Source organism: Carcharhinus amblyrhynchos, chromosome 6, assembly GCF_965287045.1.
Source record: "Carcharhinus amblyrhynchos chromosome 6, sCarAmb.v2.hapA, whole genome shotgun sequence".
In the NCBI taxonomy this organism is placed as follows: Eukaryota; Metazoa; Chordata; class Chondrichthyes; order Carcharhiniformes; family Carcharhinidae; genus Carcharhinus; species Carcharhinus amblyrhynchos.
In genome coordinates, this window is record NC_137329.1 from 44,983,965 (window position 1) to 45,045,169 (window position 61,205).

At 42.2% G+C, this 61,205-nt stretch overlaps 1 protein-coding gene across 1 annotated transcript; it reads left to right on the top strand.

Moving 5' to 3' along the window:
* The first annotated feature begins 956 nt into the window (after positions 1-956).
* spty2d1 (SPT2 chromatin protein domain containing 1) lies at positions 957-42,558 on the top strand. Its single transcript, XM_080190336.1, has 6 exons — positions 957-1,072; positions 21,918-22,032; positions 29,849-31,534; positions 33,900-34,062; positions 36,943-37,020; positions 41,237-42,558. The coding sequence occupies exons 1-6, from the start codon at positions 1,013-1,015 to the stop codon at positions 41,331-41,333; spliced, it is 2,199 nt and encodes a 732-aa protein (XP_080046462.1). The 5' UTR covers positions 957-1,012; the 3' UTR covers positions 41,334-42,558.
* The last annotated feature ends 18,647 nt before the right edge of the window (positions 42,559-61,205 follow it).

Sequence of the window (61,205 nt, forward strand, 5' to 3'; positions counted from 1 at the left end):
CTGTGTACAATTATTGCTGAGTCAGAGTATTCGCTGTAATGTGTGTGCAATGCTTACTAAGTTAATGTGTAATGTTAGTGGAATGCTTGCTGAGTCAGGGTATTCACTATAATGTGTGCAATGCGTGCTGAGCCAGGGTATTCACTGTAATGTGTGTACAAAACTTGCTGAGTCAGGGTATTCACTGTAAAGTTAATGCAATGCTTGCTGAGTCAGGGTATTCACTGTAATGAGTGTGCGATGCTTGCTGAGTGGCGGTATTCACTGTAATGTGTGTGCAAAGCTTGCTGAGTCAGGGTATTCACTGTAATGTGTGTTCAATGCTTGCTGAGTCAGGGTATTCACTGTAACGTGTGTTCAATGTGCGCTGAGTCAGGGCATTCACTGTAATGTGTGTGCAATGCGCGGACTCAGGGCATTCACTGTAATGTGTGTGCAATGCATGCTGAGTCAGGATATTCACTGTAATGTGTGTTCAATGCTTGCTGAGTCAGGATATTCACTGTAATGTGTGTTCAATGCTTGCTGAGTCAGGATATTCACTGTAATGTGTGTTCAATGCTTGCTGAGTCAGGATATTCACTGTAATGTGTGTTCAATGCTTGCTGAGTCAGGATATTCACTGTAATGTGTGTTCAATGCTTGCTGAGTCAGGGTATTCACTGTAACTTGTGTTCAATGCTTGCTGAGTCAGAGTATTCAATGTAATGTGTTCAATGCTTGCTGAGTCAGGGTATTCACTGTAACGTGTGTTCAATGTGCTCTGAGTCAGAGTATTCACTGTGGTGTGTGTGTAATGCTTACGGAGTCGGGGTATTCATTGTAACGTGTATGCAACGCGCGCTGAAGCTCTGTGGGACACGCGCTGAGTGACATCAGGAACAAGGGCGCACTTCCGGCCACGTGACAGCTCTGGGGACCGGACGTGGAACTGGATGAACCGGAAGTGACGCTGCTGTCTGCTCGAAATTGAGTTGGGTGCAGAGTGTCGCTCCTCCGACACAGCGACGCCATGGATTTCAGCAGCATTCTCAGTATGGCCTCCGAGAACCGGGTGGATTCCCAGCCCACGGTGAGTGACAGCACGGAAAGCTTTAAACATCACAGCGTCTGGAATAGAGTCTATGGGGAGTCAGAGCACAGTCCCCAAATACTCCAAGCCAGGCCTGGGAGAGTTACTGTACACCGTTTAAATACCCCAACACCTAAAGCCAAGCCTGGGAGAGTTACTGTACACCGTTTAAATACCCCAACACCTAAAGCCAAGCCTGGGAGAGTTACTGTACACCCTTTAAATAACCCAGCACCTAGAGTCAGGCCTGGGGGAGTTACTGTACACCCCTTAAATAACCCAGCACCTAGAGCCAGGCCTGGGGGAGTTACTGTACACCCCTTAAATAACCCAGCACCTAGAGCCAGGCCTGGGGGAGTTACTGTACACCCCTTAAATAACCCAGCACCTAGAGCCAGGCCTGGGAGAGTTACTGTACACCCTTTAAATAACCCAGCACCTAGAGCCAGGCCTGGGGGAGTTACTGTACACCCTTTAAATAACCCAGCACCTAGAGCCAGGCCTGGGGGAGTTACTGTACACCCTTTAAATACCCAGGAACCAGCCTGGGGAGAATGACAACATTCCTTCTAAGTACCCCAGCACCGAGAGTCAGGCCTGCGAGTGTTACTCTGCAGTCGTTAAATATCAGTATTCTGTAAACTGAGTGCATGTCTTTATGGGCACTGTCTGTGATCAGAACTCCCCACTCACCTGACAAAGAAAGCTAGTGGTGTTTACTACCAAATAAACCTGTTGGACTTTAACCTGGTGTTGTGAGACTTCTTACTGTCATTAAATACCCCAGCACCCAGAGTCAGGCCTGGGGAGAGTTACTGTACGCCCTTTAAATACCCAGAGCCTGGCCTGGGGGGAATGACAACATTCCTTTTAAATACCCCAACAACCACTGCCAGGCCTGGGGAGAGTTACTGTGTACCCTTTAAATACTTCAGTAATCAGAGCAGGCCTGGGGTGGGTTACTGTGCTCCCTTTAAATACTCAACTCCCAGAGCCAGGGCTGGGGAGAGCTACAATGCACCCTTTAAATACCCAGCATCCAGAGTCAGGCCTGGGGAGTGTTACAGAGCACTCTTGAAATACCCCAATATCCAGAGTCAGGCATACAAACTTGTATTCTCATCAAAAAGCATCCCTTGACCGAACCTTGCAATCTATTAATCCATCTCCAGCTTTCTTTTCCTCCCCATAGTCATTGCATGTGTTGTTGCCTTCCAGATTGTGCTTGTCTTTCTTGGAACTCCATGTTTAAGCTCTTCCATTTAGGTCCTTTATCTATCCCTAACCAGAATGTCACTTGCACTGACTTCTCACTCCTGGACCATCAATGTCAATGCAAGGGTTAATCTTTTCTATTTACATTCACATACTGCCCCACAGCAGCAGTATCAGAAAGCATAATATTAGATTTTGCATGTAGACTGACAACATCCAGTTCTTCCTCAACATTACCCCTCTTGACAGCTCTGTTCTTGCTACTTTAACCAACTACTTTTCTGACATCCAGTTAAACATTAGAAGACTGAAGCCAGGAGAATCATAGAGTCCCTATACTGCAGAAGAAGGCCATTTTAGCCCATCAAGCCTGCACCAACCATAATTCCTCCCAGGCTGTATCACCGTAACCCCACGCATTTATCTTGCCAATCCCCTTGACACTAGGCGTCAATTTAGCATGGCCAATCAACCTAACCCACACATCTATGAAATGTTGGAGGAAACTGGAGTATCTGAAGGAAAGGTTTTTGATCCGCGCTGCAAACACACATTTCTAGGTTACCAATTCCAACCTTCTCAGTGCCAGCAGTTTCAGACTAAATCAATGTGTTTGCAATTCTGGCATCATATTTGACTCCCAAATTAGCTTCTGACCACCATATCAATAAGACTGCCTGTGTCCACCTCTCTGATATGATTCAACTTTGCTCATCTGCATAATCCCTCAATTTTGTCTCTGGATGTTACTACTGAAATTCACTCTTAGCTGGGTCTCTAATTCCATTCATCGTAAACTTATCAAACTGCTGCCTGTGACTTAACTCATACTGAATCCCATTTGACCATCGCTGTGCTCCTGACTTGTTCCCCATTAAGCAGTATCTTAATTGTAAAATTTTCCTTCTTGTTTTCAGCAGGCACCAACCCTCCATTTGTGTAATTTCCTCCAGCCCCACAACTCGCTTTTCCTTCACATACTTCATGAATTCTCAGTGTGTGTTATTGTCATTAAGCACAATTGTCTCACTAACTCGCAACTTACAGCAGTTTGCATTTAACCTCTAAAGTCCAAGTGAGGCAAATAGTTGGTGAGATTGTGGGACATATTATAAATAAACTGCCCTGTGAGGGCCTTCCGTGCCCATTGGGCACCGCAGGGGCTGAGGTGCCTTATAGACCCCGACAATCACATTTTGATTTGACTCGTCTTAAGTTTCCTTTGTACTTTTTGTTTCCGTTCGGGCCGTTCACCCTCCTTTTGGGGAGCTGCCCCCTTTTTCTTTGTCCGAACGTAATTTAAGTTTGTTTACTTGGTTCGACCCGCAAGATCAAGCTGTTACTGTGTCTGTAATACATAACAAGTGTTTTATTTGTTTAACTGGTGATAGACCAAAATGAACTTTTAAAGCTTGCTCCCAGTAAAAGCCATCTGTAGAATCCAAGTCACTCAGATCTGTTAGGAGATATAAAATATTTAAAGAGTATTTGTTTGTATTGAAATATACTTAAGTGTGTATGTTTTCAGTAATTGATCAATTGTAACAATGTTTGGGGAGCAAAAAAAGAATATTTCAGCAAAAAACTGAAATTTTAATTGCATTTTGACTGCTGTTCATTCTATGTTGTTTAGCTGTTCATTCTATGTTGTTTAGCTGTTCATTCTATGTTGTTTAGCTGTTCATTCTATGTTGTTTAGCTGTTCAAGTCCAAGCATTACTGAGTGAAATAACTATTTCTGATATTTGAAATTGATTTTTCACTTGTCTTACTTGCTTTGATTCTAACTTGATATACCTTGAAGTAATCTAAATTTATCCTATCCATCTGTTTACTATGTTTAATGTTTTACTCAACTTTCCTGAAGTTAACCTTGCATCAATAGACAAAATTGAACTTTGCAAAACTTAACTCATCCCCATTGCTCTTGAGATTCCCCCTCTAATGTATAAACAGCAACCTGTAGCCCCTTTAGATGTGTGGGGACCAGAAATAAATACAAGTGTATTCCAGCTGTGGCCCATCCCAGAGCATTTCAGTTGACAGAAAGCTTGTTACAGCAAGTTGCCTGAAATTTATTGGAATTTAAAAATCCCTTTGTAAGGCTTTTCTCAGGGGATGCTGTGCAAGATATTTTCATGGAGGCAATGCAAAAAACATTTTGTCTTGCTTATTGTGCCATCTGCAAAATGCAGTTCTAATGGCTTGTGATATTGATGTGGGTGGCATGTCTGAACTCAGTAAAATTATGTCCATTCATTCTCTATAACAACTACCAGTTGATGAGGCTTAACATCTATTATTGTGTCAAATTAATTTTCCGAAAGCTTTGTTTGATTGGAGCAATTTTGCAGGTAGTACTCAGACATCATGCAGAAGCTCCAAGGAGTGCTGCTGTATAGGCAGTAACAGGAAGTGTAGATTCAACACTGCAGTAAAACTCAGGAATAAAAAATATGATCTGTCATGTCTGCATTATGTGTAAACTCGTGTGTTATGAATTGAAAAAAAAAGTTGTGGGCACTGGCATTGATATTGAGCAAAGTACATGTTTTAGATTTAAATTTTTATTGTCACAAGTTGGCTTACAGTAACACTGCAATGAAGTTGTTGTGAAAATCCCCTAGTTGCCACATTCTGGAGCCTGTTCGGGTACGTAGAGGGAGAAGTTAGCATGGTCAATGCACCAGAAAAGATTATATAAAGCAGAAATTTGTGGTTAGAAGATGTCCATCTTGATTTTCATGTGGTCTCTGGATTTTAAGAAAAATAAGTAATGTAGGCAGGAGTGTCACACCTTGAACTACTAGGAGTAGAAGTTATTGTGATGATGTAATATCAGTATGATAAAGAGGTAGAATGGAAGTTAAACAAGTAGAATTATGAATGAGCGGCATGTCAGAAAAGAAAGTTCAGAGGAATGTGATTATTACATGAACATTGGGAGATGATTGTTAATGAGGGAGAGGTAAGAATACAAGTACCTATTAGACAAGCATTTTCTTGCATCCTGCCCAGGAGTAAGAGCGCTGTTAGAAACTTGATGTGGAGTTGCCAGTGTTGGACTGGGATAAGCACAGTAAGTAGTCTCACAACAGCAGGTTAAAGTCCAACAGGCTTATTTGGTAGCGTGAGCTGAGCAGAAATTGATAGCTAAGTTCTGCATACGTGAAGATGGCGTCAACCGGGATCTTGGGTTCATGTCACTATCTGTAACTCCCACCACTTGCCTGGGCTTGCAAAATCTCACTAACTGTCCTGGCTGGAGACAATACACATCTCTTTAACCTGTGCTTAACTCTCTCTCCACTCATATTGTCTGTACCTGAAAAAACTTGATTACCTGTTAAGACTCGCATTCCAACCGTTATCTTGTAATTGAGTTTGTGTCTGTATGTGCCCTGTTTGTGAACTGAACTCTTCACTCACCTGATGAAGGGGCAATGCTTTGAAAGCTTGTGTTACCAAATAAACCTGTTGGAGTTGGGGGTAGGGTGTTAGCGTGGATAGAGGATTGGTTGTCAAATAGGAGGCAGAGAGTGGGGGTCAATGGATGCTATTCGGATTGGCGGATGGTGACTAGTGGAGTGCCCCAGGGGTCGGTGCTGGGGCCTCAGCTTTTTACCATTTATATAGATGATCTGGAGGAGGGAACCGAGTGTAGGGTGTCGAAATTTGCTGATGACACCAAGATTGGGGGAACGGCAAATTGTGCGGAGAGTCTGCAGAAGGATCTAGATAGGCTGGGCGAATGGGCCAGGAAATGGCAAATGGAATTTAATGTTGGCAAGTGTGAGGTGGTCCACTTTGGTAGGAAGAATGGTAGGAAGGACTATTACTTACGTGGAGAAAAACTGCAGCAGGCGACGGTGCAGAGGGACCTCGGGGTCCTTGTGCATGAGTCGCAAAAACCCAGCTTGCAGGTGCAGCAGGTGGTCAGGAAGGCGAATGGGATGCTGGCCTTCATAGCGAGGGGGATTGAATATAAAAGTAGGGAGGTCTTGCTGCGGCTGTATAGGGCATTGGTGAGGCCGCAGCTGGAGTACTGTGTGCAGTTTTGGGTGCCGCACCTGCGCAAAGATATTTTGGCCTTGGAGGGAGTGCAGAGGAGGTTTACTAGGCTGATACCGGAGTTGAGGAGTTTGAGCTATGAGGATAGGCTGAATAAACTAGGCTTGTACTGGTTAGAGTTTAGAAGAATGAGGGGAGATCTCATTGAGACGTATAAGATGATGAATGGGATGGATAGGATAGAGGTGGAGAGACTCTTCCCGCTCAAAAAAGACAGTAGGACTAGGGGGCACAGCCTCAAGATAAAGGGGGGGCAGTTTAGAACGGAGTTGAGGAGGAACTTCTTCACTCAAAGGGTGGTGAATCTCTGGAATTCTCTGCCCGTTGAAGTGGTGGAGGCTGCCTCGCTCAATATTTTTAAGACGCGGGTTGATGGGTTTTTGATGAGAGAGGGGATTAAGGGTTATGGGGAGAGGGCGGGAAAGTGGAACTGAGCCACGACAGATCAGCCATGATCTTATTGAATGGCGGGGCAGGCTCGAAGGGCTAGATGGCCTACTCCTGCTCCTATTTCTTACGTTCTTATGTTCTTATGACTTTAACCTGATATTGTGAAACTACTTACTGTTAGAACCTTGCCAGTGATAAAGTATTGGATAAAATTTGACCTGAATTTTTAAGAAAAGATATGACTGTCAGGAAAAAAAGTGAAGCTAAGAGCTTTGGAGGCAACTTTAACATCAGAGGAGATGTGGAAATTCCACTTGAGATCACAGGAAATAATGATGAAGAATATGAGTAGAGAAAGTATGATGAATGATGCTTCCAGAAGTAACCTTGGTGGTTATTTTCCAGACGTCGCTGGATTCCGGGGAAGTGCCGGAAGATTGGAAAGCGGCTAATGTTGCGCCGTTGTTTAAGAAGGGTGCCAGGCAAAAGGCGGGGAATTATAGGCCGGTTAGTTTAACGTCTGTTGTAGGTAAAATGTTAGAATCCGTCATCAAGGAGGAAATAGCGAGGCATCTTGAGGGGAATTGCTTGATAGAGCAGACGTAGCACAGTTTCGTTAAGGGGAAGTCGCGTCTGACAAATTTACTGGAGTTCTATGAGGATGTGTCTAGGGCGGTGGATAGAGGAGAGCCGGTGGATGTGGTGTTTCTGAATTTTCAGAAGGCGTTTGACAAGGTACCTCACGAGGTTATTGCAGAAGGTCAGGGGACATGGAGTTGGGGGTAGGGTGTTAGCGTGGACAGAGGACTGGTTGTCAAATAGGCAGAGAGTGGGGGTCAATGGGTGCTATTCGGATTGGCGGTTGGTGACTAGTGGAGTGCCTCGGGTCAGTGCTGGGGCCTCAGCTATTTACCATTTATATAGATGATCTGGAGGAGGGAACCGAGTGTATGGTGTCGAAATTTGCTGATGACACCAAGATTGGTGGAAAGGCAAATTGTGCGGAGGGTGTGGAGAGTCTGCAGAAGGATCTAGATAGGCTGGGCGAATGGGCCAGGAACTGGCAAATGGAATTTAATGTTGGCAAGTGCGAGGTGGTCCACTTTGGTAGGAATAATGGTAGGAAGGATTATTACTTACGTGGAGAAAAACTGCAGCAGGCGACGGTGCAGAGGGACCTCGGGGTCCTTGTGCATGAGTCGCAAAAACCCAGCTTGCAGGTGCAGCAGGTGGTCAGGAAGGCGAATGGGATGCTGGCTTTCATAGCGAGGGGGATTGAATATAAAAGTAGGGAGGTCTTGCTGCGGCTGTATAGGGCATTGGGGAGGCCGCAGCTGGAGTACTGTGTGCAGTTTTGGGCGCCGTACTTGCGCAAGGATATTTTGGCCTTGGAGGGAGTGCAGAGGAGGTTTGCTAGGCTGATGCCGGAGTTGAGGGGTTTGAGCTATGAGGAGAAGCTGAATAAACTAGGCTTGTACTCGTTAGAGTTTAGAAGAATGAGGGGAGATCTCATTGAGACGTATAAGATGATGAATGGGATGGATAGGATAGAGGTGGAGGGATTCTTCCTGCTCAGGAAGGACAGTAGGACTAGGGGGCACAGCCTCAAGATAAAGGGGGGGGGGTGTGGTTTAGAACGGAGTTGAGGAAGAACTTCTTCACTCAAAGGGTGGTGAATCTCTGGAATTCTCTGCCTGTTGAAGTGATGGCGGCTACCTCGCTAAATATTTTCAAGAAGCGGGTTGATGGGTTTTTGATAGGCAAGGGGATTAAGGGTTATGGGGAGAGGGCGGGAATGTGGAACTGAGCCACGACAGATCAGCCATGATCTTATTGAATGGCGGGGCAGGCTCGAGGGGCCAGATGGCCTACTCCTGCTCCTATTTCTTATGTTCTTATGTAGGAGATAGCTGTCAGATTTGATATACATAAACACGGTCAAAGAACAAAGAAAATTACAGCGCAGGAACAGGCCCTTTGTCCCTCCAAGCCTGCACTGACCATGCTGCCTGACTTAATTAAAACTCCATATCCTTCTGGGACCATATCCCTCTATTCCATCCTATTCATGTATTTGTCAAAATGCCCCTTAAGGACGGCTACTGAGCCACTACCTCCTCCGGCAGTGAGTTCCAGGTACCCACAACCCTCTGTGTAAAAAAAAAACTGCCTCGTACATCCCCTTTAAACCTTGCCCCTCACACTTTAAACCTGTGCCCCTACTAATTGACTCTTCCACCCTGGGAAAAAGCCTCTGACTATCCACTCTGTCCTTGCCTCTCATAATCTTGTAGACTTCTATCCGATCGCCCCACAACCTCTGTCGTTCCAGTGAGAACAAACCAAATTTTTCCGACCTCTCTTCATAGCTAATGCAACATCCTGGTAAATCTTTTCTGTACCCTCTCCAAAGCCTCCACATCTTTCTGGTAGTGTGGCAACCAGAATTGAACACTATATTCCAAGAGCAGCCTAACTAAGATTCTATAAAGCTGCAATATGATTTGCCAATTTTTAAACTCAGTGCCCCAGCCGATGAAGGCAAGCATGCCGTATGCCTTCTTCATTACCTTCTCCACCTGCATTGCCACTTTCAGTGACCTGTGTATCTACACCTAGATCCCTTTGTCTATCAACACTCTTAAGGGTTCTGCCATTTACTGTATATTTCCTGTCCTTATTGGACCTTCAAAAATGCATTATCCCACATTTGTCTCGATTAAACTCCATCTAGTAAGAAGTCTCACAACACCAGGTTAAAGTCCAATAGGTTTATTTGGTAACAAACGCCACTAGCTTTTGGGGCGCTGCCCCTTCAGGTGAGTGGGGAGTTCTAATCACAAACAGTGCATATAAAGGCACATTGTTTGTATGCACTGTTTGTGATCAGAATTCCTCACTCACCTGATGAAGGAGCAGCGCTCTGAAAGCTAGTGGTGTTTGTTACCAAATAAACCTGTTGGACTTTAACCTGGTGTTGTGAGACTTCTTACTGTGCTTACCTCAGTCCAACGCTGGCATCTCCATCATTAAACTCCATCTGCCATCTCTCTGCCTAAGTTCCAACCAATCTATATCCTCTGATGGTCCTCATCACTATCTGCAAATTTACCAATCTTTGTGTCATCCACGAACTCACTAATCAATCTGGTTACATTTTTCTCAATCATTTATATATATTACAAACAGCAAAGGTCCCAGCACTGATCCCTGAGGAACACCACTTGTTAACAGCCTCCATTCATATACGCACCCTTCTACTGCTACCCTCTGTCGTCTTTGACCAAGTCTCACAACACCAGGTTCTTACTGTCCAGCGATGGCATTATGATTTCTTTGACCGAGCCAGTTTTGTATCCACCTTGTCTTTAGAGAATTGAATTAAATGATTTGATTTATTATTGTCTCATGTATTAGTATACAATGAACAATATTGATTCTTTTGCGCTACACAAACGAAGAATATCATTCATAGAGAAGGAAAGGAGAGAGTGTCGAATGTAGAGTTGCAGTCATAGCCAGGTTGTAGAAAAAGATCAACTTAATGAGGTAGGTTATTCAAAAGTCTGGCAGCAGGGAAGAAGCTGTTCTTGAGTTGGGAAATAGCATTGTCCAATTGAGTATGCAAGATGTAAGTTGGGTACTGGCCTGCAAACAAATTAGCAAAGGTGTGCACCCCAAAAAACTAGCATTGGGATTCTACAAAATGCGTTGTTTTTTTGTGCTCTTAACTTGTTATTCAAAACAATTAGCTTAGTGGTAAAATCATACTGTTTCACGTTTGGTAAATCTGATCTTGAAGGGTACTACACACCAAACAAAATCTTAAAGTTGAATGACAGCATGTGGAAGCTATCAGCTGATTAGGAACTAGGGGAAGGGAAGGTTCTCAATGTGACAGCTTTTTTTCTCCATTCACAGTTCAATAAGGTGCTTAGATGCTAGCTTTAGTTAGCAGGGAGAGATGCTAAATCATGTTCTGAGAGTGGGTACTATGTATCACTTATTCTTGATGCTCTTTTACAGCGCAGCTTTAAACATTTTTCTGCTCTTAAATGCCATATTGTACCACAAGTAAATTATAACAATGAGTAATTGGGTGAGAGTTGTAGCTGTTTGCTTTGAGCTTGTAAATGTGTTTTTGAATGGAGAGATAAAGAAGCTGCATACACAGCACATTTTTCTTCAGAAATAGTGCAACAGCAAACAACTTTAAAACCCTGGAAATTTATGGCTGTCCAAAATATTCAGATAAGTATTTTTGCTTGGCTTGGGTTGGCTCCAGGTAGATTTGATTTTATCCCTGTAGATGTATGTGACTGTGAGAAGCCCAGTAACTTTGTAGTTGCAAGATGATTATTTTGATAATGTGCTTTATATATTATTAGTGATGCAAGTTCAATTGGGGCAGCTGTCTGAAGGAGGGGGTGATTGTCTTTGTACAAGATTAGTTGAATAATTTGAATGGCAGCCATTGTTGTTGGTAGACTAATTTAGAACATTGTTTCCACCAGGATGGTAGTGAAGTTTTCATCTGACCACATCATAGGGTGCATATTTCAGTAAAGCAAACTTCCCTTGTAATGAAGGCTGGTCATGGCTGATGAGGGAACTCTCCTTCTACTGCCGGCCATTGGCACATGTTGGAAAGACTTACAAGTTGATACTCAACCTTTTTGGCCACATGATGTATGCACTTTCCTTAACTATTAAGCACTGGAGTGGGACTCCTGCAAGAACAGTAGCTCTACACCAGTTCCTTCAACACTGTTACTGCACTTCAAAGATGTGTCTTGTTTTTGTGCCTCCTGAAGATGCGAAAGGTGTTGTATAAATGCAAGTTCCAACCATCTCCTATCATTAGAGTTTCTTATATCAAGAAAGCTAGTTAATTCTTAGTAAGATTGGTAGTTCCAAATTTTAAGTGATTTCATACTTTGGACTCCTATCTACTGGGAACTGAAAAAACTATCTAAATTCATTTCATAGGTCCACTGCAACTTTTAGAGGAAAATGACATATTTCATCCTATTGTAACAGGGGATACTGAAACCCCTGCTTAAGGGGCTTTTAAACCAGAGTAGATTAGTTAGGGACCACAGTGTGCCTCCTACATATGTTATGAGAGGGTATTGTTTATTAACCATGTATATAAACGATAGGAATGGAGTTTTATAAGTCTTGTAGCTTTGAAATATATTTAAAGTTTTAAAGGTATTTGTGAGCTTTGAACAGAAACAATTGTCCCACAGTGCAATGAGAAAAAGTGAAATCAGACAGACTGTATTCTCTGGTAATTATAGGATACAGAATTGTTAGAATAAGGTCCTTGCAGTTGGAGAATTGCTGAGATTATAAATGAATAGAAGTGTTCAAGTGCTAATTGCAATGAATGAAAGTATTCAGATTTTGCTGATAAAGGCAAGGCCAGCCAGACTGGGAAAGTGACTACTTATCAATTCTCATGGTCTGACACCAGCCTGATGTACGTTGGCAGGTTGCTAAGCAATAGAGGAGGGGCTTTTAAGTCCAATTAGCCAATGAATTCCTAATTATGCCAACAGGTAGAGTATATTGGCCAAGGTAAATAATATGTATTAATGTGATTGGATCATCCAGTCTGTATGACAGATTTGGTGGGGAATACAAACCTTCGAAAATGGTACATCAAATGTGCTTATGTGATGTAACTTTAGAGAGAAGTTGAAATCCTTCTTGTATCTCTCTCCTAATGCATATTGATCAAATAAAGACACGTCTTTGAATCAGGACATTGAGTTTGCGAATGTTTGTATTTAGCTTAAGTTTTAGCAATATACAGCCTCAGAAGAAAACCCCGCCAACAATCCCATCTCGTTCTATTGCCTCTGGCCTTGTTATTGAGCTTATTTGAATGCCATTTTTGTTTTCTACTCACAACATATAACTACTACACCCCTGTATTTTGCAATAGAAGCAGGTGTACACTTCCTCTCAACTGTTCAGCCTTCTGCAACAAGTGTTTGGTAAAGTTGTAACCTAAATTGCTTTTGTTTAGATGCTATTAAATCAGTGCTGATGACATCTAAAAAGCTACGAAACAGTTGCATAAAAGATCTTAAACTTTACAGTTTTATTTTCTCGGGCCTGTGGATGTTTCTTAGTGCCACATACAATTTCTTAAACTGCAAGAGAAATTAGCTCCTAGCAGAACTGAAGAACTGCAAAGTTCACATCTTGGCTAGTATTTATATTCTTCGTGAGGGTCTGAGGATAATGCACAAGTTTCTTGCAGCTAGCCGTAATTCCAGAGATAACTTGCTAGATTCAGGAAGTTTTAAAAAAAGAAAATCAAGATCCTCCCAGCAGCCAGCCTTCTGGAATAGATATCAGCTTTTTAAATGTTTTCACAATTCTTAAAGTTACAAAGCCAGTGGGCAAACCCTTAATCCATCTCTTGCTTGCTCAAAAAAGAAATTAAAATTGAATCCAATTCATGATCCCCACAAAAGGGACACAAAACATCCAAGTTGACAAGAAAAGGCATTGCACCTGATATTGGGCTTGATCTGATACTTAGCCAAAATGCCGATAAGTCTACTTCTGCCACTTTACTAGAGTGTTGATATCAATTGTGTGAACCAGTGGCTCCAACACCCATCAGTGATAATATGAAGCACTCTTAATGTAGAGTGTTATCAGCATTGGCAGTACTTTACCTGCTGTCCTAGCAGTATTATCCATTGTTAATGACAGCAGATAAGTTAAAATCCTAAGTTCTGTAACAGTGAAATAGTTCTTCACATTTACAGAATATGCTGGGTGCAGTGGTGATGGGGTGGTTGTTGTTGCTGGTATTTGGTTTATACCGTTGTTGAAATATGCAAATGAGTTAATTGCAAGGTCAGTGTCTGAAAGTACCATCTGTTTGCATTGCTATAAATACCTACAGGCTTCTCAAAAATAGTATGTTTGGTTCCAGGTGGAATCCCTGGCACCATAACAAGGATTCCAACTATTCAAATTTGAAGTTAGCAGTTTAAAACCTCAAAATACTTGTACCAACTTAAAGGTTGGCTGCAACTTAAATTTGCCTTCTATTGTAGGGAGAGTCCAACTATCAGGAATGTAAGTAAAAATTAAAAAGTGGGAAGTAAAAGGGAAAATTGATTTTCTTTTGTGCAAAGGGAAAAGCCTTTAAAATGGACAGTTAAATAATATTGAGAGTATTTAGTGAATCCATGTGGAAAGATGGCGAGACAACAAGCAGGTGGCTGGGTGAGGTTGGTCTCTCGAGACAGACTTATTAAGACGTTCCCAATCGACTGAAATTGTGTCCTTTATGATTCATGGCATCTGTTCTGAGGAGCTTAGTGTTTTGGGAACAGTAATGCTTCAAGTACTGCGTTTTTTTAAAACTGGGGACATTTTTGCTTGTTTAATTAATGCATCTCCCCTCTTTGTTCTAGAACCTTTTGCGAAACATATTTTCTGGTGAAATCAAGGCAACTGGTTAAGCAATATAAATGAATAAAACTGTCAATAGAAGAAATACTTGAGTACGCTGAGTACAACATTGATGTTTTGTCACTTTTGCCTGCTCCGCACCAATATATATTTATTAATCTGTCTCATTGTCATCTCCTTTTGCCTTTCATCAACCCCTTTTTCACTTTATCTAGTGTGCCTTCCACTATGTCACAGACCACCTCTTTTGATCTCATTACTAACCCCACTTTCTTCCCTGCCTCTGTATTTAAAACCCATTACATCTCTAACTTATTGCAGTTCTGATGAAAAATAATTCATTGAAATGTTAGTTCTGTTGCTCCACATGACCTAATACTTGACCTAATTAGTATTTACTTTGTGTTTTATTTTAAATTTCCAGCTTCTATTTTCATTTTGCGTAGGATTATAATAACATATTGGCTTACTATCTTGTTTGCAGTCTAATTTTAAGTTAAAATTCAAGCTTATGTGATTTAACCAATACTTGTTTATAACCAATATTAATTTGTGCTTTGAAATGTTGAGTGTCTTGGGTTGTAACCACTAGTTAATCACTAGCCACTGTGCCAGATCGAAAGATCTTAGCCAGTGTCTTCACAATTTTCACCCAATATCCATGGATTGGTCTCTTCCAGTCACAAGACAAGAGAAATGAGAGCAGGCATTGACCACATAGCCCATCGATCCTGCTCCACCATTCCATATGATCATGGGTTTCAACTCCACTTTATTGCTCACTCCTTCAATTCCTTGAGAGACTGAAATCTGTCTATCTCAATTTGAAATGTATTTAATGATGGAGCATACATAACTCCCTGGGCCAGAAAATTGAGTGAATCAATTCTCATCTCAGTCCTAAACAATCTGTCCCTTGTACTGAGCTGACTTAAACAATCTCGCAAAAGTCCACAACATCAAGCTGCTTCAGAATCTTGTATGTTTCAATGTTTCACCACTCATGCTTCTAAACCTCAGAGAATACATACCTCTGAAGTGCATCTTTGGACAACCCCCTCATTCCAGGGACCCTTTGTTGGTGAGCAGGAGCATAATGAGAAAAATCTCTTTCCCACAGCGAGTAGTTAAGGTCTGGAATGCGCTGTCTGAGAATGTGGTGGATGCAGGTTCAAGCAAGGCATTCTGAAGGGAATTGAATTGTTATTTGCAAAGCACCAATGTACCAAGCTATGTGGAGAAGGCAGGAGAATGGCATTAATTGAAATGCTCATTCACTGAACCAGTGCAGACATGATGAGCCAAATGGCCATCTTCTGTACTGTAACAATGATGTAATTGTGTGAAAGCACCTCCAATGCAAGTACTTTCTTAAATGTGGAATCTAAAACCGCATCCAGTACTCCAGTTGTGGTCTAAACAAAGCCCTCTACATCTTTATTCCTGTACTATTCAATTCTCTTGCAGCAAAGGCCATCATGTCTTTCATTCAGTTTCCCCACACGTTCCAAATATGTGGGGGTTAGTTTGATTGGCCATGCTATATTGCCCCTTAGTGTCAGGGGGACTAGTAGGGTAAATACATATAATTACAGGGATAGGGCATGGGTGGGATTGTTAGTGCAGGCTCGATGGGCCAAATAGCCGCCTCCTGCACTGAGAGATTCTATGAATCCCTACAGTGCAAAAGGTGACCATTCTCATCAAGTCTGCACCAACTCTCCAAAACAGCATCCCACTAAGGCCCACACCCTTGCCCTATCCCCAAAATCCTGTACATTTACCATGGTTGAACCCCCTACCTGGTAGGGGTAAATCCATGAACAAGCAGGTGATGAGGCTAGCACTTGGAGTGTGCTGTGATGGTGGTTTGCTCAGGCTACAGTAGAGGATCAGGATAGCCAATGAAGTTTGACCGAAGCATCACCTGATGCAATTTTTCAAAGCCATCTTGGCCTTTTGGCTGAGTTGAAGCATCAGATCAAACCCAAGAGTGGATCTAATGCCTTATCCCATCAGCTTGGACATTGTTTAATCAAGCCCAGAATGGGGTGCAATGTCTCATCTTTTCAGCTTGGACGTTGTTTGTCCCTCATGTGGGGACCATGAGTTGGATTCAATTTAAATTTGTTCTTTTTGAATGGAGTAAAAATTTGAGAAAAATAGAAAAGGCCTACACATCCTTGGATGTCAAGGGGCAATTTAACATAGTCGGTCCATCTAACAAGCACGTTTTTGGACTGTGGGAGGAAATCCAAGCACCCAAAGGAAACCAAAGCAGGCATGGGGACAGTGTGCAAACTCCATATAGCCACTAAGGCCAGAATCAAAGCCGGGAGCCTGATGCTGAGAGGCAGTAATTCTAACCACTGTACCACCATGCTGCTCTACACAATGCAAACAACTATATATAACCCCTGTTTGTGAGAGGGAGATCCCCTTCCTGATATACACAAATGTCAGCGTGGTGCATTAGCAGTAAATTATATTGTCAAAAGAATTTTTTGTAAATTTGACTGAGATTTACATAGACCAAACTGGAATTCTTGTAAAGATAAAAATATTGTTGTATCTGTCATTGGTTTTGTTAGCTGGGAACTACAGACCAATGAGTCTCACGACAGTGGTAGAGAAACTATTAGAGAAACTTTCTGAAGGAGAGTATCTATCTCCACTTGAAGAGGCGAGGCTTGATCAGGATTAGAGTGCACGGCTTCGTCAGAGGGAGGTTATGCCTAACAAATTTGATTGAATTCTTTGAGGGGGTGACCAGGTGTGCAGACAAGGGTGGTGCAGTCGATGTAGTTTATATGGATTTCAGCAAAGCCTTTAAAAGGGCCCACATGGGAGACTTGTAAATAAGGTAAATTCACAAGGGATACAGGGGAATTTGATAAAATGGATTCAAAATTGACTCAGAAGACAGAGGATGATGATAGAAAGATGTTTTAGTGACTGGAAGCCAGTGCCCAGTGGCATGCCACAGGAAAATGTGTTGGGCCCCTATTATTCGTCATTTATATAAATGACATTGATAACAATTTGGAGGGGGGGGTAGGATTAATAAGTTTGTGGATGACACAAAGATTGGACAAGTGGTTAACAGAGAGGTGAAGTGTCTTGTGATTCAAGAAGATATAGATGGAATGGTCAAATGGGCAGATAAGTGGCAGATGGAATTTAACCCTGAAAAGTGTGAGGTGATACACTTTGAAAGGAGTAATTTGACAATAAAGTACTCAATGAATGGTAGGACACGAAGTTTTGTGGAACAAAGGGGTCTTGACACGTTTGTCCAGAGATCTCTGAAAACAGAAGAGCATGTTAGGGTGGTGAAAAGGGCATATGGGACACTTGCCTTTATCAATTGAGGCATAGATTAGAAAAACAGGGAGGTCATGGAGTTGTATAGAACTTTGGCAGGCCACAGTTAGAGTACTGTGTGCAGTTCTGGTCACCGTATTATCGGAAGAATATGATTGGACTGGAGGAGGCGCAGAGGAACTTCACTAGGATGCTGCCTGGCGTGGAACATTTAAGTTATGAAGAGTAGTTGGATAGGCTTGGGTTCTTTTCATTGGGAATATGGATTCTATCTCGGTTTCCAGGTTGCGGCGTTTGCCATAGAGCTGGTGTATGAGGTGGTTGAGGAGTGTGAGAGAGGTGTGATGGCGAAGTCTCTCAGTGTAGTCTGTTATAGGTTGACCTAAGTGGGTTCGTGATCTGTAGTCCTTTCGGTATCTTGCTTTCTTTCTTGCATCTTTATAGAAACTTGATGTCTGTGTCAATGTGCGCGAACTTCTTGGAGATCCTCTCCACTTGGAGCCAGCAGTTTGTGGTGTCAGTGTTAGTCATGATGTGGAGATGCTGGTGTTGGATTGGGCCAAACGCAGTTAGAAGAACTGTGCCAGCGTCTCCACGTCATTCTTTTCTTCAGAGCAGAGAAGACTGAGGGACGACCTGATCGAGATGTACAAGATTACAAGAGACACGGACAGTGAAGGAGCAGCATTTCCATTTAGTTGAAGGTCAGTTACGAAAGGGCATAGGTTCAAGGTGAGGGGCAGGAGGTTTAGGGGAGCATGCGAGAAAAAACCTTTCTACCCAGAGGTTGGTGATGGTCTGGAATGTGCTGTCTAGGAGGGTGGTAGAGGTATTTCCTCACGTTTTCAAAAGTATCTGGATGAGCACTTGGCACATCATGATGTTCAGGACGTCGGGCCAAGCGCTGGTAGGTGGGATTAGGTGAAGTTCAGGTTTTTCTAACGTATCGGTGCGGACTCGATGGGCCAAAGGGCCTCCTCTGCGCTGTATGATTCTATGAAATGCAACTCCACTGTAATTAGTAACTCTGTAGTCACAACAGTGACAGCCTGACTCCAACTGCCCAGTTTATCCTTTGTTCAATTTTCAAGATTTTAGACATCCACATTGAATCTGTGACATGCTTTCATCAAGTGTTTCCTCCAGTAGGAGTATGTGATATACTGAGATTTCTTGGCATGGCTCTGCCTGTGCTAGGAGCTGTGCTGGTTTCCCAAAAGATGTTCAATGATGTCATTATGAAAACAAATAGATTCAGGGAATGTGCAATTCTCCAAATAAATGTTGCGTTTTCACATACGGTGCATACTGGATGAATTGTCTTTTCCTGAATCTCAGAATCAGTTCTTAATGTTTTTACCCTATCTTTTCCTCTGTTCTCCCACCATCACCCCATTTCTTAGATGAAAGCAGCCCTCAGCCAGCACGTTAGAGGTGGTGGTGTATTTGTGTTGTCACTGGACTAGCAGCCGTGGGTTCGAATCCCACCACGTCAGATGGTGGAATTCAAATTCAGTTTAAAAAAACATGTTTTTATAAGCTGGATTTAAGTCTAAAGATTGTTCATGTCAATTGTTTTAAGAATCCATCTGATTTGTGTGACTCCAATGTGGTTTACTCTTAACTGCCCTCTCCTCAGTGTATCACACCACTACAAAATCAATAAAAAGGAATGAAACCAGACAAACCACTCGGCATCTACCTAGGCACTGGAAATGACAATGGCAAACTCAGCCCTATTGATGCTGCATAGTTCTCCTTACCAACGTCTGGAGGCTTGTGCCAAAGTTATAGCCTAACAGTCATACTGATGGAATCATGTCCGACCAATAATGTCCCAAACACACCAACGGATGCAGTGGTATATAGTCAGGAGGAAGTTGCCTTAGGAGTCCCCAAAGTTTAATCTGGAGGTCATGAAGTCTCATGGCACCAGGACAAACATGGACAAGGAAACCTCCTGCTGATTACCACATATCTCTGCCTCTGCCTCCCCCTCCCCATCCCATCAGCTGATGAATCAGTAACTCCTCTGGGGGGAGGGAGGGGCGTGGTATTGGGGTTACTTCAGTTTCCATCACAAAGAGTGGCTTGGTAGTGCCACTACAGACTGCGTTGACCAAATCCTAAAGTACATGGCTACTAGATTGGGTCTGTGACAGGTGGTGAGCAAACCAACAACAGGGGAAAAAAATGTACTTGACCTCATCCTCACTAACCTGCCTGTTGCAGTTACAGTTGTCCTTGACTGTATCAGTTCACACAGTCCTGTGGAGATGATATTCCATCTTCACATTGAGGTTACCCTCCATTGTATTGTGTAGCACTACTGCTGTTCTAAATGGGACAGAGTTCAAACAGATCTAACAACGCAAGACTGGGCATCCATGAAGTGTTGTGGGCATCAGCAACTTTAGAATTATAGTCAACCACGTTTAACTTCACGGTCCAGCATATCCATCACACTAACATTACCATCAAGCCATGTGAACAACTCTGGTTTTAATGGGGAGTGCAAGGGGGCATACCAGGAACAACACCTGGCTTACCTAAAAGAGCTATCAACCTGGTGAAGCTCCAACACAGGACTAAAATGTGCCAATAGCATAAGTAGCAAGTCATAGAAACCCTACAGTACAGAAGGAGGCCACTTGGCCCATCGAGTCTACACCAATCACAATCCCACCCAGGATCTACCCCCATATCCCTACATATTTTACCCACTAATCCCTCTAACCTACGCATCTCAGGACACTAAGAGGCAATTTTAGCATGGCTAATCAAACTTAACCTGCATATCTTTGGACTGTGGGAGGAAACCAGAACACTCGGAGGAAACCCATGCAGATACAAGGAGAGTGCAAACTGCACACAGACAGAGACTCAAGCCGGGAATTGAACCCATGTCCCTGGAGCTGTGAAGCAGCGGTGCTAATCACTGTGCTACCGTGCTGCCCAAATAATGGAGCTAAGCAATTTCCCCAATCACTGGATCAAATCTAAGATGTGCAGTCCTACCATATCCAGTCGTGAATTGTAGTGGATAATTAACTCACTGGATGAGGAGGCTCCACAAATTCCCTATCTTCAATGATGCAGGGGCCCAGTGCATCAATGCAAAAGATGAGGCTGAAGCATTCACAGCAATCTTCAACCAGAAGTTCTGAGTGGATGATCCATTTCTGCCTCCTTCAAGGTTTTTATTGCTCTGTGCTTTCATGCTGACAACGAAACACAACCTTTCTGATCACAATGAGCAGTTGTCTTTCTATTCCACAGGGGTAAAACACAATATCTAAAATGCCAATTACTAGTACATACATTTTGATATACTTTACAAAACAAAATCAGGCTCCTCAAACCTGTCGCACCATTGAAATCAGTCACAACTGATCTTCCACCTCCACTCCGCTTTCATGCCTGCACTCCATATTCCTTGATTTCGTGAAACAGAAGGATCTATCTATCTCATCATGAATATACTCAACAATATAATATTCACAAATCTTGAAGTTAGCGAATTGCTAAGATACAGAACCCTCAAGAAAATTCTCATCTCAATCCTAAACAATTCATTACTTATTCTGAGGATGTTCCCTGTTTTCTAGATTCTTCAGGCAAATAATCTCTTAGTGCCTACCCTTTCAAATCCATGGAGAATCCTAATCCTAATATTTCAATGAGATTACCCTCATTTTTATAAACTCCAGAGAGCATAGGCCAAAACAAAATAATGACTTTGGAGAAGATGTAAATGTGAAAACTAAATCATTACCAGCAGCTCCCAATAAAAGAGAGGAGTTATAATCTGAAATTTTTGAGCCCAATCTGAAGCCTCTAAAGATAGCTAATCAAAAGATGAGATGCTGGTCTTCAAATTTACATTGAGTTTCATTGCGACAGAATAGAAGACTGAGGTCTGAGTGCTAAACAAATTAAACTGACAGGCAACTAGAAGCTTGGGGGTCACGATTGTGGATTAAGTAGAGGTGTTCTGCAAAGTGGTCACATTAAGTAATTAATCAGAACATGATTTATCTTTCATAATCTGATCATTTCAATAAATATTAAAAAAAACTTGAGTACAAGTGTTTTAAACATTTATTTGCCAATACTTAATTTCATTATTATGTATACATTTGCAATGCAATCAAATCTTCAACATTATATTTCATGATTCTGAAATTTTTGTGCTTTGAACCCTGAAAACCTTGTCAACTTTTACACAAGATCTGTAAAAAAAAAAAAGAAAATTTTTAGGTCAAAAATCTTTTGTGTAAATTTATACATTAGGTATTTACTTTTTGGTAGAGTACTAACAGCCATTGTTTCTCCAAAGGTTTAGTTGGACGAATTGTACTTGGTGTCATATTGCCATTTCTTTTTGCACTTTCAATAGAAGCGTTACAGCTTGTCAGTGAAACCTTTGAAGAAACAGCCGCAAGTGAAAGGGGTTCAGTCTGCTGCAGTGCAAGCATTCCTCAAGCGCAAAGAGGAGGAGATGAGAAATAAAGGTACTGTACATAACAGAAGTATCTGACTCAATATTGTAACAAATTTCCTGCTGCATTTTGCATATCTCTTTACAATGCATTTACCAGCCCTCAAGCAACGATATTTGAGAATTGAAAACACAATTGAGTTGGAGAGGTGATGAAATATATTAGAGGTGTCATTCAAAGCAGCAAAATGCTTCTTCAGTTTTGTCCCAGTTAGGCTATTAAGAGTGTTGTCTGTACAGGGTATAATCTTTCCTCCCCATCTCTGCTGAAGATACTGATTCATGCCAGTTTTACTGGCAGCCCTCATTCAAAACTGGCCATCCGACATGTTTTTGTTTTGATTTGATTATTATTGTCACATGTATTAGTATACAGTGAAAATATTCTTTCTTGCACGCTATGCAGACAAAGTATATCGTGCATGGAGAAAGAAAGGAGATGGTGTAGAATGTAATGTTATAGTCACAGCTGGGCATAGACAAAGATCAACTTAAGGTAAGTACATTCAGAAGTCTGATGGCAGCAGGGAAGATGTTGTTCTTGAGTTGGTTGGTACACGATCTCAGACTTTGTAACTTCTTCCAAGTTTTTCAGACGAAGGTAGAAGAGAGAGTATGTCCAGGGTGTGTGAGGTCCTTGATTATGCTGACCACTTTTCCGAGGCCACGGGAACAGTCGACAGAATCAATGGATGGGAGGCTGGTTTGTGTGGTGGATTGGGCTTTGTTCATGATGCTTTGTAGTTTTGCAGTTTTCGACAGAGCAGGAGCCATACCAAGCTACAATACCTCCAGAAAGGATGCTTCCTATGGTGCATCTTTAAAAGTTGGTGAGAGTCGTAGCGAGCATGCCAAATTTTCTTGGTCCCCTGAGAAAGTAGAGGCGTCGGTGGACTTTCTTAACTGTAGCATCGGCGTGGAGGGCCTAGAACAGATTGTTGGTGATCTGGACACCGATAAACTTGAATCTCTCAACCATTTCCACTCGTCCCCTTTGACGTAGGCATGTCCTCCACTATGCTTCCTGAAGTCGATGACTATCTCCTTCATTTTACTGACATTGAGGGAGAGATTATTGCCTTTGCATCAGTTCACCAGAGTCTCTATCTCTTTCCTGTATAATGCAGAAAGAGACCATTCAGCCCGAACCACAATCCCACCCAGGCCCTATTTCCATAACGCCACGTGTTTACCCTCACTAGTACCCCTGACACAAAGGGACAAATTAGCATGGCCAATCTATCTAACCTGCACATCTTTGGACTGTGGGAGGAAACTGGACACGGAGGAAACCCACACAGGCAGAGGGAGAATGTGCAAACTCCATGCAAGACAGTGAACCAAGCCGGGAATCAGTCCTGGGTTCCTGGACTGAGAGGCAGCAGTGCCAACCACTGCCGCAGTGCTGCCCATTTTGATAAATCAAATACTCTGCACTGAACCCACAAGTTATCCTCCATAACAAAACCTTGAAAAAAAATTTGTGTGCAGAGATGGTTAAAATGTGAAATTCTCTGGCATAAGCAAAGGCCAGAAATTATTTTCAAAGATTTGGCAGTTTGTTGGAAATATTAAAGGGTGTGTGGAGAGAGTAGCAGAGTGCAATTAGGCTGGATCATTCAGATCAGAAAAATCCTGAGATGTATTTTATGTGGAATAGCCTTCTTTGCTGTAACATTTCTAGTGATAATGGAGAACCCTTTCACTCTGACAGAGGTGAATGCTCTATTTATATAGATGGGCAGTGACGGAGACGTGGTTAAAGGAAGGGCAGAACTGGCAGCTGAATGTTCCTGGGTATAAGTGTTTTAGGTGTGACAGAGGAGGGTTGAAGAGAGATGGTGGGGTGGCGCTGTTAGTAAAGGAGCACATCACAGCAGTGCAGAGGGAGGATAATATGGAGGAGTTAGGGATTGAGTCGCTGTGGGTGGAGTTGAGGAATAAAAAGGGAGAGATTACGATGCTAGGGGTATACTATAGGCCACCCAACAGCCCAAGGTCAGTGGAGGAAGGTATTTGCAGAGGCATTTTAGGTGCAGAAAGAATAAGGTGGTTGTAGTGGGTGACTTTAATCTTCCTGGAGTGGATTGGAAGGTGCCTAAAGCTGGGGATACAGATGGGGAGGAGTTTGTAAAATGTGTTTTGGAAGGGTCCTTGGAGCAGTACGTAACTAGCCCGACTAAGGAGGGGGCTATACTGTATTTAGTGTTGGGTAATGAGCCGGGGCAGGTGGTTGAGGTTGAGGTAGGCGAACATGTGGCTAACCGTGACCACAAGTCTGTCTACTTTAGGATAAAAATGGAAAGGCATGAGTGCCATCCGAAGGGGAGGGTGCTGAACTGGAGGAAGGCGAGCTATAGCCGGATTAGGAGGGAGCTGAAGGACACTGATTGGGAGGGGTTGTTAGCTGGCAAGTCCACGGTTGGTAAGTGGGAGGCTTTCAAGGGCAAACTGATAATGTTGCAGGAAAGGCATTTGCCGGCAAAGAGGAATGATGGGAAAGGCAGGATTAGAGAGCCATGGATTACAGGGGGTATTGAAGACTTGGTCAGGAAGAAGAGGGAGGCATATGTTAGGTCGAAACAACTGGGAACGGAGAGTGCGCTGGAGGAATATAGGGAGAGTAGGAGGGAGCTTAAAAGGGGAGTTAGAAGGGCGAAAAGAGGGCATGAAATGGCTTTGGCTGATAGGATTAAGGAAAATCCAAAGGCATTTTACTCTTATATTAGGAGCAAGAGAGTGGTTAGAGGGAAAATTGGTCCTCTTAGGGACAAAGGAGGGGAGCTATGCATCGAATCTGAGGGAATGGGGGAGATCCTGAATGAATACTTTGCGTTGGTATTCACGAAGGAGAGGGGTTTGGTGTCGTGTAATGTCTTGGAGGGAGCTGTAGATCAGTTGAAGGAAATATCCATTACGAGGGAGGAAGTGCTAGGGTTTTTAGGTAGCATAAAAACGGATAAAGCTCCGGGGCCTGATGGTATTTATCCCAGGCTGCTTAGGGAGGTGAAAGATGAAATTGCTGGGCCTCTGACGCAAATCTTTGTCTCTTCTTTGGAAACAGGTGAGGTCCCAGAGGACTGGAGGGTAGCTAATGTGGTACTGCTGTTTAAAAAGGGTAGTAGGGATAACCCTGGTAATTATAGATGAGTGAGTTTGACATCGGTGGTAGGAAAATTATTGGAAAAAATTCTTAAGGATAGGACGTATATGCATTTGGAGCATTGTGATCTGATTAGGGATACGCAACATGGCTTTGTTCAGGGGAGGTCTTGCCTTACGAATCTGGTAGAATTTTTTGAGGAGGTGACAAAAACGGTTGATGATGGGCGAGCCGTTGATGTCATCTGTATGGATTTCAGTAAGGCGTTTGACAAAGTCCCTCACGGTAGGCTGGTAGAAAAGGTTAAGGCACATGGGATACAAGGACAGGTAGCTAGATGGATTGAAAACTGGCTGGGCAATAGGAGACAGAGAGTAGTAGTGGAAGGGTCCTTTTCTGGCTGGAGGTCAGTCACCAGCGGTGTGCCGCAGGGCTCAGTACTGGGACCTCTCCTCTTTGTAATATATATAAACGACTTGGAAGAGGGTGTACGTGGTGTGATCAGCAAGTTTGCAGATGACACCAAGATGGCAGGATTGGTGGATACTGAGAAAGATTGTCAGGTGACACGGCAGGATATAGATAGGTTGGTATATTGGGCAGATAGAAGGCAGATGGAATTTAATCCTGACAAATGCAAGGTGATGCATTTTGGAAGGAATAATACAGGGAGGAGTTACATGATAAAAGGTAGACCAATTAAGAGTATAGAAATACAGAGGGACCTGGGAGTGCAGGTGCACAAGTCTCTGAAGGTGTCAACACAAGTAGAGAAGGTTGTGAAGAAAGCTTACGGAATGCTAGCCTTTATAGGAAGGGGTATAGAGTATAAGAACTGTTGTCTAATGCTTCAGTTGTACAGAACATTGATTAGGCTGCATTTGGAGTACTGTGTCCAGTTCTGGTCACCTTACTACCGGAAGGATGTGGAGACCCTGGAGAGGGTGCAGAGGAGGTTTACCAGGATGCTGCCTGGTATGGAAGGACTGAGTTATGAGGAAAGATTGGAAAAACTGGGGCTCTTCTCCTTAGAAAGACAGAGATTAAGGGGGGATCTGATAGAGGTGTATAAAATAATGAAGGGTATAGATAGAGTCAACAGTGGCAGGCTTTTCCCTAGATTGGGGACAACTATTACGAGAGGTCACGATCCAAGGGTGAGGGGGGAGAAGTATAGTTTGGATACTAGAGGAAAGTTTTTCACGCAGAGGGTCGTGGGGGTATGGAATGCGCTACAAGTAATGTGGAGGCAGGCACGTTGGACTTGTTTAAGGTTTACTTAGACACATGAGTGAAACAGGGATGGAGGGTTATAGTAGACGGTATTAAAAAGGGTCAGAGCCTCGGGACGACACTGGAAATGTAATATGTTAATGTTTTGTCTCTTTTAATCCACAGGTGTCAGTCCACCTTGTTGTCAAACGAGGGGCATGCACACGGTGTGTTGTGCGTGGGTTGCTCTTGGAGGTTTCGAGAGTGGCGTAGTACTTCGTGTCGTTGTGTGTGCTTAATCCTGGACCAGCAGACGGGCACCACAACAGCTCAGTGACTATCACTGCTAGCTGTGCAGATACATGGATTTGGGCCTGTGTCTGTGGGAGTTTGTGCATTCTCCCTGTGGTTGCGTGGGTTTCCTCCGGGTGCTCCGGTTTCCTCCCACACCCCAAAGATGTGCTCTTAGGCTGATTGGTGTACCAAATTGACCCTACACTATTCTCCCCTGAATCTGGCTACATTAGGGGTACCATTCACATACACACAGGGCAGGGTAGGTGTAGGAAAATGCTTTGTTGAAATGGCGGCGCGGGCTTGTTGGGCCGAAGGGCCTGTTTCCCGTGCTGGGTTGTTCTTCATTCTGTATCACCAGAACTCAGTGTATGCAGGTGAGACTCACTCCATTATTTAAAGAGGTTAGGAGAGCTATGCCAGGAAATTATATACTCTTTAGTTTCAGCATGCTGTGGGAAATTACTAGAATCTGTTATTAGAGGCCTAACTTGAACAAATATGAAATGATCAGAGAGTATATATTAATTTGTATATGCTATTGAATAAAGAATATAAAGGGATAATCTAATTGAGATATTTAAGATGATTAAAGGATTTGACAGAGTAAATAGACAAGAAGTGTTTCTGGGGAGAATTCTGGAACAAGTGGGTATAACCTTTAAATCACAGCTGGGTTATTCAGGGTAATGTCTGGAAACACTCTTTTTTGGTTAGGCAAGAATATTAAGGACCTGGAACTGAGGCTCGTCAATGGAGTTAGAAAGATACAAATTAGCCATGATTTAATTGATTGGTGGAGAGGATCAAGGACTGAATGGCATAATTCAATTTTGTTTTCCAATCTTAGAAATTAGATATTTTTAGGAAAGAAATAGCAGCAGTTCATCTCCAAGTTCCCAAGACCCAAAACACTGACTCTGCTAGCTTTCAGCATCTAACTACAATTGCTAGTAAATCTTACAAAGCATTCGACACCCAGAATATGTCAGGCCTAGAGGCTGTGCCTGTAAGGCAATTCCAGACCCAATTCCATATTAGCTGGTTTAAGCAAATTGACTGCACATAAAAATCATTGTGAATCATTAAGAAGGCAGATAATCAAGGCTGTACAGTTAAAATAGCAAACTGCCAGCCTGTCGCATGTAATCTAACTGAAAAGGCAAATTATGACATTTGATCATAAGAACATAAGAAATAGGAGCAGGAGTAGGCCATCTAGCCCTTCAAGCCTGCCCCACCATTCAATAAGATCATGGCTGATCTGGAGTGGATCATTCCACTTTCCCTCTTTCTCCCCATAACCCTTAATTCCCCTGTCTATCAGAAACTTATCTACCTGTGACTTAAGTATATTCAGCGAGGTAGCCTCCACCACTTCAACGGGCAGAGAATTCCAGAGATTCACCATCCTTTGAGTGAAGAAGTTCCTCCTCAACTCTGATCTAAACTGCACCCCCCCCCCCCACCCCCCTTATCTTGAGGCTGTGCCCTCTAGTCCTGCAATCCTTTCTAAGTGGGAAGAATCTCTCTACCTCCACCCTATCTATCCCCTTCATTACCTTATGTCTCTATAAGGTCCCCCCTTAGCCTTCTAAACTCTAACGAGTACAGACCCAGTCTATTCAGTCTCTTCATAGGCTAACCCCCTCATCTCTGGTATCAGCCTAGTGAACCTTCTCTGCAGTCCCTCCAAGGCCAATATATCCTTTCACATATGCGGCGACCAAAACTGCGCACAGTAGTTATGGAATCACAAAATCCTGTTCTGTTAAAAGGATTAAGTTAAGGGATTGCAAACAAATTTCATCATCAAGGCTCCTTATTCACAATATTCTTTTCATTTCAAGGCAAGGAATACCAGTCTTTTTTTATTCTTGAGGATACTACTGTATTACATGGCTGAATTCAATCAAACGACTGCAGACTTGGACAACTCAGTACTTGATTGAGAGAATGGAATCCATCTAAGAGATCTCTTCAACCCTCTTCCTGTAGATTAGTAATTTATGTTAATTTAAATTGATCAACTGAGGGCCGTGTGAACATCAAATCTGGTGTATAATTCATGCAGTCTTGAAATGGTCTGCTTGCAGACTTTGCTGTGCTGAAAAATAATTTGTTCCTTCAAGAGCTTTGACATTTTATAAATGTAAGCACTAAAGTAGTTTCTGCTTTCTGCAAACATTTGCCAAAATGGAATTACGATACGTTAGAGTCGCACAAGAATATGTATGGTCTCTGAATGGGTGTGTTAAAAGAATATGGTCTGAAGTGGTAAAAGTATTGAGGAAAGTGCTCCTTAGTCATGGAAATCCCCTTTTTAAAAACACTTGTGCCCGATCATTTGAGATGTTAGCACCATTTAACACATTCCCTTTTACTTGTTTATGAATTGTGGGCACCACTGGCTAGGTCACCATTTACTAGCTATACTTAATTGCCTTTGAGAGGAGCTGCACTCTTGAACCACTGAAGTCCATGTTGTGTAGGTACATCCAGAGTGCTGTTAGGGAGGGAGTTCCTGTAACAGCGATATAGTTCCAAGTCAGGATGCTGTATGGCTTGGAGGGGAATTTGCAGGTGTTGGTGTTTCCATGTGTCTGCTGCCTTTGTCTTTCTATGCTCAGCCTGTGTCTCTCCTTGGAGTAGCAGAGCTGTGGAAAACCAAACAGCTATTCTGAAACTTATAGCATTGTTTCCTGGGGTCATGTGGAATTTAGACCTGCCTGAAGTCATGGATTCTATTTAAAATAGAGTTGTTGAGTAGCAACGCTCCTCAAAGGTGACATCACTGAAACTCCCAGGAGGAAATGAGTCAACTTGGCAGGTTTTGGGTGGTAGGAAAATGACTTATTGAAAAGCTTCAAATATTCTTCTGGTACATAATTCAAAAAGAAGAGTGCCATTCCTAGCCATTTGAGACCAATGCACGAGGTCTTATAGTTGTAATTTCAAATGATCATGATGCTGGTTTTCATAACTAGTGTCTTCAAATCAGAATTTGACCATTGGTTTTAATGAGCTTGCATTTATATAGTGCAGAAATAATCAGATCATCTGTTTTGGTCGTGTTGATGGCAGGGTTAGCTGAAACTTCCAACTGTTCATTGAGTAGCATCAGCTAGATTTTTTCATGCAGAGTAGACTAAACAGCATCTCTTGCTGCTTCATTATGTTTAAGGGGCTATTTTAAATCTTTCATTTGCTTTTATTGTAGATTTAGAAGACAGGCGGAGGAAGGCAGAGCTGATTGCAAAACGGGTTGCACTAAAACATGATCGTAAAGCAAGAGCAATGGCTACCCGGACAAAGGACAATTTCAGAGGCTATGATGGTGTTCCTGTGGAACAGAAAAGCAAAAAGAAAACTTCTGATGATGAGGGAAGGGACCAAAGAATGGATGACAGTAATGATGAAGATTATTACAATGTTGGGGCACAGGCTGAGGATGAAATGTCTGAAGTAGAGGATTCTGACGAGTTTGGAGAGCACTGGGACGAGAGACAGCAGTACACTGAGCCTGAGATACCAGTTAAACGGCTTAAACGTCAACACCGAGAGCCCGAGATACCATCCAAGGAGCCTAAGAGACAGCACAGAGAGCCTGAGGTGTCAACTGAGGAATCTGAACAATTTTGTAGAGAGGTCAAAAAACCTAAACTCCCAAAGAAACCGCCATCAGCACCCATGAACTTCTCTGATCTCCTGAAACTAGCTGAAAAGAAGCAGTTTGAGCCAGTGGAATTGAAGCCAATAAAAAAAGTGGAGGAGAAACTATACACAGCGGAGGAACTGAAAGAAATGGAATTTTTAGAGCGCAAACGACAGAAACACAATGACAAAAGGAAATCTGAGAAAGAGGTCACATTTTCACATCCATCTAGCTCATCCAGGAAAGAATCTTCAACTAAAGACAGTAAAAGCACAAAGTTAGTGCGAGATTCAGGAGACAAACTTGTTTCATCCAGAGAGGGGAGCTCTGTTCATGGAATTAACAAGAAACCGAAAAATGAAAAGCCTCCATCTTCAGTGTCTTACAAAGCACCTGCACAAGAAAAGTCCAGATCTTCAGGGGGAGTTGGACACTCTGTCCCCAAAACCTCCAGTAACAATGGTGGGAAAACTGTACTAAACAGTTCAAATAAATCTGGAAGTGACTCCCAGACACCAAACAAAGGACTGAAACCTGGATCAAATGGAACCCATTCTGCATTGTCTTCAAAAAACAGCCAGAAAAGGCTGGATCAATCTACTTCATCTAAGAAAATTGATAGTTCCTCCAAAAGACATGAAAGGACAGGTGGTTCAAATCCATCGCACTCCAAAAATGCTAGCAGTTCAGTTCCTGAACGATCCAAAAGTTCAAGTGGCTTGAACCAAACACACAAAAGCAGTTCGGGCAACTTGGACCACCCACGATCGAGCAACCTGGGCCAACAGAGATCTAAAGGCCTGGTCGGTTCTGGGAATTCTCATCCCAGCAGTGCAGGAGGTATATGTTCCCCACACGCAAAAGTTGTAAGCAGTTCAGGCCCTCCAAAGCACAAGAATGCAAGTAGCTCTGGATCTGTGCAATCAAAAAGCATGAGTGCCTCTGGGTCGGTGCGGCCGGCCGGCTCTGGGTCGGTGCGGCCGGCCGGCTCTGGGTCGGTGCGGCCGGCCGGCTCTGGGTCGGTGCGGCCGGCCGGCTCTGGGTCGGTGCGGCCGGCCGGCTCTGGGTCGGTGCGGCCGGCCGGCTCTGGGTCGGTGCGGCCGGCGAGTGGAGTTGGCATGCCAAAGCCCAAATGTACTGTAGTAGCGGAAACAATATCTTCAAAGAACTTCCCATCACGGCCCAGCAATGGGCAGATGAACAATATGAGATCAGCACCGCCAGGATACAGACCAATGGCACGGCCACCAGGTACAACATAATGTCAAATATCGGAAAAAGCAAAAAAAAGTGCTTTATGTAGTGTCAAATCACATGGAATATGGTGAGAAAAGGAAAAAGATCCCCGGCGAGCCGCCGCCTCCTCCTCCTCCTCCTCCTCCTCCTCCTCCTCGCCACCCCCCCCTTCCCCTTCATCCATCCAATTCCTTGTGTGTCGCTCCTCAGCTATTTAGACTTTTACATGAATAAATTTGATTTTGTTGCTAAGGAAAATTTGAGAGACACTGTGAAAGCACAGCAGGACTACTAGAAACTGGCAGTAGAGAAAGAAATATTGCTTTGAAGATTTAATTTGGGTGAGGCCTCTTATGGACCAGTACCTTGTTAAAATATCCAAAACCAACCTTTCAGTATATTGACTGTGAGGCAAGTTCTAGAATTATGGACCATTAAAATGCCTGCAGTGAATTACAGGTAAAGCCTATTCACATCCTGGATTGCACAGGCCAGATGGTCCCAGATTCAGTTTATTTTCATTGTTAGCTTACCTCAGCCAAATTAATAACAGTGGAAAAATCAGCGAGGATTGCCATGCTGGTAGCTGTCCAAGTCAACGCAGATGGGTAATGCTAGTTAATGTTGTGCGAGAGAAGCATTTTGCTTAGATATTGATGCATTTTACAGTCAAATATTGAGGAAGAGAGAAATTATGGACTTTGGCAGCCTGGGTGAGGCTGCCAAAGGTTTTGCATCAAATACTTCAACCTAGAATTTAAGTGGCAGCTCTTTTGCTTGCTCTGTTTTGTGTTCTGAATTGATTCTTAGCACTAGTTAAAAGAAATACTACATTGAAAACTTGATAGGTGATTGGAATATCTTATCTCAAAAATGGTATGGCCTCTTATGGAATTTACTGGGAAGCTGTATTTCAGGATCTTACAAACATGCGCATTAAGGGCAGGAGTAGGCCACTCAGCCCTTCACCCCTGCTCTGCCATTCAAAAGCGTCACAGCTGATCTGATCGTAATCTCAACTCTGTATTTCTGTCTATCCTCATAACCTTTCACCCCCTGGCTAATCAAGAATCTATCTGCTTCTGCCTTAAAAATATTCAAAGACTGTTTCCACTGCTTTTGAGGAAAAGAGTTCCCAAGACATTCGATCCTCTAAGAAAATTCTCCCCATCTCTGTCCTGAAAGGGCAACCTTTTTTAAACAGGTAATTTTAAACTTCTAGATTCTCCCACAGGAAAAATCAACATCTCTTCATTGTGTCTTCTTTACATCTTACTATCCTGTCTATTTTTGTTATCAGCAAACTTACGAACCAGTTGAGGCCTTGGCATTGTGGCATACCACTAGTTAAATTTTGCCAACCAGAAAAAAATATATTTATGTCTACCTACTGTTTCTGGGTAGCTAGCCAATCTTCTATCTATGCCAATATGATACCCCTACTCTATGAGCTTTCATTTTACACAGTAAATTTTAATGTGGCACCTTGCCAAATGCCTTCTGGAAATCTAAATATGGTGCATCTGCTGGTTAACAACACATGTTACTTCAAAGAACTGAAATCAATTTCACAAAGCTATGCTGACTCTGACTGTCCTGAATTTTTTCCAAATGTCCTGCTAGTAATATCTTCTAACATCTTCCTTGTGACAGATGTTAAGCCAACTGTACATTCCTGCTTTCTGTTTCCCTTGCATTTTGGGTGAAGGGGTAACATTTTTTTCTCCAATTTAATGAAACCTTTCTTGATTCTCAAGAATTTTAGAAAATTAGAACCAATGTATCCACTATCCTGCTAGCCATTTCTTTTAAGAACCATCAGGATGTGGGGACAGCCTGCAGTTCTAACAATCTGCTCAGTACCACTTCCTTGATGATTGTAATTTTCTTGAGTTCCTCCCTCCCTTTTATATTCTTATTTACAGCTATTTCTGGAATGTTACTTTATTCCTCTACAATGAAGACTGATGCAATAAACAGTTCATTTCATCTGCCATCTCCTTATTTTCTATTACTCATTCCCCAGATTCACCTTCTATAGGACCAACTCTTTTTAAAAAAAGTCTATAGAAACTCTTACTATCTGTCTTTATATTTCTAGCAAGTTTTCTCTCCTTTAATTTTTCCCTTCCTATCAATCTTTTAGTTGTTCTTTGATGATTTTAATATTCTGTCTATCTTTTGATCCATTGCAGAATAATATGATTTTTCTTTAAGTTTTTTAGTTAACCATGGATAGTGGATCCTCCCCTTCGTATTTTTCTTTCTCTGTCTGACCCTGTCTTAATAAAAGTTGAGAGACCTGCTACTCTGGGTTCATTAACTGGCATTGCCAATGCATGCATTGTAACATTACAATTGCTTTTGTTTCTTGTCCCAGTAACTGCTGCAAGATTGCCTATTTCCTATGGGCGGAGGCCATTTGATAATGATGAAGAAAGTGATTATGATTCAGAAATGGATGATTTCATTGACGATGCTGGAGAATCGCAGGATGAAATCTCAAAACATATCAAGGATATTTTCGGATATGACCGCACAAGGTAAGGCAGAACTGTTGCAATTAGTTGCTGCTATGTCTGTGTTGTGGAGTATATGATTTAACGAAGAGAAACAATGTGGGGAATCCAGAAGAAGGGGCTATAACCTTAAAATTAGAAATAGGCTGTTCAGGGATGATAATGTCAAGAAGCAGTTCCTTTTATGAAAGAGAGTTCATCTGGAATTCTGTACCCAATATAGCTATTGAGGCCAGCTCAATTGAAAATTTCAAAACTGAATAATTTTTTTTCAGGTAAGGACACTAAGATATGTGGAGCTAAGGCAGGTGAATGTAGTCCAGATTCTGATCAATTATGATTTAACTGAATGATAAAACAGGCTTAAAGGGCTAAATAACCTACTCCCTGTTCCTGTGTTGTATAGTTGGACATACAAAGGCATTGAGTGCTATAACAATAACCTATCAGATCAGAGGGCTACATGTTTTGACTCCTGATCTGTGCTGAGTTGCTTGATCTCTGCATTCAGCTGTTAGAATGCCTTTCTGTGTCTGGGCTAGTGAGAAGTAAAAAAAATTATCGTAGATTACTCTTCCATATACTGCTATTCTATGACTTTCTGCTGTCAAGTTTAAATGGATGGCAGCTAATAGAATTAGTCTTAATGCTGATGACCAGAGCAATTGATTATCCAGCCAGTGCTTGGGTTAATGCATGAAAAATGAACACCTGGTTGAGAGGCTGTCAAGTTGCAAATGTGATGAAATGTCCTCTAAAACAGCACCTTCAGCAGAAGAGGGAAGAAAATAAGAATAAAATCTAAATTGTCTAATGTAACCTATTCTGACATGTTTTGAAAACCACAAGCTGATGAAGCAACTGGATCATCCCTTTTCCTGAAGCAACAGAATTATTGTGGTTTTCAAAAGGAGGAAAGTTATAGTATTTTTTGTTCTGCAAGTTTGGTTTGTAGTTCCCTATTTTATTCTTGGTTTGGTGCTAGTATAAGCAGAATTGAGACTTGACCATTTCTCTAATGCTTGTCATGCAGCAAATTCCTTATGCTGTGTGGAAACATGTCTTTCTGAATGCAGCTATTTTAATTTACACACAAGTATGTGAATTAGGAGCAGGAAAACACCTTTCAATCCTGCTCTGCTACTCAGTAAGATGATGATGGTGACCTCAACTCCACATTCCACCTACCCCAAAAACCTTTGACTCCCTCAAAAATCTATCTACCTCTGCCATAAAATATTAATTGAGCCTACCTCTACTGCTATCTGCAGAAGTAAGTTCCAAAGGTTCACAACCCTTGGAGAGGAAAAAATTATTCTCATCTCAGTCTTAAATGGGAGTCTTGTGTTCTTGTACTTTGTTGTATGAAACATGGGTGACTTGCAGCTGTCAAGAAAGGAAACTGAACAATCTGCTTGTTGTTTGTGGTGCATTCTGGGCATCTGATGGAAGGACAACCATGAGTGCAGCTGTCCTTTCAAAGTCAAATTTCTCAGTCTATTAGACTGATCAAACCGAGGTCACTGGCTTGGATGTGTTCACAGGGTGGAAGTTGATGCACACCCAAGGATTTTCTGTATGGCTAGGTAGCCAGCTGCAGAACACAAGTAGGATGCTTGGAGTTGTACTCCAGTGATGCTTGCAAGCATGGCATGAAGGCCCTAAACACAGATTCTCACACCTGGAAGGCACCAGTTAATGACTCGGAAATTGTCATCGTGACAATCAGTGGTTACAGAAGCTTGGCAGCTAGTGCCCACACCAAAAACAGCAACCCACAATAATGCTTGATAACCATTTCATTTGTGACAGGAGTGGTCACTTCAGCCATCAGCAAAAGTGCAACATATGAAGCTACCCCATCCCCAAAGAATTGAATGAACTGCATCATGAGAATCACTATCAGGCTTGTCAATAACTTGTCCTCATCTGTTACTATTTTTCATTTTTGATTTTCTTGCCACTTTCTTCCACTACCTCACCAGGTTAGGTGTTAATTTTATACTAACGGCCTCCGTGCTTGCTTTTGGTAGGCAATAGATTGGGAATGATTTATAACATTGTGCCAAAAAAAAGTGTTTAAATCTGGCTAACAGTATAGGTAAGCTCTTCCTCCTTCAGTATGAAACTGACTCTCTTCCCCACTCTAGAGTACTCTGGTTATGACATTAACTGTCCAGCCTAATACTTTTAATGAATCCAATGAGTGGTAAAGATGAAAACCGATGTACCCTGAGTAGGATGCCTTGCGGTAGCCTCAACCAATCCTGTTTCTGATTTACTTGTGATCAGTGAATGATAATCACTTAAATTTGTTAGTTTTATAGCTAACCTAGTAAGATGTTGCATAGTAGGAAGGGAGAGTAAGGCACAAGAACATTCAATTTTTATTCAGCTAGGTACATATCAATTTCAGATATATCTATGTTAATTTATGATTTTGGTGGCAAAGCAATCTTTCACCTTTAGAACCCTGCTTCAAAACCATAGAATGAAAATCTGCACATTGAGTGTAATGACTTATATGGGAAACTGTTTGGACGGTCTCAAACCCAGCTCCCAGTGTATGTTGACAGCATAAAAGAACCCCTAAAAACTGGCATTGGCATTCCATCTCATTGAGGTCTCAGGATGGCTGGTGTGGCTCACTTGTGGAATCTGGCACATTGTCAGGGAAGTTAACAGGGTGCTTCAGTGAACATTTGATGTGGGCATGCTTGAAGCTGACACTATTTGAAATTGAATACTTTCCTTATGTTCCAAATGCAAAGTATTTCATACTGCAGCACCTGTGGTAATAAAACAATGGCTAAATTTCATGATAACATAAAAGCCATATTCTATAGCTGAGAGATTTATTTCTGATGAATTTGAGAGATTGTTGAGCATAGTTTTGTGTTACAGGTACAAGGATGAAAGTGACTATGCTCTGCGATACATGGAGAGTAGCTGGAAAGAACAGCAGAAGGAAGAAGCCAAAAGGTAAAATTCAGTGTTGGTGCACCTCCAGATTTTATCTGGAGCCTGTGACAATGGTAACTTTGTGTGCTTAATAAATAGTATATAGTTTGTAGTTCACAAAGTTTTTAAGTCTGCCGAGTGGTGTAGCATTTATGCAAGTGTGTTATCACCAGTGGTATAAATTTTTGATAAATAGGAATGCATACTATATGTAGTTGAAGTTGTATGTTTTTTCACAGTATATTTTGCAACTGAAATAGAACATGCTTTTGTCTTGCCAATGTTCTTCTTTCTCCTTGAGTTATTGATAACGACTTAGTACAGATCATTATTGGGTATTGATTGCCCCTTTACAACCTGCTCTTGTGGCCATTGTTCACGTGTAAATGCCAGAAGATTATTTGACTGCCAAGCGGAAGGACAATGACTCCGCTCTTGCAGCAGATAACTGGATAGCAGTCAGAGGAATGGTAATCTGCCTTTGTAACCAAAAAGCCACTGCCATCTCAGAAATAGGGAGGATGGACATATGCTATACCAGCTCTTAGTTACAAGGATATTGGGCCCAAATTTAATATAACTTCTTCATCTTAATTGGGTTTCTTAAAAGCACTTATTTAACTGCAACACAAGCTTTATTTTGTTACTAGTTCCCTGTTACACTGTGGTTGTGTGGGAAACCCAGTAATGTGGGATATCAATTCAGTATCATGGTGCCAAGCATTGCTATTTTTAGGACATTGCAACAAAATATATATTGTTTATCAGTTTTAAAAACAGATTTTAATTTTTAGGAACAAACAAACTTGCATTTGCACAGTGCCCCTCGTATCTTTGGGACATCCTGAAATTCTTCACAGCTGGTGAATTATTTTGACGTATAATTGCTGTTATGTAGACAAGCAGTAAATGTGCATACAATAAGGTCTCAGAGATATCAACAGAATAAATGAACAGATGAAAGCAATCTTTCATCTGTAGAACCCAGCTTCAAAATCATAGAATGAAAATCTGCACGTTGAGTGTAATGACTTGTATGGGAAACTGTTTGGACGGTCTCAAACCCAGCTCCCAGTGTATGTTGACAGCATAAAAGAATCCCTAAAACTGGCATTGGCAGTTTTGGTGGTTTGGCTGAGGAATAAGTATTGGCCAAACATAAGGGGAATTGTCCTGCTGCCCTACTCTTCAAATAATATCATGAGATGTTGGTTTAGCACCTCATCCAAAACATGGCTTGTCTGACAGTGCAGCACTCTCTGTGCTACATTATATTATCATAGAATTGCAGCACCTTACAGCACAGAAAGAGACCATTTGGTTTGTTATGCTTGTTTTGCTATTTGAGCTATTGCTTTCCCCTTGCTCTGGCAACTTTTTTTCTTTTCAAGTGTTTATCCAGTTCCCTTTTGAAACTTATCGAATGCACAATCTTTTCAGGCAGAGCGTTCAAAACTTCAGAATTCCCCAAACTATGTGCTTGGATCCTAGAATGAAGCTTGGCCCCACAACCTTCTAATTCATAGATGACAGCTCCATCACTGCAGTCACATATTTGATTCAAGCTTCACATTAAAATAAAAATTGCTCTTCGTAAAGTCCGATAATGAAAGTAGACTACTACAGAAAAGCTGATGAGGGTGAAGCGCAACCTGAACACGTTCTAAAAAGCTTATTGTGAGGATAAGCTGAATAAATTGTTTTCTTAATATTGCTAACTTGTTTTAATGTAGGATTTGAGAGTTGTAAGCTCTTTATATTTGCCCTTAATCCATAGAATCCCGACAGTAAAAAGGGAGGCCATTCAGTCCATTGAGTCTGCACCAACACAGCATCTTGTCCTGGCCCACAACCCAGTCCTATCTCAGTTACCCCTTGCATTTTATAATGGCTAAACCACCAAACACCCACACGTTGGGGCAATTTAGACTTAACCTGCACATCTTTGGACTGTAGGTGGAAACCAGAGCACCTGGAGGAAATCCACATAAAACGTGCAAACTCCACACAGACAGTCACCCAAGGATGGAATCGAACCTGGGCCCCTGGCACTGTGAAGCAGCAGTGCTAACCATTGGACATGCATTGTACCTGGAATAGAGATTTACAGCATGGAAACAGGCACTTCGGTCCAACTTATCCATGCCACCCAGTTTTTACTACTAAGCTAGGCCCAATTGCCCACGTTTGGTCCATTTCCCGCTGTATCCATCTTCCCATGTAATTGTCTAAATGCTTTTTAAAAGACAAAACTACCCACCTCTACTACTGCCTCTGGCAGCTTGTTCCCGACACCACCCTATGAGTGAAAAAATTGCCCCTGTGAACCTTTTGTATTTCTCCCGTCTCACCTTAAACCTATGCACTCTAGTTTTAGAGTCCCCTAACTTTGGAAAAAGCTGTTGACTATCTGTCTTATCTATACCTTCATTATTTTATAGACCTCGATAAGATCACCCGTAAGCCTCCTACGCTCCAGAGAAAAAAGTCCCAGTCAATCCAGTCTCTCCTTGTAACTCAAGTCATCACATCTTGGTAGCATCCTAGTAAATTTTTTCTGCACTTTTTATAGTTTAATAATATCCTCTCTATAATAGGGTGACCAGAACTGTGAACAATGTTCCAAATGTGGCCTTATTAATATCTTGCCCAACTTCCTGTAATCAGTGCTCTTACCAATGAAACCAAACATGCCAAATGCCACCTTCACCACCCTATCCAACCATGACTCCACTTTCAAGGAGCTATGAACCTGTACTGCTATATTTCTTTGTTGTGTAACTCTCCCCAACTCCCTACCATTGTCTGAGTAAGTCCTGCCCTGGTTCAATCTACCAAAATGCATCACCTCACATTTATCTAAATTAAACTCCATCTGCCATTCATTGGCCCACTGGCCCAGTTGATTAAGATCCCATTGCAATCCTAGATAACCTTCTTCGCCATCCACTATACCACTAATCTTGGTGTCATCTGCAAACCTGCTAACCATGCCTCCTAAATTCTCATCCAAATCATTAATATAAGTAACAGTGGATCCAGCACCGATCTCTGAGACACATCGCTGGTCACAGATCTCCAGTTTGAAAAACAACCCTCTACAACTGCCGTCTGGTTTCTGTTATCAAGCCAATTTTGTATCCAATTGGCTACCTCACCCTGAATCTGGTGGGATTTAACATTATGCAACAACCTACTATGTGGTATCTTATCAAAAGGCCTTGCTAAAGTCCATGTAGACAACGTCATCTGCACTGCCCTCATCTACCTTCTTGGTTACTCCTTCAAAAAACACAATCAAATTTGTGAGACATAGTTTTCCATTCACAAAGCCATGTTCATTGTCCATAATAAGTCCTTGCCTCTCTAAATGCCTGTAGATCTTGTCTCTCAGAATACCTTCTAACAACTTACCCATTACAGACATTAGGCTCACCGGCCTGTAATTCCCAGGCTTTTCCCCGCGACCCGTATGCTATTGATGATTCAATATCTCTGCCAGGGGACATGCAATTTCCTCCCTAACTTCCTATGACGTTCTGGGATACACTTCATCAGGTCCCGGGGATTTATCTACCTTGATGCGCTTTACGACTTCCAGCACCACCTCTGTAATACGTACACTCCTCAAGACATCACTGTTTCCCCAAGTTTCCTAACATCTGTGCCTTTCTCAACAGTAAATACCGATGAGAAGTACTCATTTAGGATCTCGTCCATCTCTTGTGGGCCCGCATAGAGATGACCTTGTTGATCCTTAAGAGGTCCTAGTCTCTCCCTAGTTACTCTTTTGCCCTTTATGTATTTGTAGAAGTTTTTTGGATTCTCCTTTGCCTTATCTGTCAAAGCAATCTCATGTTCCCTTTTTTTCCCCTCCTGATTTCTCTCAACTCTACTCGAACAACCTCTATGCTCTTCAAGGAATCCATTTGATTCCGGCTGCATATGCATGTCATATGCCTCCTCCTACTTTTTGACCAAGGCCTCAGTATCCAGAGTCATCCAAGGTCCCCTACTTCTCCCAGCCTTGTCCTTCACTGTAAGGAATGTGCTTACCCTGACCTCTGGTTAACACACTTTTGAAAGTCACACACTTATCAGATGCCCCTTTGCCTGCCAACAGACTCCCGCAATCACCTTTGAAGTTGGTGTTGAAGTATATGATAACAGAAGGTGGAAGAACTTTGAAAAATATGTGTATTATTTTATAAAACTTGACTTTTTTAATCTCCTGCAGCTTGCATTTGGGTATGATGGAGGATGCAGAAGAAATGAGAAAAGAGGAAGAAGAACTAAAAAGGAAGAAACTGAAAGCTAAGAAACAACGGCTTTAGTTCATTGATGAAATAACAAGAAATTTATTTATTCTATTTATATACAAATCTGATTATTTACATAAAGTAATATGCACTAAAGATTTACTTTGTAAACTACGGAACTCAGTAGGCTGACCAATTCAGTAGATATAAATTAGCATTTGAATGAGCTGTACTGGTAACGGGATTAATTTTATGTAATTGTATGCATCGCCAAGTGTTTTATTTTCTGTATCTGGATCTGATGCATTGAATAAGGTGACATGACATTGAATTTGTTTATTTATGTATTCCATAAATTTTAATTATGGAGCCATGGACCCTAATTGCTTCAGAATATTGATGTGTGTGATGGTTTTCGCATTTCAAGTTTAAGGGCAGAACCTTTCTGTGTCTTCAAAATACCACAATTATAATTCAACTTTCTATTGGCCACCTCTGGTTAATGGGAAATTATATTTTTTTCTCGTTTTCCTTTTTGCTCAAGGGGAAGGATGATGAGTGGGTTAGACATTGCCCCTCTACCACTGCTCCCTGAATCTGAATTCAACACAGACTCTGACTGTACATGAAATGAGTTGAAGTTTATGAACCTTGAATAATAAACTTTCCAATTTCATGTTATATTTGCACTCAGTGAAACCCCAACATGCTTGTAAGTGGAAAATGGAAAACGTCAAAAGATTGCAAGACTCATCGAAGCTCATCTCTCAATTATAGCAACAAAATGGACTTTGAACATGCTAGTTTTTTTGTCTCTTATTATGCCATCTTGTAGATTGTTCCAGACTGTTGCATTTTTGAGCAAGGAGATTGTTCCTAACTGTTTTAAATTTAATTTTCATCATTTTAATTTTGTCATCTGGCCTTAATCCCCTGGTTGATACAACAGGGATGCTACTCTGAGGCTAAGAGGAGGAGGAAAGCACACTGGTACAGCAGTAGAGAAAGCTTTATTCTGCTCCCAACCGTGCCACACCTCCTATAGATATGCTTGATGCTGATAATGGGTGCCTAAAATAGAAAGGCACTTTTCCATCACTTTAAGCACAATATTTTTTTAAAACCAAATAGGTCACTGATGTGTGAAGTGCAATTTGTCCAAACCTATACCCAGGTGTTCTAATGAAAAGGTTAAAGATTACAGTTAAATACTGGTATAATGAAATACATTTTGTAAGTTTTTTGAGAATGCAAGTATAGTGCATAAAATATAATTGATATTCTGTACAATAAATTTTTATTACATAGTTTATCATATTATCTTGTAATAGCTCTTCTTTTAACGTATTAGGTGGAGCTGAATATGGTAGCAGCGATCATCAAAAAATAGTCTGCAAACTCCTTTTATATATATTTAAAAGACTGGTGCTCACTAGATAATGTTATTGATGTTACTTGTTATTTACTTGGGAAGTGAGTTAAGATATTAGCAATCCCCTGCTCCAAACTAATCTACCATCATTCACTTGAAGTTAAATTTTAGTAAGTTTTTCTGAACTGAATGACATTAGGTGAACGTTTTCCAATTGCATCTTGATGTTGGCAGATAGAGACAATGCATTGACACAGTGGAATGTGACACATCACATTTATTTTGATGGCATTTTCTGAACTATGATTGCAGGCTTGATGTGGAACCTTGGTATAACAGTACCAATACCATCGTTTTCATTGCAGGAGTAAGCTTGATGCAGGAGTAACACTGCAGTCATATAAACTCCCTCAGTTACAGAATGAAAAAAATAATAGAAACATAGAACATTGGAGTATAAGTAGACCATTCAGACCATCAAGCCTGTTCTGCCATTCAGTGTGATCATGGCTGATCCTGTTATCTCCTGCTCTCTCCCCTATACCCCTTGAAGCCTTTAGTGTCTCAAAATCTATTTCTTTCCTAAATACATTGTTACTTGGCCTTCACAGCTTCATGTGGTTGAGAATTCTGCAGGATTCTGTTCACCACTCTGAGTGAAGCTGTTTCTTCTCATCAATCCTAGTTTTTTTATGTATTTGAGGGCTGAAAACATCAATAGCTAAGCTAGCATTCATTATCCTTCCCTAATTGCCTTTGAGAAGATGGTGGTGAGTTGCTGCCTTAAAACACTGCAGTCCACGTGGTGCAGGTCCATCCACAGTGCTGTTAGAAAGGAACTTCCAGGATTTTGACTTGGTGTCAGTGAAGAAATGGTGAAAAGGTCAGGGTGGTGAGTGGGTTGGAAAGGTGGCAGTGTTCCCTTGTATCTGATGCCCTTGTCTTTCTAGGTGGTGGTGGTGGTGATGGTGATGGGTTTGGAAGGTGCTGTCTAAGGAATCTTGGTGAGTTCCTGCAGTGCATTTTATGGATGGTACACACTGCTGTTGCTGTGTCAGTGGTGGCAGGAGTAAGTGTTTGTGGAAGGGACACCAATCATGTGGTCTGCTTTGTCCTGGATAATGTCTGGAGTGTTGTTGAAACTTCAGTCATCCAGGCAAGGGGAGAGCATTCCATCACACTTCTGACTTGTGCCTTGTACATTGTGGACAGGCCCTGGATACTTGCTCACTGCAGGATTCCTAGCCCCTGACAAGCCATTATAGCCTCAGTATTTACAAGTTGACTTTCTGACCATTACTAACCTGCAGGATGTTAGTACAGGATTTAGCGATGGTTATTGAATGTCAAGAGACATTGGTTGGATTCCCTCTTGGAGGTGGTCGTTGCCTGGCATTTGTGTGGTGTGAATATTACTTGGCACTTGTCAACCCAAGCCTAATTATTGTCCAGGCCTTGTTGCATTTCCACATGGATTGTTTCAGTATCTGATGGGTCATGAGTGGTGCCGAACACTGTAATTATCAGCAAACACTCCCACTTCTGACCTTATGATGGAAAGAAGGTCATTGATGAAACAGCTGGAAGATGAATGGGCCTAGGACACTACACCGAGGAACTCCTGTAGTGATATCCTGGAGCTGAGATGACTGACCTCCAATTATCACAACCATTTGTCTTTGTGTCAGGTATGACTCCAACCAGCAACAAGTTTTCCCCTTGATTCCCATTAATTCCTGATTTGCTTGGGCTCCTTGATAATACAAAGGCAGTCACTGTCACCTCACCTCTGGAATTCAGCTGTTTTGTCTATGTTTGAACCAAGGCTGTAATGAAGTCAAGAGCTGAGTGGTCCTGATGGAACACAAACTGAACATCAGTGAGCAGGTTATTACAGAACAGTTGCTGCTTGATAGCAGTGTTGATGACCCCTTCCATTACTGATGACTGAGAGTAGACTGATGGGACAGTAATTGACTGGGTTAGATTTGTTCTGCTTTTTCTGTACAGGACAATTTTCCATATCGCTGGGTAGATGCCAGTGTTGTAGCTGTACTGGAACTGCTTGGCTAGGAGTGCTGTAAGGTCCGGAGCATAGGTCTTGAGAACTATTGTCGGAATATTGTCAAAGATCCATAACCATTGTCGCTATTTCTTGACATGAAGTGAACCGATTTGGCTGAAGACTGACATCTGTAATGCCAGGGACCTCTGGAGAAGACCGAAATGGATTATCCACTCGGCATACTGAATGAAAATTGTTGAGAATGCTTTAGCCTTATCTTTTGCACTGATGTGCTGGGTTCCTCCATCATTGAAGACAGGAATATTTGTGGAGTGTGCTCCTGCTCCAGTGAGTTGTTTAATTGTCCACTACCATTCGCGGCTAGATGTGGCAGGACTACAGAACTTAGATCTGACCTGTTGGTTGTGGGATTGCTTAGCTCTGTCTATCATTTGTTGCATCTGCATGTAAGTAGTCCTGTGCTGTAGCTTCATTAGATTGACACCTCATTTTTAAGCATGCCCACTAGCACTCTTCATTGAACCAAGGTTTGAACCCTGGTTTGGTAGTAATAGTAGAATGGAGGACATGCCAGACCTTGAGATTACACATTGTGGTTGAGTCCAATTCTGCTATTCCACAGCGTCTCATAGATGCCCAGTCTTGATTTGCTAGTTCTGTTTGAAGTCTGTCCTATTTATCACAATGGTAGTGACACACAATACGATGGAGGATATCCTCGATGTGAAGGTGGGCTTTGTCACCATGAGAACAGTTCAGTGGATCCTCCTACTGATACTGTCACAGACAGATGCATCTGTGGCAGGCAGGTTGGTGAGGATGAGGTAAACAGCAGGAAGTGTTTGACGTGGTGCCATGAGACTTCCTAGAATGCAGAGTTGATGTTGAGGCCTTCCAAGGTAACTGCCTCCTGACTGTATATAAAAGAGGGTGAAGAGAAATGGTAGTTAGGGTTAAAAGATTAACTTGAGTTCAGTTTCTGCAAGTGACAGTGATATTCTAGAACATCTGTTCAAAACAGATGTATGGTAAAAGAACCATGGGATGACAATACTATGACCTGCTTAAATATGTCATATGCAAGATGTTGTAGCACTAATAATCCCAGCTCAGTGATCATTTTGCAAGATGGAACCTTTCCCTAATTTCCAATTGTTATTATCTGTATCTTCTACAACAATAGATTGAATTTATAAAGCCAATTCATGTGAAGTGTCTGAACAGGAATTTTAAAACCTGTCAAAACCGGGTGATAATCCACATGGGGCTATCTGGGCAAGTGATCAAAAGTTTTATCAGAGACACATTAATGTCTTCAAAATGAAGAGGTTTAGGGAGGGAATTCCAAAGCAGAGGACTGAGGCATCTGTAAGCATGATCGCCAATGGTGAAGATCCAAAAATCTGGAATTAGCAAAAGACCAGAATTGGAGGACCTGGGGGGGGGGGGGGGGTGGGGGGGAGAGGTTGTAGGCCAGGAGGAGCCATGGAGAGAGGCGGGGCAATAGATAAATTTTAAAATGGAGTTTTTTGCTGGACCAGAAGCCAGTGAATACAGAGCCTGATGGGTAAATGGAGCTTGGTGTTGTTACAACATGAGCAGCAAGGTTTTGGCTGAGCTCCAGCTTTGGGGCGGGTGACAGGAAGCAGCTGGCCCGGCGAGCATTGGAGTCGCCTACGGTGAGTTTGCAAATCAATTCAGCATCTCTGTTACGGGCAGTACTGGCTTGCAGCTACTGATATTGGTAATGTTTTCAAACCAGCCAAGCTATTGATCATGTGTTCCTGATTTCCAAACCAATGAAAAACAATGATTTACATTTCAGAGTGCTGTGCAGCTAGTAAAGGTGTCAGCAGCTGGAGCTTATTGAGGAAATAAAAGCCAGAAACTGATACCTTTTGTGGATCCAAAGCATAATTCTGCATTCTTCTGTGCAGGGAATTTTCAATAAAGAATTATGTTCTCTTTACCTCTACCAACAAACTCTACCCCACCCTGTATCCACACATACACGTGTATATATAGCCTACTTGTCTGGTTTCAAGACAAAGAATTCAATCATTTTGCCTTTGTTAATTTCACTTAAATGAACTGTGGTTGCTGCTATTTCTGATGACCCCTGTCAGTTAATGGTTTATTTTTACTGTAGGCCAACTCCTAATGCAAGCTGGGGCTTCTATTCCCAACAGCCTGCCAAATACATCAGCTACTATCTTATTGTAAAAAGCTTACCAGTGGGATTTTAATAAAGTAAATAACAAATTTGCAGTGGATTTATAATGTTTCCATTCAACGAAAATGGTTTTTGGCCAGGATCTATTTTTAAAACAAAATTCAAATGGTCAGAATATATATATATTGTTTGTACTATGGCCCAGCACACTTGGCCTACAGTGCCTGTGCTCGCTGTTTGATGGAACTATCTAGTTAGTTCCACTCTTTATATCCTGGAATATTTTTTCCTGTCATGTATTTATTACATTCAATTTTTTGGAAGTTACTGTTAAATATGGGTCCAACATTCTACCAGGCAGTGCAAAAAAAATTGTTCCTTCATGGTGTCACTGGTTCTTTTATCAATGATGAAAATCCTTATTGTCTGGTTACTGACCTTCCTGCCCCTGGAAACAGTTTCTTTTGCTTTCACTTCATCAAAACTATGATTTTTAAGCATCTCTCAAATCTCCCCTTATTGCGCAGTCTGTGAGCTTGTTCCCGACCTCCTTGTCACTTGCCATTTCAACTCACTATCTTGTTCCCATGCCTCGTGTCTGTCTCTGGCCTGCTACAATCTTCCAGCGAAGCCCAATGCAAACTGGAGGAACAGCACCCCATCTTCCAATTGGGCGCTTCGCAGCCTTCAGGACTCAACACTTGCGTGGAATTTTCCTGAATATTTGCAAAGGCCAATCGTGGGCAGGAAAAGCTTGTTGAAGCCCCCAGCACCAATGACAGCTTTGTCTGTTGTATCACTGGGAACATTGTGGGATCTGGCCTTTGCCTTTTTTTCCCAATGTCACGCTGGTGGGGGCAGGCTCAGTGAGCCCGTCTTATTACTAATTTAGTTTTTTTTAATGATCGAGACATCATTTTTAAAGGCCATCCTGGTGGACAAACGTTTATGTGGCACTTCCACCCACTACCACCACATAACCCACCAGTGCCCAGTTAGTGCCTGGGCATTACCCCTCCCCCACTTCTGAGTGATGCACTCACCGGAACTCCTCTGGGAGGTTTTCTCTCCAGCTGCACATTGTGGGAGACCAGTTGTAATTCATGTCAGTCTGCCCTGACGCCATCATGAATGGACCTTTCTGTGGGGCTTTGGGGGAAATATTTGGGTGCAGAGGCCTGATAAGAATATGCAAATCATGTTCCCAACTAGCTGGGGTGTGGATGCAATGATGTCACGCTTTTACATCGGAGTACTACGTGATTTGGACATCTGCAATGTTATAAGCCTCTTTTAATCTAACACTATTTTTAACCCCAGTAAGCCACAGATGGCTCTTTCTACGTAAACTTTTGTTTTTCAAAAATGGGATGTATTTTTGTTGAACATTTTGAATTGTTTCTTTAAATATTTCCTACTCCTCATTTACCATGTTTTAATTTATTTACCCAACCTTAACCAGCTTGCCCCTCATAACTATGTAAAGGGCTTTGTTTAAGTTTTAAACCCTTTGCCTCCACTTTAATTTGTTACTGATGGCTGTTTGCAACAATAACAGTCATTTGGAAGTCACAATCCCCATTTAGGGATGTAATTCTTTACTGTCCTTCAGTGCTGGTTATGTGCAGTATCTGCTATGCCCGACATGTTGAAGGAATCAGTTTATTTTTGCATGGACTATTTTGAGGTGAATTGCAGGTACGCAGAATCACCATTACCTTTGTGTTTTATACCAATGAAATTGGGAATTGGATCTAGTTAGATGGATTGAAAACCAATTGAATTTTCAGTCATGGGTAGTTTCACAGAACAGCCCAATCCTGCCCCTGTCTAAGATGGACGAGAAGACATGCCACGAGTTGCAATAGTGTCTGACATTTTTTCTCTTCCTATTCAGAGACACTGAGATAAGTTATAATCAAGTGCGTTTTGAGGTTAGCTAATTCAGCTCAGCCTAAGGATGAATTTGGGGACTTTTTTAATTGCCTGAATAGGATTGCTTTAGATGATGTAATTTTCAGGTAAGTACATCTATCATTTTGTACTCTTGCCCCCTGATCTGAGTATCAAGACCAGTTCCAAAAACGGGGCAAACTAACAATCCCCCAGTTCTTCAAACACCATATTGGCATTGACCAGAATTTGGACTGGACCAACCCTGGCTTCAGGAACATCATACAGGCTCATACTCTTCTCACCTCCTGACTCCTCGAAGCCTCTCAACAAGAGTAAATCAGGAGTGTGATGGAATACTCACCATTCACCTGGATGGGGCAGTAAAAAAAGGACTGGGAAAAGTGCTGAATCCCAATTCGGGTGTCATTTTACAGCCAGGGTGAAAATGTAAAAGCAGTGACGGTCATTTGTGTTAATGTCAGTATAAAGGGGTAGCTACTCACTCCAACCACAGGGTGGGGCTCACAGCCCAGTTGGAACCTAATCATTTGTTTCTTCTCAGACTTTGTTCCTTGCTTTCTGAAGTTATTCAATTGGATAGAGTCAATGAACACCTGGAACTTTGTCAAATTGGCCATTCTTTTTGTGCAATTTTAGGTGGTCAGTGTTGGCAGGTTGTCTGGTCTTGAGAATATCATAGCCAAGTCCCATCACCTTACCTAAGGGCCTCCGGCAGAAACCACCGGATAATGATCAAAAGGTGAGTAGGCCAAAACTTTAGCCCTCCCATGACATTGTTGCTGAGATAAACTAACTAAACTAACCTTTGCGATGAAAGCTGAATTTGATGGTGTTTATGGGTATTTGGGAAGGCCACTAAGCAAATATAGGAGACCTGGTGAAACTGGCAAAAATGCTGGAAAAATGACATACACTGGAGGTTTCATTGCAGTGTGGTGTGATTTGCTTTGTGATCAATGTTGAAACCTTTTAAAGGCCTTTTTGTTCATATCTTTCACTGCACGATCCCAACTTCCTGTCAGGGCCCTGGGTCATCCTTGAATCCTGTCTGCCCTTACTCCAACCTGTTTTGTTCCTGACTCCAGTCCCCTGTTGGCCAACGTAAATGATCACACTGGGTTACACTGTACGCCTCTCACCTGTACATTCTGTTGGTCAACAGTTATGTAGGGCACCAATTTCCACTAAAATTATAATGATTATTAAAAGCAGCAAGCTTGGATTGTGAGTGATGCCAGACAGTATTGTGTTATCCTCCTTTAATCTCTGCCTTTCTTCATTTCTCTGTGAAAAGACCCATGGGCCAACTGGGCACAATTTCCATCTTTCTTTGTGCTTCCAGTTGCTGCTGATTCTATTTAATACAGTGCTGTAATCTAGAACCAGGAGGCATCAGGGCATAAAGCCCCACCCCCTGCCCCCCCTGCAGCCCCCCCGCCCCCCCCCCCCCCCCCCCCCCTCAACTGTGTGTAGTTTACCCCCTCTATTTTTGATGAGTTGTGTCTGATAACAAGATATTATTGGCATTTGGTGGCAGCTCACCAGCACCCTCTCGCGATTAGGGATGGGCAATAGAAAATGCAGTCTTAGCCAGTGACGCCCCTGAAAAGGACAAAAACAAACAGGTAAAAGTGGCCATTGTTACTTGACAAAATATCATCAGTTTCAATCTGGAATCTTTAGTTGGGGGTTTACAGGGATCAGAGTTCTGGATCATGGGAGGTTGAAAAGAATTAAATGTTGGGGGTAATCATGTGTTCCTGGCACAAGGGTTCCTTTGGTGACAGCAGTGGACAAGGATTCAGGCACCAAAATCAGTATGTCCCGTGTAATTCTCCATTCAAAATCTTACTGGATGAAGAACCATACAGGGCAGACTGGCCTCTGCATCTTGATTCCCATTGCACTTCAGAGCTGGTATGTAAAGTCTGGCCTGATTGTTTTCCAGTATGTAGAAAACATGTGATGTTTCTTTCATGGCGTGAATTTTAAAGTCATAGAGGTTTACGGCATGGAAACAGGCCCTTTGGTCCAACCTATCTGTGCTGCCCTTTTTTTATAAACCACTAAGCTAGTCCCAATTGCCCACTTTTGGCCTATATCCCTCTATACCCATCCTATCCATGTAGCTGTTTAAATGCTTTTTAAAAAACAAGATTGTCCTCGTCTCTTCTACCACCTCTGGCAGCTTGTTCCAGACACTCACCACCATCATGTGAAAAAATTGCCCCTCTGGACCCTTTTGTATCTCTCCCCTCTCACCTTAAACTATGGCCTCTAGTTTTAGACTCCACTACCTTTGGGAAAAGATGTTGTTTATCTACCTTATCTATGCCCCTCATTATTTTATAGACCTCAATAAGATCACCCCTAAGCCTCCTACGCTCCAGAGAAAAGGGCCCAGTCTATCCAGCATCTCCTTTATAACTCAAGTGCCAGACTCAGCTCTCCCGCAGGGATAACATTGGGCAAGGACCCTCCTACATCTGATCATCCTCCTGCCATTGGTACTCAGGTTTGACTGTGATGCACTCTGAGGTCAAATACCCCCCACCCCTGCAATTACTTCTTCAAGGCCCCCAAATTAAATTGCAAGATCCTTCCATGTGCAAAGCTGAGGTAAACTAAGGAGGGACCAGAAGCTGACCCCTGAGACCTTCTAATCTTTATGATTCAGTAGCAGACCATTTATTTATTAAACCAGTAGGAGTAGCAAGAATTGGAAACTGTGGAAGCAAGTCAGTGCTTCCTTGGATTACATCAAGTCTTGAGGTGATTTTGGGATGGGGAGGAGCTTCTGAAACAGTGTGGAAATGAGACAGAAAGGATGAATGTGCAATCATCCAGATTTTCTTTTTCGACAAAGTGGTTGTTATTCCCTTCCATAATTAGATTGCCTGCAGTTTCCACTCATTTATTAAATATGGGTGTGGTAAGTAACTGGGTGGTAACCCAGCAATTATCATGTCAAATCAGTGGGCTGGTGCTAAGAATCAGATAGTGCTTATAGCCCTGATCACTGGCTGGCGAGTGCTGTGATGTGGCGATACTGGCGTTGGACTGGGGTAAACACAGTAAGAAGTCTCACAACACCAGGTTAAAGTCCAACAGGTTTATTTGGTAGCACAAGCCACTAGCTCTTGGAGCACTGCCCCTTCATCAGGTGAGTGGGAGTTGTGTTCACAAACAGGGCACGTATAGACACAAATTCAATTTACAAGATAATGGTTGGAATACGAGTCTTTACTGGTAATCAAGTCTTAAAGGTGCAGACAATGTGAGTGGAGAATTAAGCACAGAGATGTGTATTGTCTCCAGCCAGGACAGTTAGTGAGATTTTGCAAACCCAGGCAAGTTGTGGAGATTACAGATAGTGTGACATGACCCCAAGATTCTGGTTGAGGCCGTCTTCACGTGTGCGGAAGTTGGCTATCAGTTTCTGCTCAGCAATTCTTCGTTGTCGTGTGTTGTGAAGGCCACCTTCGAGAACGCTTACCCAAAGATCAGAGGCTGAATGCCCGTGACTGCTGAAGTTTCTACAACAGGATTGTCAAGTGGTGTTCATTCATCTGTTGTCATAGCAACCGCATGGTGTCTCCAATGTACTATGCCTTGGGACATACTTTCCAGCAGTGTATCAGGTAGACAACGTTGGCTGAGTTGCAACAGTATGTACCATGTATCTGGTGTTCTCACGTGAGATAATGCATCCGTGTCAACACATGACAGCACAGAATTACTGAGCAGAAACTGATAGCCAAATTCCGCACACATGAGGATGGCCTCAACTGGGATCTTGGATTCATGTCACATTATCTGTAACCCCCGCAACTTGCCTGGGCTTGCAAAATCTCTCTAATAGTTCTGGCTGGAGACAATACACATCTCTTTAACCTGTGCTTAACCCTCCACTCACATTGTCTGCACCTTTAAGACTTGATTATCTGTAAAGACTCGCATTGCAAACGTTATCTTGTAAATTTTGTGTCTATATGTGCCCTGTTTGTGAACACAACTCCCAGTCACCTGATGATGGGGCAGTGCTCTGAAAGCTTGTGGCATGTGCTACCAAATAAACCTGTTGGACTTTAGTCTGGTGTTGTGAGACTTCTTACTGTGGTGAGTGCTGACCAGATGAGAGCAGGCACAGTTGTGGTATCACCCTGATGTCCAACATTAGACGCTGGCATGAAGAATAGCAGCTTGCACTGGAGGGTGGCCAGTTCGGATGCTACGGAATTTTAACCTTTACACTACCATAAGTTTGTTCCTCTGAGCAATGATGGCAGAGGAATACATTAATCCAGGATTATTAATCACGCTGCAAGCAGGGTTGGCAAATCTGCATTAAAGCAGAGGGAAGGAACAGAGAGTTGCTCGTTGCCCATTTTTCTCCCCTCCTCTCAGGCTAGGATACAGTCCCAAAGGCACCCGGATCAAGAGGACTCCTCTTGTTCTCCACTTGCGGTCTGTATATCTAGGCAGTGGGTATCAGCAGGATATTTGACTTTACAGTGCACCACAGTCAGTACCAATGATAGGAGGATGATCAGATGTGGAAGGATCCCTGCCTGAGGGCTGAGTCTGGCTATAAAATTCACACCATGAATGATACACCACACTACTGTCTGGTATATACAAAACATCAGGCTAGACTTTACATACCAGCTTAAATGGAAGTCGAATACAGAGGCCAGCTTGCCCTGCATGGTTAATAAATCAACTAGAGTTCTTTGAATTTGTCAGTGCTTGTCTGCCGCAGAACCTAAAGGATAAATTTCCTATAGATATAGTACTGCGATTACTCTGCATTCCCACAATTCCAGGTTTCTTCCCACTGTCCAAAGATGTGCTGGTTAGGTTGATTGGCCATGATAAATTAACCCTAGCATTAGGGGGATTAGCAGGCTAAATATGAGGAGTTACAGGGATAGGACCTGGGTGGGACTGTGGTCAATGCAGACTCGATGGGCTGAATGGCCTCCTTCTGCACTGTAGGGATTCTATGATTCCCAAAATGGGACCCTTTTAATCCAAGTGTTTATCTTTGAAGGCAATTTTTATGTGAAAAAGAGGAGGATATCTGGCCTGATTAATCATAGAATGGAATCATAGAATCCGTACAGTGCAGAAGAGCCCTTTCAGCCCATCGATTGGGCACCGACTCTCCAACTGGTGATTTCTTTCTCCAGTTTTGGCAGACAGTAGTACATTTGCTTATCAATGATTCTAGGTCACTTTCTGGGCCAAACCAATAAACAAATTCTCCCGCTCTAGATTTCACATTGACGGTTATTGTGTGTTCGGTTTGGAGTTCTGCTAGAATCCTATCTCAAAGAACTAGGTGCTACACTATCTGTGACCCCACTTGATGTAGTCCTGATCACATGATAACCCATTACACCAGTTGTGGAATGGTTTCGGTTTCTCATCTGTACACCGATCTATCTCTGTCCAGCCAACCACTGTCTGTGTGTAGATACTCCTCAACATTGAGTCTTTGAGTTTCAGCTGCAATTTCAGTTGCAGTGTTTAGAAAGGCATTTCCTATCCCTGGCATAAAAATTGCACATTGAAAACCTACCTCTAAGTCCTCTTGTGGCAAATGCACCAATGGTTCATCAATAGCATTTTCTTACAAACTGCGATATTAATGTACCATGAGACATATAGTCTCCTGCTGCACCGTGCCATGATGGGCATTGCAAAGACTTTGGTCCTAAAGGAACTGCTCGATGTTTATGATCTGTTACTAGAGTGAAGCTTCTATCCAACAAAAACTGGTCTGAAAATGATTCTAGGCTAAAAATAAAGTACTGCAGATGCTGGAATCTGAAACAAAAACAGGAAATGCTGGAAAATCTCAGCAGGTCCGACAGTATTTGTGGGGAGTGAATGATTCCAGGCATTGCCTTTTCAATCTGCAAGTGGCTGCGTTCACACTTGGTAAGAGTATGGGATGCAAATACTATAGACTCTTCTTGACTATCATCCTAATCTGACTGATCATTGCTCCAACCCTAAGGCCAGAATTTTACATTATTCCAGCAGCCGTGTGCCTGACCTGAAAATCTTATCCATTGTAGCATGGAAGATTTCTGGAGAAGGTTTCAGACCATAGAGGAAATTTGTCCCCTGTGTGTGTTTGTTATGATATCTTGCTGACTTCCTCGACCCACACTGAGATGTCCATGGTACTAATCTCATTTTGTGAATAGCTTAGATCCCACCAGCTTTGCATATAAATCTTTGGCAGATCAATAATGGATACTGCCCTCCACCCATGTCCTGGTTCATTGTGATTTTGTAGCCCTCGTATAGTCTGACTGGGGCACTACTACATTTGGGATTGCCCAATCATTACAACCAGTTTTCACTAGCACATCATTTCTCCCTTCTTCTTTAGCTCCTCTTTAACCATGGTTTTGACGGCATAAGGGATTGCCCCAGCAGGACTCATTGGTTTTACATGAGGCCTAATTTGAATGTGTGCTTCCACATCCCACCATCATACTTCATACCTGTGCTCAAAAATGTTGCTTTAACTATTCAATAGCTGATGAGCTTCTTGATTGTCTCAACTTGGAACACATGTTTGCAGTCTATAGCTTGCAAAGCCAGCCTTTTCCCATTAATGCTGATTTGTTGGCGTATCTCACTACAATGGGCAATTTGAGGGATTTGCCCTTCTATTGGACAGTGTATTCCATTTATCTGTATAGTACTGATACTAGTGCTCTCAGTTAGAGACATCACCAAAATTGTTCTGGTATGTGCCTCTACTTATACTGGAGTGACCTGCAGCTGTGTTGATGCTCATGTACCAACACCTTTGTACAAAGGTTTCTGCCATTTGAGCGATAGTTAGTTGCACAAATGCTGTACAGCTCTAGCTTCACTTTGCGTAGGTACTTGGGACAAGATTGTGAACTCCACCCCAATGACATCCTTGTTTTCCATTACTACCAGAATGCATTCTCTTTCCTGCTTTGGGCTTCAGCCGGTAAGCGGTTGTAATATGGCCTTTCTTTTGGTATTCAAAGTATTTCTCTACTGATGTGCCCATGCCACATAGTCGCCATCGCAGTGATAACAAGTCACTTAACTGCTGTCATCAGCACTGTTCTGACTGGGTCTTCCCGCTTTAGGTTTGCAGAAGCCTTCTGACTATGGACCAGAAGCTGAACTGATCACTTGTGTAGAATAAAATGCCCGAACATTCTTTGATGTTATCTCCATGGAAGAAGCAATCGTACACATTAACTTAAATGTAAGATTTTGTGTGTTTGGTAACATTGATTAGATTCTTTCACCCACACAAATCTATGTCATAGTGCAGAGTGCAAATGTTGCAACATAAATAGAAAGCCAATTTCCAATGCAAAATTGCTTTATTTTTTTCAAGAATTTTCTTATTCTGCATCTTTGCTTCCACCTTCAAGTTCCAAAATATTACTAGTCCTGAAAAATGTGTTCATTCTTTTAATGTACAAACTAAAAGTTTCCCAAGTCTTCTCTGAACCTTCTGAGGTAACCGTGGATGCAACCATAATTATCCTGTTCTCAGGTTCAACAGCGCCACAGTAAATACTTCACTGTAGCTGTCCATAACATAAGTAGAAAGTCTCAGGTACATATATTGTGAATGTAAGACAGGCAAGACTCAAGACAAGCACTCATGACGAAACATCCAGACAATTGAAGAAACGCAAAACCATTCTAAAGGGTGATTGAAACTGTTCTGATTTTGTGTGGATGTCCCTCCAGTTCCTGTTAGAACATTAGAACATAACATAAGAAATAGGAGCAGGAGTAGACCATCTAGCCCCTTGAGCCTGCTCTGCCATTCAATAAGATCATGGCTGATCTGATAGTGGGTTCAGTTCCACTTACCCACCCGTTCCCCATAACCCTTAATTTGCTTATTGATTAAAAATCTGTTTGTGACTTAAACACATCTAATGAGGTAGCCTCTACTGCTTCACTGGGCAGAGAATTCCAAAGATTCATTACCCCCGGGAAAAAGAAGTTCCTCCTCAACTCTGTTCTAAATTGACTCCCCTGTATTTTGTGGCTGTGCCCCCTAGTTCTTGTTTCCATTGTAAGTGGAAATAACCTCACTGCTTCTACCATGTCTAGCCCCTTTATTATCTCATATGTCTCTATAAGATCTCCCCTCAACCTTCTGTAACATAAACAGGGCCTAGTTTTATGGCTGATAAAATTGGATATCCTAAATTAAAGAATTGGGCATATTAAAAATCAAACACAGTCAAACCTCAGGCAGGCCAGTTGTACAATACACAAACCTATCTGGGCCTGACTCATCAACCTCCTATCAAAGGTCGTTGCACCCTACTGATACTTAGCAGGAGATCATTGCACCCCATTGAAATGCACCAGCCTGTTGTTAGAAGCCCAGATCGGGCCAGACTTTCTGTCATCGCAAGTTCCTGCAGTTGGCTTAATCTGATAACAGGTTACATGTAAGCAACAGCATGGAGATGGACACCTGAGGGCGGACCCTGGTGTCCTGTCAGGCAGACATCAAGAAACCCACTGGGTATTGGAACCCCCTCTTGGGACCTCATTGGCCAGAAGCCAGAGAAGTTTCTGGAAAGGCAAGCAGGCAGGGGATAAAGGAACACACTTTCAGACGTCAGCAGGAAAGACCGGAGAAGACTTGATGAAGGAGGTGACCCTTGACCATTCGGAAGGCTGACCAGAGAAGAAGGAAGGAAGAAACTGCCGTTGAGACTCACCTTCGTGACGACGGACCAGAGGGTCTCAGAGAATCGAGCCTGCAGTTTTAACTAAACCATCTTTGCGGGTAGTATATTTGATTTTGGGGTATCCTGTTGTTTTATGTGGGTAATTTAAGGGTTAACAGTGTTATTGTTAATGAACTTGTTGAACCTTTACTTGTGTTTGTCCTTTGCCCTTATTTGCAAGATGGACACTGGGGTAAAACATTGGAGTAAGCAAACTGGTCGAAAGAATCAGAGATTTTAAAATTACAACGCTTTTACACTCCAATGAGTACAGGCCCAGTCTACTCAATCTCGCCTCATAAGCTAACCCCCTCATCTCCGGAATCAACCTGGTGAATCTTCTCTGTACCCCCTCTAAAGCTAATATATCCTTTCTTAAATAAGGGGACCAAAACTGCACACAGTACCCTAGGTGCGGCCTCACCAGTACCCTGTTACAATTGCAGCACGATCTGCCTGCTTTTATACTCCAACCCCCTCGTGAGAAAGGCCAACATTCCATCTGCCTTCTTGATCACCTGCTGCACCTGCAAACTGAGTTTTTGTGATTCATGCAGAAGAACCCCCAGGTCCCTCTGCGCAGTAGCATGTTGTAATTTTTCACCATTTAAATAATAGTCCATTTTACTATTATTCCTTCCAAAGTCAATAACCTCACACTTACCAATGTTATATTCCACCAGTCAGATCCTTGCCCACTCACTTAGTCTATCCAAATCTCTCTGTAGACTTTGTGTCCTCCACGCAATTTGCTTTCCCACTCATCTTTGTGTCACCTGCAAACTTTGTTACCCTACACTCGGTCCCTTCCTCCAGATCGCCTATGTATATGGTAAATAGTTGAGGTCCCAGCACCGATCCCTGTGGCACGCCACTAGTCACTGCCAACTGAAAAAGCACCCATTTATTCCAACTCTCTGCTTTCTGTTAGATAGCCAATCCTCAATCCACGCTAACACTTTACCCCCAACTCCGTGTAGCTTTATCTTATGCAGCAACCTTTTGTAAGGCACCTTATCGAATGCCTTCTGGAAATCTAAATACACAACATCCACCGATTCCCCTCTGTCAACCGCACTTGTTATAGCCTCATAAAATTCCAATAAATTAGTCAAACATGACTTTCCCTTCGTGAATCCATGCTGCATCTGCTTAATTGAAGCATTTTTTTCCAGGTATCCTGCTATTTCTTCCTTAATGATAGATTCCAGCATTTTCCCAACTACGGATGTTAAGCTAACTGGCTTGTAGTTACCTGCCTTTTGTTTACCTCCTTTTTTAAACTGTGGCATTACATTAGCTGTTTTCCAATTAGCTGGCACCTCCCCAGAGTCTGGTGAATTTTGATAAATTACAACTAATGCATTTGCTATTACTTCTGTTTCTTTTAGTACCCTGGGATGCGTTCTGTCTGGACCAGGGGACTTATCTACCTTTAGTCCCATTAGCCTACCCAGCACTACCTCTTTAGTAATAGTGATCGTTTTAAGGTCCTCACTCCTATGACCATCAATTATCGGTAAGCTATTTGTGTCCTCCACTGTGAAGACCGACACAAAAAACTTATTTAAGGCCTCGGCCATTTCCTCATTTCTCATTATTAAATCTCCCTTCTCATTTTCTAAGGGACCAACATTTACTTTAGCCACTCTTTTCCGTTTTATATATTTGTAAAAACTTTTACTATCAGTTTTTATATTTTGTGCTAGTTTACTTTCATAATCTACCTTTCCTTTCTTTATTGCTTTCTTAGTAGTTCGTTGTTGTGTTCCTGTTCTGCCAGCCTTGGCTGATTGCTGGAAGCCAGGATTGATCCTTTTTCTCCGGTATGGAATTTCAGAAAGCTTTTGATAAAGTCCCACATAAGACATTAGTGTGCAAAATTAAAGCACATGGGGTTGGAGGTAATATATTGGTATGGATTGATGATTGGTTGAGAAATAGAGAGTAGGAATAAATGGGTCTTTTTCAGGCAGTGATTAGTGGGGTCCTGCATGGATCAGTGCTTGGGTCCCAATCATTCTCAATATATATCAATGATTTGGATGAGGGAACCAAAAGTAATATTTCCAAGTTTGCGGACAGCACAAAATTTAGTGGGAATGTGAGTGGTGAGGAGGATGTTAAGAGGCTTCAAGGTGACTTGTACAACTTGAGTGAGTGGGCAATTACAAGACAGATGCAATATAGTTTGATAAATATTAAGTTATCTAATTTGGACAAAGAAACAGAATGATGGAGTATTATTTAAATGGTGATACATTAGAAAATGTTGATGAGCTAGCACACTAGTCACTGAAAGCAAAAATGCAGCCACAGCAAGCAGGTCAGAAGTCAAATGATATTTTGACCATTACAAGAGGACTTGAGTACAGGAGCAAGGATGTCTTATTACAGCTGTGCAGGGCTTTTGTGAGACCACACCTGGAGTATTGTGGGCAGTTTTGATCTCCTTATCTTAGAAAGGATATACTTAACATAGAGGGAGTACAGACTGATTCCTGAGATGGCAGGATTGTTGTACGAGGACAAATTGGGTTGTCTGGGCCTGTATTCACTGGAATTTGGAAGAATGAGGGGGGATCTGATTGAAATGTATAAAATTCCATCAAGGCTGCACAGATTCAATGCAGGGATGTTGTTTGCTCTGGCTGTAATTGTCTAGAACAAGGGGGTCACAGTTTCAAGACTGAGATTAGGAGAAATGCCTTCACTGAAAGCTTGGTGAACACGTGGATGGATCACCAGAAACCGGCTGATCTTGTTCACCCTGCTGACATTCAATGACAATATTCGTGGACTTTCAACTCAGCCTCGTCACAAACATTTGTTACACACTAAGTGGTGCTAACAGAGTAGACAAAGCAAAGCTGGTCAGCTGCCATGTTTTATTATATCATTAGATATAATGCATTAGAGTGCATTACACTCATAGGTCTCTTACATCTAACTGTGACACTTAACCTCCTGTAGCAGAATGCACTATGTTGGTTTTCTTTGCGATAAATGGGTGGTTTGCTGTTTACTTACTGCGCATATACCCGGAGTATCCACATGGTGGACATCCCTCTGCACTACCTCAACTGACGTTTATTCAGCTGCAGGATTTGTTCCACCGCATCTACACTGGACAAAAGCCAACTTGATAATGTTGGTTTTTGGTCTTTTTCAGGCACGACAACCTCTGCTATCAAAGGAAGCAGTGTCTGCCCGCGATTGTGTTGCCATAATAAGTGGCCTGAGAATGAATTAAAGCGGGTTGTGTTAGGGCTTTAGAAGTCACACTGCACATAGCTGAGAAGCTTTATTCACATTGTACAAAGGCTTCCATTATTTTTGTTCCCACATTTTTCTTTCTGCTAGGTTACTACAGTCCTGAAAATCCTTTAATCCTAACAGGAGCGCCACATGTCTTCTCATTTTTAAAATTAATTTTAAGCTTAGCAAGGCTAGGGATATTCTTGCTATGGAATAGAACATTGCCATCAATGACAGATAAAGCAAAGTGCAGCTCCATCAACCTCACCCTAATATGTATCAACCATATCTTTAGAAGTGTCTTCCCCTACTCACCAGTCTGGCATTGCCCCACTTCCCACACCGGTTCCTCACATTGTGAGTACCAATGTGTGTCAAGTCCTGCGCTATTTTGTCCTGTGGATTAATGTTTCCTTTAAAATTTAGGTAT

Excerpts from the sequence above, each read along its gene's own strand:
- spty2d1 (XM_080190336.1), top strand. The coding sequence starts at position 1,013 with ATGGATTTCAGCAGCATTCTCAGTATGGCCTCCGAGAACCGGGTGGAT. Across the intron at positions 1,073-21,917 it reads GGGTGGATTCCCAGCCCACG|AAGCGTTACAGCTTGTCAGT; the intron begins GTGAGTGACAGC and ends CACTTTCAATAG. Across the intron at positions 31,535-33,899 it reads ACCAATGGCACGGCCACCAG|TAACTGCTGCAAGATTGCCT; the intron begins GTACAACATAAT and ends TTCTTGTCCCAG.